Here is a 72089-nt window from a genome sequence, read left to right as displayed (position 1 = left end):
GGGAAACTTGATGATGTGACTTAAGCTGTCATAAGTCAGCGGAGTGAACAGCAGTTGACTGAGCACACAGCCCTGAGGTGCCCCAGTGCTCAGTGTGGTGGTGCTGAAGATGCTGTTTTCGATCCGGACGAAGGGTCGTGGAGATGGCATCATCTGTGGATTTGTTTAGACGATACGCAAACTGCATGGGGTCCAAGTACGGGTGGAAGCTGGGTCTTGACGTGCCTCATGAGGCCTCATGAGGCACGTCATCGTCTTGAGGCACGTAGGAACAATAGCGCTGCTCAGGGAGATGTTGAAGATGTCGGTGAAGACATCCACTAGCTGTTGTGCACATTCCCTGAGCAGACTTCCGTGGGTTAACTCTGCATAGAGTTTTCCTCATTTTAGCTGGGAGGAGGGGTGGTCTTCCTCACCGCCATGTTGTTCTGCACCTCGAACTGGGCGTAGAAGTCGTTCAGCGCATCTGGGAGGGAGGCGTCACGGTTGCAAGCAGGTGATGTCGTCTTGTAGTTCGAAATCGCCTGGATGCCCTGCCACATGCGCCGGGTGTCTCCGCTGTCCTGGAAGTGGCACTTCCTTAGCATTAGCGCTAGGTGGTATGTACACTCCGAGCACAATAGCAGTGGTGAATTCCTGTGGTTAATACAAAGGTCTACATCTCACAACCATAAACTCCAACAGCGATGAGCAGTAGGTGGAAACGAGGACAGAGTTCTTACACCATTCTGTGTTAATGTAAACACACAGACCGCCGCCGTGAGTCTTACCACACAGAACTGCATTTCTGTCAGCACGAAATGCGGCTAGCCCGTCCAGCTGAATGGCAGCGTCCAAAACTCTGAAGAAGCAGCAGTGTCTGTACTCACGCTGAGTAGCTTGTTGGAGTCTGATGAACTCCAATTTGTTATCCAGGGATTACATTGATATTTGCCAGCAGTAGAGATGGTAGAGCAGGTCGACTAGGTTTAGGTTTAGGTCAACTTTATTATCCCCGAGGGGCAATTTGTTTCACAGCCAGCAGAATCCGTACAATCCCAACACACAACAACAAACAAACAGTACAGAAAAAAAAATAAAAAATAAAAAAGAATAATAATAATAATTTTAAGTATTTAAAAACCCAATAGCAACTGGTAAAAAAGAATTTTTAAATCTATTTGTCCTGCAAAGCGGTAAAGAATATCTACGTGAAGAAGGTAACAACATAAAAAGATTCTGCAAAGGATGGCTGGAATCTCTTAACATTAACTCGGCCTATCTCAGAGTCCTTGCTTTATACAAACTGTTTAAATCAATCAGGTTGGTGCCGACAATCTTACCACACACTTTAACAATACCCTGAAGCCTATTTCTTGAGCACCCGCTGGTATACAACACCGGTTGCTCAGAAGTCCATTTGTTGCGTAAGGCGGGCTACAAAGTGAAAGTAGCACCATTTTTGGTCTGGAGCGGCCGCTGCGAGCTACTGCCGCGCCGCCATATTGGATCCAAGGATCCAAAGATTATTTCCTCTCCTCTTTTTCCTCAACCATGGACCTCTTCTGCTCCCTGACTACTAAACCCAAGAAGACTTCTTGTCCTGCCTCCTGGCTGTCAGAAGTTTTGCACAGCAATCTGCGAGAACTTACATCAGCGGAAAGAAAGTGGAGAAATAATTGCAAGTCAACGCAGACCATGCAATCCTGACCAAATATTCTTCAGATGTGACTTCTGCTAAGACTGCTTTCTACAAGGAAAAGCTTGTGGCCTCTGCACAAGATCGTCGTAAGCTCCATAACATCTTCTCTTCTCTTCACTACTCAGTCCCTCTGTATGTCTCCTCCTAGTGGCACCTCGTTGGCCAGGTAGACCGCGGTTCATGGACCTGCTGTCCCTCCTCGAGGCGTGATTGGACACTCATTTCCAAAGCGTTTCGACGCAGCTTGAATTCCTGAAAGGTGACGTCTCTAGGTTACGTATGCAACCCTTATGCTTACGCTTACCTTCTCTCTTTCAGAAGCTAATGTTGCTACCATTGCTCAGCCATTTTGTAGCTTCCTGGTTTGCGCAACGTCGCCCGCCAATGACGTCATGACTTGCCTATTGCCCAGATTTCACACGTTATTCAGTGCGTGGACAATGCGAGGTGTTCCAAAAAGCGTTTCGACGCAGTGTCTCTTTCCTCAGGGAACTAGGGTTACATACGTAACCTAGAGATGGAATCTCTTCTTAACCACTGTTCCTGCTCCTTGATCTGCAGATGGCACTGCCTCTATTAATCTGCTAAATCTATCAATGATCACCAACATAAAACATAGATCACTAACATAAATCACTTGTTTAATCATATTTACATAATCCATTGCTAGTTGTTTAGCATATCATGAAAAATGAGATTCCTAGAAAGATTTATCTGAGATTATGTCTGGTTCGCCCCTCCCCGCCCAAACCAGCCAAAATTTTGGGACAGCTGAAAATGCCCAATCTAAATTTAAGTGTTAACAGTTCCTGATAAAAATGTGCTACATACACAAATTAGATATCAAGAAGACACTTTGAGCTTTACTGTCAATCATCAAAGTTAATATTGCTCAAAAAGATATTCAGTTATAGATGATGAAGTGCCATGGATATACATTTCCTGCATTAAACATTATTTTTTATTTCATAAATAAATACATGAAATCAGTCCGGGAGCAATTAAAAAACGTACTGGGCTGAAAGCTACATGTCTTATGAATTTATATTTCATATTTTATGAATATTTTTATGACAGATGAGATTCCTACAAACATTTATCTGAGACTGTGTCTGATCCTAAAAAACTAAGGGCCACCTTGGCCAATGGTTTAAAGTGGGGCTTTTTGACAGAGCCTCAGCCTCCAGGTGCCACACAGGAAACGTGTCACCAAAGGGTGTTTACCAAGCGACTGCTAAGCAAGCGGCGCACAATAAGCCGCAATAGCAGACACGTAACCTTTTAGGGTCGATGAAGACAACTGCTCCTGCAGGAACTCCAGCATTGAACCAACCGGGCAGTTAACTGGGTCCAATTGGTGGTGCTTGCACCACGCAGAGAGCAGGCACCATTTAGAGGCATACGATCTCCTCATAAAGAAAGCTCTGGATTGAAGGATAGTCTCCACTTCCTCAGTAGAGAGACCAGCTGCTAGGATCTGTGCCCCCTCAGGGGCCACAGCCACAGCCTCCATAACATCACGTGGGGGTGAACCAGAGTGCCCCCTGAATGGGGGAGAAGATCCTTTCCTGGAGGAATTTCCCATGGAGTTTCCTCGAGAAGGGTAACGAGGTCCGCAAACCATGGTCTGCCCGGCCACTGAGTGGCCATCCAGGGGAACTATCTACAGAACTCTCAGGAGCAGCATGATAGGGGGAAAGGCGTACAGGCACAGTCTTGGCCATGTCTGCAACATGGCGTCCAGCCCCCACAGGGTGAGTAAGGGAGAACCAGATGGGACAGTGCGATGTCTCTTGAGACGCAAACAAATCCGCCTGTGCTTTGTAAAACCTCCACCATATCTGCTCCACCACCTCAGGGTGAAGCCTTCATTCACCCGGGCCTCGGCCCTTGCCTCGAGAATGCGTCTGTTCTCTGGGACCACCTGATGATTGAGATAAGAGACACAGACCAGCACATGGCGATCCCTCAGGTATGGGAGGAAGTGTTTCAGAGCTAGAAACATGGCTAGCATCTCCAGGCAGTTTATGTTAGCATAACGTGATGACAAGGAGCTCCCAGGATGGGGCCCTCAAGACCGAAATGCAGGTTCTTTGTGAGTGGGAGACGGCTGTGCCCGCATGATAGTCTAATCCCACACTATGCCTAAGAAAGTGTTTCTCTGTACTGAAGGAAGCACACTGGCATTTAGTTGCATATCAGTGGTATAGTTCAGAATGCGGATCACTTCGTGATGGTGTGGGGTGAGAGCACAAGGCCGAATGGGAGGACCCAATATTGGTAAACTTTGCCATCAAAAGCAAACCTCAGGAACCAGCTGAGAGGGAGCTGGAAGGATGGATATGTGGAAGTATGCATCCTTTAGATATAGCGTGACAAGCTAGTCTTCTGACCTGATCTGAGACACGACCTGTTTGGGTTGACCTTTTCATGTCGACCAGTTGACCTAATGTGCTCTGCTCCCAAGCAAGCGACGCATGGGCTGTGCTTTATGCACAGTCGGTACAATTGCTTGCTTATCCATTTTTTTTTTACATTTACCACTTACCTAAAAGGGACAAATACACAGAGAGCGCTTCCTGAACAAACAGAAGCTAGCGTCGGCTCCAGCACATGCGCGTTTTATGCTTCCTGGCTGTAACATCAACCCGCCGGTGGTGTCGCATCTCTCTGTTGGCCAGATTACACGTGATTTTGAGCGTGGACAATGCAAAAGGCGATGACTATAAATCTGGGTGTAAACGAGTGAATGCTAATTACTCAGCAAAACAATCATGTAGAGTTCTATAGTATCCTAAATATGTAATATCTTAAATATGTAGTATCTGAAATATGTAGTATCTGTATTCGACTTTATTCTGTATTGCTGGAAGCAGACCAGATGTTTTTCTTTAAGCCAAATGTATGAAAGGCTATAGTGTTTATCTTAAGAGCCATGACTGGGAAAATGAGACGGGCTGTCGTCCTTAAATCAGTATGAGCCGAAGTATAGAATATGATCCAGGATGCATGTCCTCTTGGGAGACGACCTCGGACCCGTTCATTAGATAATTAAGATGAATGGTTTCGGAAAGGGAGCTCTGATACATCTGGGATACATTTAGTCTGGACAAAGACAGACTTCGCTTTGTGTTAAACATTATTGCGAAATGATATACATTTTATACATCTGCTATACGTTAAGAGGCGGACCCAGAGATCGGGCAAACTATTTAACATGTGTGGAGCCATGGATCGTGAGTCGTCGATTCATCGATACGGCGGCTCCAAGCTGATCCAGGAGGCTCGCGAAGATGCTGAATTTCTATGTTAGATAATAAACTTTATTTATAAAGAAATATCAGTGTCTGTGAAGATTCATTCCAAGAAACAGCTACACTCCATCAAGACAAGAAATATACATCATTTCCCTTAAGGATTTTATTGAATTAACGGTTGTACATCTTTTAACTGTAACATCAGCAGAGGTGGCAAAAGTATACACATTGTTTACTTAAGTAGAAGTACAGATACTCATGTTTTAAAAGATTCCAGTGAAAGTTGACATGTACTTAAGTAAAAAGTAGCTGTTACTACTACCTGTTTTAGTGTCATGCTGGTACCTGAACCTCACATTATATCAATGTATTAATAAAAAAACTGAATGTATCCAGGCTGAACAACCACCATATAGAATACAAGCAGAGAAAAGACTAAGATGACATAAAATATATGTATAAATGCATATACAGTATATATATATATATATATATATATATATATATATATATATTGATTTTAATGCTCAAAAATGACATACCGTACTTATGACCAGGTGTCCCAATACTTTTAGAAATAGTGTATTTTATATATATATATATATATATATATATATATATATATATATATATATATATATATATATATATATATATATATATATATAATAATTCAACAGCTCTTATAATTCACTCCACTCTCCCGGGAAAATGTTCAACTAGATTTTGGAGTGTGCTTATGGATATTTGTGTTCATCAGCCACAAGGGTGTTATGAAAGGCAGGTGCTGATGTAGGTGAGCAGACCTGGGGTGCAATTAATCCCAAAAGTGTTCAGTAAGGATGAGATCAGAGCTCTTTAGCAGGCCACTCAAGATCTTCCTCTCCAAAGCATGTAAACCAGATCTTCAAGGAGCTCACTTTGTGCATAGGGGCATTACCCTGCTGAAACAGGTTTGGGTTTTCAAGTTCAAGTGAATGCAAAATTGTACTATAGTGCATCTAAAGACATCTCGTATATAATATATATATATATATATATATATATATATATATATATATATATATATATATATATATATATTCATTCATTCACTCCCGCTTATCCGTAATTCGGGTCGCGGGGGCAGCAGTCTAAGCAGGCCCCCGCCTCCGACTGCTGCCCAATCCTCATAGCACCGTCTCTTACGGTCCCTCCTGCAGGTGGTGAGCCCACGGGAAGGCGGCCCCACGTCACTCCGACGTTACGGACCTTGATATTTCCCTCGTAAGGGACCCCCGGAGCATAGAGGGTTAAGGGCCTTGCTCAAGGGCCCAAGAGTGGCAGCTTGGCGATACCGGGGCTTGAACCCCAGACCTTCCGATCAGCGCCTTAACCGCTGGAGCCACCACTCCCCCTTTATATATATATATATATATATATATATATATATATATATATATATATATATATATATATATACATACACACACACATACACACACACATACACACACACATACACACACACACACACACACACAGTGGAACCCGGTTATCTCGCCCTCGGTTACCTCGACAACCCTATTAAGTCGACGTTTTTGAAGTGGAACCGCCAAATTCTCGCGTTTTCTAAGCATTTTTTATCGGTTATGTCGACTTTTTTTATGTCGCCGAACCCTGATATCTCGAGCACAAGGGGGGAATAATTTGCCATTTAACGTCGGTTATCTCGGTGCAGCCGCAGAAGAACTCGCGGAAGTGGCGGAAAAAATCAAGCCTTACAGCTGCTACAGGTGTTGTATTGTATACTGGTGAATCTCTGCTGTTAGTTAGTGCACATATGCCTTTTGTTGTTAAATGTTATGCGATGAACGGGAGGGGAAAGCCGCGCTTGGCGGCGCGGAACGTGGGATGAGCAAAAGCATAGAATGAACACCGGCAGGATCGGGGGGAATCCGCGGTGCGCTTTGGGAAGAAAAGAGCAGCCGTTGAGAGAGTGCCGGTGGGAAGGCACGTACCGGGATACACATGAGCGATAACAACGACCGCCGTGAACCAACATATACCAACGATTACGGACAGTGAGAGTGTGGAAGTTTAAATAGTACCTGGTGATGATGCTAAACGAGCACCATATGTGCGCGATTGAAGCCGGGAGCTTCAGAGAAAGCGGCCGAGAAAGCACCTGACATGCTGAAGGGGGCCGAAGGGGGCGCGGCAGGTGGATTCCTGACAGATAAACATGTACTGTATGTATTTTTATAGCATGCCTTCATCAAACAAATCGCGGCAACGCTGTTGTGTAAAAAAACCCTTCAAAAACACGTGCATGCACATTCTCATTTATTAACACACATCATGTACATAAAGAAATTTCAAGCACGTTAATATACTGCCGCCATTTTGATTTTCGTTTATCTCGATCATCGGTTACCTCGATGCTTTTTGGCGACCCCCTAGGACATCGACATAACCGGGTTCCACTGTATATATAATGTATACACACACAAAAGTATTGGGACATCTGACCGTTTCTGCTATATGTGGTTCTTTTCCAAACTGTATATATATATATATATATATATATATATATATATATATATATATATATATATATATATATATATATATATATATATATATATATACACACACACATTATATATATATATATATATATATATATATATATATATATATATATATATATATATATATATATATATATATATATATATAATTTTTTTTTGCCATCACCAGGCCATATCCCAGATTGTAGGGTTATTCCAGCTGTCCTTGAAAACAAATTAAAGTTATGATGATGTTTTACGAATGCCGAATTTTAGGTGAGTTATCCTGTGCATTTTATTGAAGTTCAAACAGGGAGTTTATAATTTATACTTTACCTGCAGCTTTACAACATATAGAATATATCTGACTAAACCTCAGATTTCAAATGACAGCTATATACTACAGAAATTAAGAACATTGAGAACATCCTTATTTAAAAAAAATATCAACATGTGGCAGCATCCCTTATATAAAAGACAAACAAAATTGTAGGGAAAAAAACTTTAAACATTAAAATGGCTTATGACAAGAAAGATTTAACAATAAAACAGTAGATTACCTGTATGTGCTTTCTCAAATTTGACGGCGAATTCTTGAAAGCCAGCCCTTTTTTACACCAATAATTTTGAACATCTCCCATATATATGGCCATGGATGTTGAGGAATGTCTTTGTTTTTATTTATTTTCACATCGGTAACTCCCTCTGAATTCACATTAACCATTCCTCTTGTTGCCTTGCTCATTGTTTGCTCCGCTTGCCTATGTTTATGTCTGATAGGCAGGAAATAATACACCAGTGATATGGTGAAAAAGCTGCGCAATGAAGGGTTGATAGGCTGAAAACAGCGCTCAGTGGGAAGAAATAATACTTAATGTAACGAGGTTGGTTTGAAAATGTAAGAAGAAGAAAGTACAGATATTTGTGTAAAAATGTAATGAGTGAAAATAAAAAGTTGTCCAAAAAATAAATAGTGGGGTAAAGTGCTGATACCAGAATAATCTACTTAAGTACAGTAACAAAGTATTTGTACTTTTTTTACTTCCCACCTCTGAACATCAGGATGTCAACAAAGATGGATACGAGAGTCAAATCAAATCAAATCAAATTTTATTTGTCACATACACATACATACAGGATACGACATGCAGTGAAATGACGGTCCGGCATGAGGGAATAGGATGGGGAGAAAAAGAAAAAGAAGGCAGATAAATAAAGTATATAGAATATATGAAAAACTATATAGAATATAAGAATATATAAAGATATACAGTATATGAGAAAAAAATGGTGTATATACAAAATATGCTTATGGCAGTAAAGAATAAAACAGTAAACAAGGTGGTTTATGTGATTGTCCAGAGTTTAAAGTGTCGTAGTGCAAAAAGAAAAATATGTGCAGAGAAAAAGTGTGATGATGATGATTGAGAGAGTGGGCCAGTTTTTAGATCCTGGGTGTTTTTTGGTTTAAACTCCGAATGGCCTGCAGGAAGAAGCTCCTCCTCATTCTCTCTGTGTTCGCTTTCAGGGAGCGGAAGCATTTCCCTGAACGCAACAAAGAAAAGAGTCCATTGTTGGGATGGGATAGCCTTTTCAATCTTTCTGACCAAGACAGATCCTGTGTGATGTGAACACCTAGGTACCGGAAACTGTCCACTCTCTCCACTGGGGTCCCGTTGATGTTTAGCGGTTGGTATGACCGCTTCTCCTTCGTGCTGAAGTCCACTATCAACTCCTTAGTCTTGCTGACGTTCAGGAGAAGGTTGTTCTCCTGGCACCATCTCTTCAGGTTTTTAACCTCCTGTAGGTAGGCCGTCTCGTCATTGTTGGAGATCAGGCCCACCACAACAGTGTCGTCAGCAAACTTCAATTCAATTCAATTCAATTCATTTTTATTTGTATAGCGCTTTTAACAATGAACATTGTCTCAAAGCAGCTTTACACAGATAATGCGGTGATTAAAAATGAATATGTTCTTTATGAGTAAGTTTGTCCCTGATGAGCAAGCCGGTGGCGACTGGCGACTGTGGCAAGGAAAAACTCCCCGAGATGGCATAAGGAAGAAACCTTGAGAGGAACCAGACTCAAGAGGGAACCCATCCTCATCCGGGTTACACCGAATGTCCATTTGTGGCGGGTATACAATGTTGCGGGGTGCAGTGATGATGATCCAAAGCGAAGTGTATTTCTGAGTCAGTGTAGGAGACTGTTGACATCAGTGTAGGAGACTGTTGACATCCAATCCAGGCAGGCCTGGATGAAGTGGGAAGATCCACGGGGGGGAGAGGGGCAGGAACAGTGGTCACTGGAGCCTCAGGAGCATGTTTAACTCGACCGAGAGAGAGAGAGAGAGAGAGAGAGAGAGAGAGAGAGAGAGAGAGAGAGAGAGAGAGAGAGAGAAGAGGGTGACAGGAAGAGAAGGATATGGATTATTAAGTGTACCTATTGTTGCATGAGAGTTAAAGTCACTGTGCAGTTTGGACTCCGGCAAGACTCGCTATAGCAGCATAACTAAAAGGGAGAACCAGAAGGCAACACAGACATGAGGGATCTCTGGGATAAGAGACGGCCCACCACACCACCATCAACAAACCTGAGTGAACACGTGAATGTGAGGGGACGACAGCGTACAAATATCCCAGTTCACCAAACACTCTATATCAATGTTCCCTCCAGATCTGAGCCTTTACCTGAGAAAAAATCTACTGATTAAAGGCTTGACTGAATAAATATGTTTTCAACCTCGACTTGAACACTGAGACTGTGTCTGAGTCCCGAACACTGATAGGAAGGCTGTTCCATAACTGCGGGGCTTTATAAGAGAAAGATCTGCCCCCTGCTGTAATCTTCATTATTGGAGGAACCAACAGATAGCCTGCACCTTTTGATCTAAGTAGGCGTGGAGGATCATACTGGTACAGAAGTTCACTCAGATACGGTGGTGCGAGACCATTAAGTGCTTTATATGTCAGTAGTAAAATTTTATAATCAATGCGAGATTTGATTGGGAGCCAGTGTAGACTGATTAATACAGGGGTGATGTGGTCATATTTCCTAGATCTAGTGAGGACTCTTGCTGCTGCATTCTGAACTAACTGAAGCTTATTTATGCACCTACTCGCACACCCAGACAGTAAAGCGTTACAGTAGTCTAATCTAGAAGTAACAAAAGCATGAACTAGTTTTTCTGCATCCTGTAACGACATCATATTTCTAATTTTAGCAATATTTCTAAGGTGAAAGAAGGCGATCCTGGTAATATTATTCACGTGAGCCTCAAAGGAAAGACTCGAGTCAATAATCACACCAAGGTCTTTGACAGCCGTACACGCTGAAACAGAAACACCATCCAGAGATGTTAGGTAATCGGAAAGTTTGCTTCTAGCTGCATGTGGTCCTAGTAAAAGTACTTCCGTCTTATCTGAGTTTAGCAGAAGAAAGTTATCGAGCATCCACTGTCTAATGTCCTTTACACATTTTTTAACATTGTTAAGCTGATCTCTCTCATCTGGCTTTGCTGAAATATATAGCTGTGTATCATCAGCATAGCAATGGAATCTAATACCATGTTTATGAATAATTTCTCCAAGAGGCAGCATATATAAAGAGAAAAGCAGAGGGCCTAAGACAGATCCTTGAGGAACACCAAACTTTACCTCAGAGAGTGTGGAGAACTCACCATTAACATCAACAAACTGATAGCGATCAGTCAAATAAGACCTGAGCCAAGAGAGAGCCGTTCCCTTTATTCCAACAACGTTCTCAAGTCTAGCAAGTAGTATAGTGTGATCAATGGTGTCAAAAGCTGCACTAAGGTCGAGCAAAACAAGTAAGGAGACAAAACCCTGATCAGAGGCCAATAACAGGTCATTTACCACCTTAACTAGCGCCGTCTCTGTGCTATGATGAGGCCGAAATCCTGACTGATACATTTCAAAAATATTATTCATAAGTAGGTGTGAGCATAACTGCTGTGCTACAACCTTTTCCAAAATTTTGGCTATGAAGGGGAGATTTGATATTGGTCTGTAGTTGGACAGCTGACATGGGTCAAGGTCAGGTTTCTTAATTAGGGGGTGGATAACTGCCAGTTTGAAGGATTTTGGTACAAAACCAGTGCTAATGGAAGAGTTTATTATTTTTAAAACAGGTTCAATTACCTCTGGAATGATCTGTTTAAAGAAACTTGTAGGCAAGGGATCGAGAATGCAGGTTGATGATTTTGATGAGGAAATTAATGAAATTAAGTCATTCTCGTGAATAGGAGTAAAACTTTGTAATTGATTGTCTGTTATAATTACACTGCTGTCTACAGGGTTACTTGTAAAATAATTTGGCTTTATATTAACCGTCTGGATTTTTTGCCTGATGTTTTCAATTTTATTATTAAAAAAGTTCATGAAATCATTAGTACCTAATGATGGTGTGCATGTGAGTGCAGTGCTTTTATTCCCTGTTAATTTTGCTACCGTGCTGAATAAAAATCTAGGATTATGATGATGGTGGTGGAGTTGGAAGTGGCCACACAGTCGTATGTGTACAGTAAGTACAGCGGGGAGCTCAGAACACAACCCTGCTCCAGTGCTGAGGGTGAGGGTGGATGAGGTGTGTTTTTTTCACCCGTACGGCTTGTGATCTGTCTGTCAGGAAGTTAGAGATCCATTGACACAGCGGCAGGCTGAGTCCCAGGACCTCCAACTTAGAGGTGAGTGTGGAGGGAATTATGATGTTAAATGCTGAACTGTAGTCCACAAACAGCATCTTTGTATAATTCCCATTTCCATGGTCCAGGTGGCTCATCGTAGTGTGAAGGAGATGAGCAATGGCGTCCTCAGTAGAACGATTCTGACGGTATGCGAACTGTAATGGGTCCAGTGTGTCTGGTAGTGATGCAGTGATGAAGTCTCTGACCAGTCTCTCAAAGCCCTTCATCACTATTGAGGTCAAGGCTACAGGGCGATAGTCGTTAAGGCAGGCGGGCTGGGGTTTCGTCGGGACAGGAACAATGGTGGAATGTTTGAAACATGAGGGGATAACAGACTGTTCCAGTGAGAGGTTAAATAATTCAGTGAACACCGGTGCTAGCTGGTCAGCGCATGCTTTCAGAACACGACCTGTGATACCATCTGGTCCTGCTGCCTTCCTGGTATTCACTCCCTTGAATGCCCTGCTCACGTCATGTTTCGAGATGGTGAACGTGTTCACCTCTCCGGCTCTCTCGGCATGCACGCTGTTTGTGCCGCTAGCACCGCTAGCGTGGTTAGCTGCAGCCTCAAAACGAGCGTAAAAGATGTTTAGCTCATCTGCCAGAGAAGTGTCCGCATTCACCATTCTAGAAGATGGTGTTCTGTAGTCCGTGATTGTTCTTAGTCCCTGCCACAGGCTCCTAGAGCCACCATGTTGGAACTGTGACTCTAGTTTTCTCCCATAGTCCCGCTTTGCATCCTTCACCGTTCTGCGAACACTGTAGGACGCAGCCCTGTAATCGCCCATGTCTCCGGTGGCGAGCCCCGTGTTGTAGGCAGCAGGATCACAGACGCAGGATCACAAAGCGTCGCGGATGGTTTTATCCACCCACGGCTTCTGGTTGGGAAACATTCTGATGGTGGTTTTTTGCACCATATCAACCTGTTTTAGCCTTTGTTTGTAAACAAGCATGAGGAAGATGGCGGCATGGTCTGAGAGTGAACAAATCAAAAGAAACCTTCCTTGTTCTATTAGTTCCACAACTTTTTTTTGTGTGTAAATAATAACAGGATAACAAATTGTCAAGGTAGAACCTCTTATATGCATAATGTACTGCTGCTAAGCCCTGCTGATAGCATGGTGGATATCCCTGTGCTACACTATCCAGTTTAGTGCTATAGTAGGCAGTAGGCTGTTTCTTTCTACCATTACATTTCTCCTACATGAGCACTGCAGAAGCATACCCATCGACATGATTTGCAACATACAAATGAAATGGCTTTGTATAGTCTGGAGTGGCTAATGTAGGTGCTATTAGAAGCTCCTGCTTCCAAGTTTCAATGGCTACTAATGCATCAGGACTCCACTCAAGAAATTAACGCAAATTCTTAATTCTTTCGCATGAATGCTGACTGCTCTGTCTCCTCTTTGTCTCTGACAGGAGTTCAAAACTTTTTCTTGTTTTTGTTGGAAAGTTCTTCCAGCTCCAACTGTACTAGCTTCCTCTTTATCTGTATTTCCTGTAATTTCAGTTTCATTTCATTCTTTCTGTGCTGTTCCACTGCATGAGCCACATGATCACAGAATTCTTTGTGAGTCTTAGAAGTCAAAACGACTACATCCTCCAGTTTGCTTTCCACAGATGCTGGCATAGTGTCCATAATGGCTTCTCTAAATAATATGTTTAGCACAGCATTCCCCTCTGGATCTGCTTCTGTTTCTTGCTTCCACCTCTTCAGGTGTCTCTGCACATACATGATTGGAAATGTAGCAAGTTCTGTTTATAATATAATGATAATAAATATAATAATATATAATATAAACTAATAATAACAGCAATAATAGTATTTTTTTTTTTTTTTTTTAATCTGTTAGCCTTTTAATCACAGCTAAAAATGACCTACCTAAAATTACAGTTCCTGAAAAAAATGTGCTACATAGACAATTTAGATACCGTTGGAAAGAAGACACTTTGAGCTTTACTGTACATTATTTATAGTTGATATTGTTCAAAACAATATTGAGTTATAGATGATGAAGTGCCATGAATATGCATTTCCTGCATTAAACATTATTATTATTTCATATATAAATACATGAAATCAGTCCTGGAGCAATCCAGAAAAGTATGTAAAAAGCCACATGACACGAGTTTATATTACAAATTTTATGAAGATTTTCACGACAAATGAGATGCCTTCAAACATTTATCTGAGACTATGTCTGATCCTCTTCTCCCTCCCACTGTTTGAGAGCCACCTGCTAAACTCAGGTGTCAATTCATACAGTCCGCATATAAATTAATGGCTGACAATTAAAGGCTATTGTTAAACATGTTTGGCTATTGATATTGATTTGGCATTCATATTGATGGACAGGTAGCCAGACAAGCTATCTGTCAGGGTGTGAGCAAAGCAGAAGGCGGAAGCGGGAGTACAGCTCGCTTGGGTTTTAATGCAGGTGTGAGGGAGAGAGAGAGATACGAGCACACACACAGACGTGCATACGCGCACACACACACACACACACACACACACACACAAGCACAAGCACACGGCAGTCCTACGGTTGAGAGAGTCCGAGGTGCGCTAGCTGACCCGAGATGCACAGGTAGGTGAAGCGCAGCCGGTATGGGATTGTGGAGTCCGGATGGAACGGACAAGTGGAGTCCTGTATGACAACCGGAACGCGAACACATGCAGCACGGAAAGTCTAACATAAACAATAATGAACGGGGAGTGAATGTGCGTGAGGGGTTTATGTAGGAGCGGGGTGGAGTGATGATAAGCTTCAGGTGTGCCTCGTTAAACCTGGAGCTTCAGGAAGAGTGGAGGCATGAGTGATGATGAGCTCCAGGTGTGCGTGGTTAAACCTGGAGCTCTAGGGAGAGCGGAGGCATAGAGAGCCACCAAAGGGGGCGTGGCAGGTGAATCCCTGACACTATCACTATTACACATCACTATTAAAGAGCAGATCTGCTGTAAGGACATTGAGCTTTTAGCTGCTAGCATGACGCCGTACTATTTGCTGAGGGAATTCCTCGCATGTTATCGCGATAGCTGCATATATTCCCCCCTCTGCTGACAGTGAATCGGCATGCGATGTCCTGCATTCTGTTGTTAACAGACTGTTAACACAGAGCCCAAATGCCCTTCTCATTATCTCTGGAGATTTTAATCATGCCCCTCCATCCTCCACTCTGCCCACATTCACCCAGTATGTTTCATGCCACACCAGAGACAATAAAACACTGGATTTATTCTATGCAAACACAAAGGAGGCTTATACATCAGCACCCCTCCCCCCTTGTGAAGATCGGATCACAACCTGGTTCATCTCCTACCTGTGTACAAACCCCTTGTATGCAGGCAACCAGCTACCTCCCGCACAGTGACGACATGGTCTGATGAGACCAATGAGGCTCTGAAAGACTGTTTTGAAACAACTATGTGGGAGGAATTGTGCAATCCACATGGGGAGGATATTGACAGTTTAACAGACTGTATTACTGACTACATCAACTTCTGTGTGGAGAATACTGTACCCACCAGGACTGTACGGTGTTTTCCCAACAACAAACCGTGGATTAACCCTGATATAAAGACTCTCCTTAAAGAGAAGAAGAGGGCTTTTAAATCGGGAAACAAGGAAGAGCTGAAAACTGTCCAGAGAGAACTGAGAAAGAAGATCAGGGAAGGAAAAGCATGCTACAGGAGGAAGATGGAGGATCAGTTGCAGCAGAACAATGTCAGCGGTGTGTGAAAGGGGCTCAAAACCATCACTGGTCATAAGGAACCCAGCTCTCAGGCTGAGGGTGACCAGTGGGTGAATGATCTTAACCTATTCTTTGACAGATTTGATCAGCTACCCTCCCCTGCCCCCATCCAGGCCCCCTGCTGCAATTCCTATTCTCTGCTTCCACAGCAAGCATCTCCAGCCCCACCTCTCTCTGCACTGCTATCAGCTAACAGTCAATACACAACACACCTAACTCCCCCCCATGCCGATTCCCTCCAGTCAACACCCCAACCAATACACACCCAACCTGCGCTCCTGAGGGATAAGATGGTGTACATGGGAGTGAACCATCATCTGTCTGCCTGGATACTGCCTGGATACTACCTCACAGACCGACCACAGTATGTGAGGACTTGTGACTGTGAGTCTGACATGATTGTCTGCAACACTGGAGCCCCGCAGGGAACTGTTCTAGCCCCGTTTTTCTTCAACATCTACACTGCAGACCTCATGTTTAGCTCAGCAACCTGTCACCTACAGAAGTTCTCTGATGACTCTGCCATCGTCGGTCTGATCACAAATGATGATGACAGAGAGTACAGAGGACTTATACAGAACTTTGTGAACTGGTGCCAACGGAGCTGCCTCCAGATAAACGCGGGAAAAACCAAAGAACTGGTGGTGGATTTCCGTAGGCACAAACACACTTCATCATTTCTATTGGTAAACATTCAGGGAAAGGACATTGTGAGAGTGGACTCTTACAAATACCTGGATGTTCACCTAAACAACAAACTGGACTGAACAGACAACACTAAGGCAATTTATAAGAAAGGGCAGAGCAGACTCTTTCTGCTGAGGAGACTAAGGTCTTTTGGAGTGCAGGGAGAGCTACTGAAGACCTTTTTTGATTGTTGTGGAATCAGCCATATTCTATGGTGTGGTCTGCTGGGGTAGCAGCATCTCTACTGCAGACAGGAAAAGACTGGACACGCTGATCAGGAAGGCCAGCTCAGTCCTGGGGATTCCCCTGGACACTGTACAGGAGGTGGGAGAAAGGAGGATGGTAGCAAAACTATCATCATTACTGCAGAACGCCTCTCACCCCCTGTATGTGTTACGCCTCTGTATAAGAGGAAATAGAAAATATGACACGGGCACGATGTAGCTTCAGTCCCGTCCAATGTTGTAATGCATTTACCATGAACAGAACAGCATAAAACATTTACACAGTATCACACTTACACATGTTATTTTCCCTTTGCATGACATAATGTCTCTCTGAGAAACTTCACGATTAGGAAAAATATCAGCTGGTAAGTTATAACTCTATCTTACTAAAATACCTGAGTTAACCTTTAACATGAGTTACCAAAAACATATCAAAATGTGTTCACAGCATTCATACTGTTTTTAAACATTCATAAAACAGTAGATATCAAAATGTATTCACAGCATCTTAAAACAGTATTGGCAAATAACCTTGAAAAAGTACATTTAATAAAATATTATTCAAACAAAATAGATTAAACTTTACTCTGTAGTGTTTAGAACAATAAACAGCACAATAGATATTCTTTGATTCTAAACACTGCTGTTTTATAGTTATTATTAATTCAGAATACACTTAACATTTTACCCTCAGTAATAGCATTGTGCTTACACATATAAACTATCTTGCCTCTTCACATTATTCATTCATTCATTCATTCATTTTCTCCCGCTTATCCGTAATTCGGGTCGTGGGGGCAGCAGTCTAAGCAGGCTTAGACTGCTGCCCAATTCTCATTATTGTTTTACAGTAATAGCCATTCATATTGCTGTCCGGCCAACAACACACACACACACACACACACACACACACACACACACACACACACACACACACACACACACACACACACTTCAAGCATTTCTCTTATAAAAACAAACAGGCAATAAAACGTATAAAACTGTAAAGAGAGATATATTATAACTTACAGATGTCAGCCAGCCGCACAAACATTTCTGCAGTCACAATGTCCAATTCTGGGTTTGGCGCCATCTTGCAGACGGCTGCACCGGAATGCTGGCTATCTTGCTTCTGTATAAATAGACGGCGGCTGCATGCGTTTGCTGCCAGATTGTCTTGTTTGGCTCAGCGCTTCGTTTGAGACCTTCCAGCCTTCTATTTCCCCATGTGGAAAGTTTAATTTCGGTTTCGATCTCCCGGTATCTCTGACTTTTGCCTCACCTTGATTTTGGCTTGGTTTTCCCCTATTGCTCTGTTCTCTGGCTCTTGACCTTGGACTGGTTTCGGACTCACTAACTTTACTCGGATTCGCCTCTGCTTCGCGCTCCCAGGGCCGCGGACGTTCAGCATTAACCCCGTGAGTCCCGCGACCTAGTGCTCATACGTAAGCGAGCATTCAAAATCTTTTCTGCCACTGCTACCCCTTCTGACCTGGTTTTATTCTTCCTGTGGCGTCCTGCTTTTGGGTTCTTCCTGCCAGCCAACCCTGATGACAGATGTAAAATAGGTTCAGATTTTTCATCCCCATGTAGATCACCAAGTCGCAGTTGTTACTTCGCCTTCAAGAATATTTTCCTTATCGCTGCTTTTTGCAAATGTCTAATAAAACAACTTTTTTTGACTGTTATTTTTTTCTTTGTTTTCTTGTTTTTTTTTGTAAACAAAGTCATGTTAGCACGAGCTAGAAACATCTGTTTGTGCAGAACTGAGAACTGCATCCACTTCTTGGGGTGTCACTGTGCACATGCTCCTCTCTTTGACCATTACGAGTTTCTAAAAAGTAATAAAACTAAGAATTCGCCCACGTGGGGAATAAAATCCTCCCATTTATCGTTAGAATCCTACACCCATTGGATACATTTTCCATCAATCATTTTGTTTCCAAAATGCCTGGAAATAAAAGGTTTGAAATAATAGGAGGTGCATAACAAAACATCACCACCACACCTGCGGAAAGAGTGTAGGCTTCAAGGCAGAGATTCCGCCATTTTTTTTACTTTTACCTTTTTTATTTTTTTTAGTAGCTGTCTCATTTGTTTAGTAACAGTATACTCAACCAGCCATATTTGTTTTTTTTTTACCACCAAGATGACGTTTTTTACACAAAAGTTATTCCGGAACATATACAAACAATACACCTTCGAAGTACTGTGACGTAAACAAAAGAATAACCATTTAAATTACAAAACTATTGTTTGGTTGTAGCAAAAATGCTTTACGGCATGTTGTTCAGTGGACCCTCATCTTTCCAAATAAACTGGGATTTGCAGCAGTGGATGCATTTGTGACTCGTTATTAAAATAATTGTGTAAGAACTGCATTTTTTTATGCATGTTGTTTGTTTGTACTGCTTACACAAATTCAGCAAATACATTTGATATACGTTTTCCATTGAAAAACAGTGATCTAAAATCGCTGCTTGAGGCTTACACCTTTAAAATAATTTATAGTTAGGCATGGTTACTCTTGTCCCTTTTGATTTAATCTATTAACCCCTGCAAACAATGGGATATCGTTAATGCTGGCACGGCACTGAAAGCTAAGGGGTTTTAATAGTAATAGCAAGGTTGGTTTATTGGTGAGAGGTAAGTGCATTGTGCACAGTGTGCAAAATAAAATTAGGCAAGTGAATAGGCAAGTGCAAGTGCATCGTGCACTGTGCAAAATTTAGCCAGAGCACATTGAGTCTGTATGGGATGCATGAAACATATTAGAAAATGTCAAGATATAGATATGTCTGCAGCCTACATGATTAAATAACTTAGTTAAAGAAACCACATTTATCTTGCCTAATAGGGTGCATAAAGTTCACCCATGTAAGTTCAGCTATCAATAATAGTGTCTACAATATAATGGTGCTTACTATTCTGCCCTCGTAAAAGAGTTCCCCTTCTTAACTAGGCAGATAGACAACTCCTTCCACAGGTATGTTGAATCGAAGCCTGGATTTATTATGACCACCACTTCAAATATAAGTGGAACAGAGTAAATCCATGCTTCGATTCAACATACCTGTGGAAGGAGTTGTCTATCTGCCTAGTTAAGAAGGGGAACTCTTTTACGAGGGCAGAATAGTAAAAGGCAAAGCTTCTTTAAATGATTGCAAGATGATGCAAAGGATTGAAAATAGCTGCTTTAACCGTGTGACAATCAGCATGAACTGAGCAAAACAAAAATGGCTCCTATTAAGGTCAGAGGTTACTTTAAATATATAGAATAGCACCACCTAGAGGCTCAAACATTTAACTAGACTAAACTACACTGGAAACAGTACACTCCCCGTCTGGTATCTGTGAGATGCCATCATTAAGCATAATAACATTTGTCTATTCAGTCCCAGGGGACAGCATTAAAACAACATCCGATATAGGACGTAGAAACACCTTAGACGATCCGTCTTTGACCACTTTGACCTCAACTTTACTTACTTTCCCATCTTTCCCAGGAAATGTCTCCAACACGATTTCCATTGGCCAGTCATTCCTTTCTGCTTGGATGTTTTTCAGTAGCAAAAAATCTCCTACTTGGAGATTGGAGCGCTCATTCTGCCATTTTCTGCGGTTTTGCAAAGTTGCGAGATTCTCCAGCGATTCCAGAATGTATTAGCCAGGCTTTGGACTTGCCTCCACTGACGAATGAAGAGGTCCCTTCATGAAACCATGAAGGTGGTCAAAACCTCATGAGATAGCCTTGAAGGTCCAAGTTTTTGTAACATAGATTCAAGGATCCGCCTTACGTTCCCAACTTCCACCCATGTGAGATGAGTGAGGAGGGTTGAACACCCAAGTGCATCCAATATCACTCAGATACTCTTGTACCTTTCTGTCATCTGTGACTAACTCAATCTTCAACTCCTTGCATGCTCCAACAAAGTTGGTGCCACAGTCTGACCACAACTGCTTTGCTGGACCTCGAACCGCAGAAAATCTGCGGAGAGCATTTATAAAGCTGGAGCTATCCATCGACTCTATGACCTCAATATGTATGGCCCTAGTGCTCATACATGTGAACAGCACTGCCAAGCGCTTTGAGTTTGCTTGTCCTCCTCTAGTTCGACGTGAAGTGACCATCCAAGGCCCGAAAACATCTAACCCTACAAAGGAGAATAGAGGGTCCATATTGAGCCTCTCAGGAGGTAGGTCAGACATCTTCTGAGTCAAAATCTTTCCCCGTAGTCTGCGACACTAAAAACATTGAAAGATCACGCTACTGATGCGTCTCTTACCACCTATGATCCAAAACCCAGCCTCTCTCAATGCACCCTCAGTAAAGACGCGTCTTTGATGTTCCACTTGTTTGTGATAATGTTGAATGATTAGGGATGTCATGTGACAATGACCAGGAAGAATAAGAGGACACAGTTCGTCTCTCCCAAGGTTTGCTTGTGAAAGGCGTCCACCAACCCTGAGTAAGCCAAATTTATCAATGTAGGGAGATAGCAAAGAGAGGGCTTTGTTTGGAAATCACAGTGCTTGCTTGAAGGCATTTCAGCTCCTCAGAGAAGGCTCCTGCTTGTACACTTTGGATGAGAATGGACTTGGCCCTTTCTAGATCTTGGACTAAACAGGGCCTTGCACATATATGCCAGCCCCTGCAAGTGCTCTTGTCGCTATCCTGCTTGAAAGATTGGGTTATGTGCACAAGTCTTGCTACAGCGCGAGTTAGTGATCGCCAGCTTGAGAATCTTTTAAAGCGTTCAGTGTCCAACTCCTTACTTGAAATATGTGTAGCACAAGAAGTGACTTGGGGACGTACTTCAATGTCTACTTGTGGATCTATCATGCTGAAGAGGCTAGTGTCAGTTTCAGGCGGTGTCATCGTAAACAAGAATTTTGGACCAGTCAACCACATACTCTGGGGAAGGTCAGCTGCCAAAACTGATCTTGTGGCTTGGTCAGCAGGGTTTTGATCTGTAGGTACATATTTCCACTGCTCAGGGCATGTAGATTTCCGAATCCTTTGCACCCTGTTGTTAACATACAGATAAAATTTCCTAGATTCATTACAGTAGCCTAAGACAACCTTACTGTCAGAATGTCACAGCATCCAGTTTGGTGTCGATCTCATCTTCAATGGCTTCAGCTATTTCCACAGCCAGAAAGGCTGCGCACAGCTCAAGTCTGGGGACAGAGATCTCAGGTCGGGGAGCTAGTTTAGCCTTGACAAACATAAAACCAACTTCTACATTACCACTTGTATTGATAACCCTGCTGTAAGGCGACAGCTGCAATAGCATTTGTGGATGCATCACAAAAGACACACATCTCTTTTCTTTGTGCTTGACAGAGAGAGATTATAGCATATGTGCGGGGAATCTTGACGTGCTCAAGCTCTTTTAATGAATCTCTCCAAACCTTCCATTCTTTAAATTTCTCGTCTGGCAGAGGTGCGTCCCAATCACAAGACTCTGTGGTTAGTGCTCTGAGCAGGAGTCTACCCTGAATTACGACAGGTGCAGCCAAGCCAAGCAGGTCAAACAAGCTGTTGATCATTGACAGAACCCCACGTCTGGAATAAGGTCTCACCTGGTCTGCAACCTGGAAGATAAAAACATCTTTAGACATGTCCCAGCTTACCCCCAAACTTTTTTGAACTGGTGGAAGGCCAGTCTTCAGATCTAAATTCCTTAACTCCTTTGCAAGCTCTTCTGCAGGAAATGCTTTCATAACTTCCACTTCATTGGAGGCAATCTTGTGAAGATGTAGATTAGACAAAGCTTACATTTCCTGGGTGGCCTTAAGCAGTTTGATGGCTTCCTCTTCCGTGGAGAGAGAGATGAGGCCATCATCCACGTAAAAATTCCTTTCCACAAAGTGCCTTGCCTCGGATCCATAGTCTTTTTCACCTGCGAGGGCTGCCCTCCTGAGCCCATGTATAGCAACTGCAGGAGATGGGCTATTACCAAATACATGCACTCGCATCTGATACTCCAGCACCTTGTTGTCTAAGTCATTATTGACATACCAAAGGAAGCGTAGAAAGTTCCGATGCTCTTTCGCAACCACAAAGGAATGAAACATTTGCTGGATATCAGCCATCACTGCCACACGCTCCTTCCTAAACCGCAGTAGAACCCCCAAGAGGCTATTGTTCACGTTGGGGCCAGTAAGGAGGACATCATTTAATGATACACCTTGATGTCGAGCACTGGAGTCGAATACTACTCTTATCTGGCCGGGCTTCTTTGGATGGTATACGCCGAACATTGGCAGATACCAACACTCTTCATTATTCTGCAATTGTGGTGCCAACTCTGCATGCTCATTCTCAAATATTTTATGCATAAAGTCCACAAAGTGTTCCTTTACCTCGGGTTGTGTTTTTTGTTTGCGGGTCAGTAACATGAGCCGGTTGTTGGCTTGAACCTTGTTATTTGGAAGGCGTTGCCGTGGGCTGCGGAACGGAAGTGGGGCAACCCAGCTATTCGTCTCATCCTGATGGAATTCTCTTTCCATAATCTTCAGGAAAGCAAGGTCATCCATGGAGGGAGCTGGTTTATCATCATTCTTTTTGCAGTGGAAAACTGATTCTCCTATTGGACCTTCATTATGCATCAGCAAGCTTCTCTGCTCAGGGTTCAGGGTGGAGGATTTCTGTGGCTCATTGTGAAGATTGAAAAAGTCCTTCACATGCATAATGTTTGGACATGGATTCCTAAAATATGAGTTTTCAAAACATCAACAGACAAAGGCTTGTGAGCTCTGTTAAGGCATACATCTCCAATTATCACCCACCCAAGGGCCAACCTCTGAGCAAAGGGAGCATGTTGTGGTCCGTTGTATTGCTCCAGCACCTTGTGTGCCTGTATGAGGTCTCTTCCAAGAAGAAGCAGATGTAGGAACCTTTAAAAATGTGCTTTGTTTCCAATGTTTTATGGCAATTTATTTATTTTATTTCTATTTTCAAATGTAATATTACATGACATTGTTTGTTTTTTGTTCAGATATGGGTTTGTTTTATATCCAGAAAATTAATTTGTTAAACGTAAATGTTTTATTGTTGTCCAATGACTGTTGACAGAAAGGTTAAAGAGGAGCAACGCACAGCACGTGTGTGTGTGCTACAGGAGACAGAGGGTAAAATCTTTTGGAGACCGAATATATTCCTGAAAATATTACGGCCCAAATTGTACCAGAACTGTATTCGGGTTTTCTTCTTTGATTTTTGTAAAGGTTGAGATTATTCTTTGCCACCGCTTGTTTACAAGACACCATCTCCGCTATCACGTGTGATCAAGGCCTAGCGGCTATCGCATTAGCAACGTGTGTGAACATGCAAACGGGATCCAGTTGGACCTGGGACTTTGCGACTGGACGTGTTACGTTGTTGCTGCTGTAAAGATCGCAGGGTTATACTGTGCTCGGATCGACCTGACTCTCCACGCAAAGGAAATTATTTACTACGCTAACAGTGAGTTGGTGCTGTTCTCTGTTCATCTTGGTCTCCGTGGATGGATGTAAGTGATTTTTCCAAGTTTGTGCTTAAGAGTATTCATTTAACTCTTCACACTGTGAATGTGCACCAACTGGGCCCCAACGAAACCACTGCTAGTGTATGTGACTGAGTTGATGGTTCATATATATTGCATACAGGACTGAGTTTTTTCTGATAGACTGTGTAAAATTGTGCACTTGGGTTTTTTGTTATATTGTATTATTTTTTTTGTATCTCTTTATGTTTTGAGGTCTTTAATTTTACTTTTGATACCAATATTTTATTTTCTAAATATTTCACACTTCTACAGTTGTTTACTGGTTTCATACATTTTTGTTTAAACTACAGCAAAACTAAAATAACAGTAAAACTCCGGAATAAGAAAAATATTAGGGTTACACAGAATTTTGGCCTTGGGATCTAGACATGGAATCTTGGAGGCCACTGAGCCCAGGCCCCGCCTGTAACATTTGCGATCATCTATTCAGGTTGTAGCGGTATTTGATAGTTGAGAGAGAGACTCTCCAGGGTTTGAGAGCAGAGAATCCTGCATATTTATCCAAGAATTTGATAAATTATTTTATTAATTTGGCTGTTTTTAATCATTTAAATTTGTCTTGTGTTTAATAACATTTTTCTGGTGTCACAAACTGAAAACATATTTAATAATGGACTTTACATGGACTGTAAACACAAAGAAAACATAAAAATCACCTTGGACAATTAAGCAAGGGGTGCTTGGTAGCGTCGCAGTCCTTTTAATATCAGTGGCTGTGGCACAAGGGTGCAAATAAATCAATAGAATAATAGTTAAATAAGACTTAAGTGTTAATAATCTGAACCTATGGCAGTACTCAATTAAAATCATCAATTGCCCCCATCGATTTCTCTTAGATTAGGCAGTAAACAATTGGTAAAATTTAGACTGCGATCATGACTTTGGGTTACATATGATATAAGATACTCAGTGTGTACAGTGTACACTCACCAAGCACTTCAGCTGTAACTATCAGGAACACCTGTTCATCATTTTATTAATGCAATTATCAAATCAGCCAATTATGGGGCAGCAGTGCAATGTAAATCATGCACATACAGGTCAGGAACATGTATATAAAGATGGACAAAATAGCAGTTCCTCAAAGTGAAACAAAAACCAAAATGTTTTGATGATTGTGTAAATGGGGTAAAGTGTAGTGTGTTCAGAAGACTAGAAAGGCAATATACAAGCACAGTGCATTTATCCAAAAATAATAGACCTAATGCTAATTTGAGAGTGAAAATATACTTACATCAACATCAAGCACAATGGAATCCTTTGAAGTAAGCCATCAGAAGAAGTAGAACGATTGCAGTCTTATCTGATGCCTCTGGTTCAAAATTAGCCAAAACATCTTTCACGCCTTGGTAGTTGACTCCTTGGAAGAACTTCAGGATGGTGTTGTAGTTCTTATCCAGGGCCTCTCGCAACTTCATAAGGATGGGGACATCCGTTAGAAGAGTGAAGTGTGAAAATATACCTGTAAACATTGAAGAAGAAACCTTCACTTTTCATGTTGTTCACGTTGAAGCAGTCTATAGTTGGACTTCATCAGTGATATTGCAGTATCTTAATGTTGCGTTACAGTGAGAGGATGGTATGCGCAAGTTATTGTCTCCAACGTAAATCTCTTTTCTTGGACTACAACAAAGATTGTAGGCAACAGTTTACTTCCTGGGATGTAGTGAAGTAGTAAAGACCGACATCATCATAATTCCTCCTGCTTTTACTCACAGCCTGTAAGTTAACTCCTGTTAGCATTACATTGTGAGCGAATCTTTCAAACATGGTAAGGAGCGTCACATTTCCGGCTGACGTCAGAGGTATTCAGACCAATCACAATGTACCGGTTAGCTGACCAATCGGATGACACAGCGGTTTTCAGATCGATGAGCTTTGTACAAAATCAGAGCGTTCGAGAGGGGGCAGGGATATCTGGAGCTACAAAATTTCATTGTATGTGGAAAATAATGTGTTTTTAACCATAAACCACGCAAACACATTTTTACACATTTTTGTTATTATACCAAATACACAAAAAACTTTGTTGTTTAGCAATGAAATAAGTGCACTTTAGAATTACATAAAGTAAGTAATAGTTACCTCAGGAAAAATTTTAAATGTGTATTTTGATATATAAAACTATTGATGTTATGGAGATTTTAAGTCATTTAAGTCAGATAGAAAAGGAATAAAGTACCTTTTAGTGAGAAGAGAAAAGGCCATTCCTCCATAACCACTGCAATGGCTGGTGCAGGCATACTATTAAGATAGCGTCGCTGGATGACGTAGGTCTTCTCCATCAGAGGTTCAGCTCTCTCTGCACCAACTATGCCTTCCTCTGAGTAGATGTCAAGGAGATAACTTTTCATGGCATGCAATGATGCCTCAGTTTCACCAGGAGGAAATTCTACAGGACTCCACCTTACACAGCCATACTGATCTACTGGGCCTCTTATCATGCCTTTATCTGCTCCTTCACTTTGTGGCCTTCTCTCTCTGCGTCGTCTCACAAGAGTATTGTTCCTGTTTTTGTATTCCACCCGAGTTTTAATTTGTTGCAAAAGAGAGTAACAACCATCTCCAAGAATGTCTCCATTTTTTGCAACATCTGCAAAACAATTTGCATGGCTCCTTACAATGCTTCGAACAATATTGTGACAGATTGCTCTGGATGGGTTAGAGTCATGTTCCAGCATCTGATCAACCACTGCCTTCACCATATCTTTTTTATCGCTGGGGGATGGTCTTGTTTTATTTGCTAATGCTCTTCCAATTGCTGCTGGCATCCTATCCCAGTTAACCTGGAAGTCTGCATGCCATGGTTTGCCAAGTTGTGAAGATGAAGATGAAATGGTGTCTTGAGTTCTGACAGGTATGGTGCAAGGAGTGTTCAAGGTGCTGGCTGCAAAAGTTGAAGAGGTAACAGGAAATAGTTCCAACTGAACTATTTCAAGTCCTAAAAATAAACCAGACCAGATTATTACATGAAGGGGGAAAGAACCTATCTTACCTGGGAAAAAAATAACAACTATAATTTGCTGGTGAATGCCATATAAGGACAGGCAGACAAATTTGGAAAGCATAAAACGGCTTTATCTTTAAAACAACTCTAGATTTCTCAAATAGTCTACCTTTATGAGTTTATGTTAAATGTTTTTCTTTAAGTTATGTATCTGTAAATCTGCACAGCATTAATTTTTGTTTCACTTTTTTTTGGGTTGAGCATGGCCCTATAAAACTTTATTTTGATCTCATAATTACATTTAATACAATACAATATAGGGTAATATTAGAGCTGGACGATTAATTGAAAAGTAATCGAAACCGAAATTCATAAATTCATTTTATCATGTCGATCTTTTTTGGTTTTTAACTTTGTTAATACTTTCCCTTTAAAGACCCCCTATTGTCCGTTTTTACATTTCCTTTGGTGTGTAAGTGTGTATTAGTACATGTTAACGATATGCAAAAGGTACAAACCCCAAAGTAAACGATGGCGCGAGTTATCGTCTCCAACGTAAATCTCTTTTCTTGGACTACAACAAACACACGGATTGTAGGCAACAGTTTACTTCCTGGGATTGGTGATGTAGTAAAGACCGACATCATCATAATTCCTCTCGCTTGGACTCACAGCCTGTAAGTTAACTCCTGTTAGTATTGCTTTGAGCGAATCTTTCAAACATGGTAAGGAGCGTCACATTTCCGGCTGACATCAGAGGTATTCAGGCCAATCACAACGTACTGATTAGCAGGGCCATTCAGGGACAAAATCAAAGCGTACCAATGTAGATTAACTGAGCAAACGATTGACGCGTCGTGCAAATGAGCGGTAAAACCCCAGTCACGCAATCCGTTTTGACGTGGGTGCCCCGCATGCACGAGCGTAAAGCCTAATTAATGGAAACACATTATTCGCTTTGCGTCAGTGCACACGCACCAGCATAGCGGGTACACTGGTGCAGAGCAGAGCAAGACCGTCAGTCTATGTGCCGGGGCTTAGCCCAGATGGCCCTGGCTAGGGTTGTGTCTATGGACGATATCTGACCGATGGCTGACCGACATCATGATAGTAATGACCGTAATAAATGAAATCTGACACCTGCTGCTCTGTGATGTGACACACGTTCAGCTCCGCTGAATTCACACATTCAGTTTTCAGTCTGCTCTCTCTAACAAAACTAAATGATTAATTTACAAGAAAAAAAAAATCTAAACAACGGTGGAAGACAAGTGCCGCGATAGGCAAGTGATCTAACCGGTGAGACATAAAAATAACTAAAATTATAGTAAAATAAATTATAAATTATAGTAAAATAACGAAATTATAGCTTTTAAGTAGAAAATAGTATTTATGTAAAGAGATATATTAAAATAAAAAGTGCACAATTTGTCTTAAGTGGAAGTAATAAAGTACTTTTGTAACTTTTGTTATTTGTAACTTCATTTTAATTCTATTTTATTAATATTCGATTCAGCTTCAGTCAACTCAACTTTTTATATAGGCTAATATCAAAATATAGTTACCTTTAAAGCCATGGAGTAACTTTTGACACTGAATAGGTCGAATGTATTTCTCTATATCTTTCTCTTGTACCAAAGGAATGTCTTCCTTGTTTTCCACAGCAAGTTCTTGCAACCCATTCAGGAGTGAAGTCAGTTTCATCAGAGAGACCCGGTAAGAATGACAACACCAATTCCTTCAGCATTACTTCATCCATTTTCTGAAAAGAGCTTGGGCAGACATGCAATCAATAACATTTCTCAATTTTGTATGGTTTTATACCGTATGTTTTAGTTTTATTACTACAACAGGCTCGCACTGTCCATGTCGATTACAAAGAAATTATGTTTACACACACTGTACTGGTAATAACATACTCTATATTTATATTGTTTTTTACATATTCATTTTCAAATGTTAAATCGGCTGACAGTTTCGATTCAACTGCAATCAAGAATCACGTAAAGGCAGAATATTCATATATTGGGACTGGAGACTGCTGACATTACCTGAACTTGGAAATTTGTTTAGTACATACGTTAAAGGGGTTGGAGTCTAATTGTATTTCATGTATTTTGACTTAACACAGTTATAGAATTGGATTCCTCATGGGCAAAGTTTCTAAGAACCATTTGGACATGTGTGACGTGTGAGTATTTCTGTGCCGAATCCACTTTGTTGGGGTTCATACAAGTTTCTGAAAGTGTTTTTTTCGACTGCTGTTTCTGTTACATAACAGCATCACTGCAAGTACAGTGAAAGTCCTCATATGTACACTTTACCGGAAATAGGGCACGCACACCCCAACCAAGAGCAGACACAAAATAAGTGTCACCAAAAAGGTGTGTTTTTGTATGTAAGGAAAAAAAAAATCAGCTTTTCAAAGAACCCAGCATTATGGGAACAATGGATGTAGTTTGTTTATCTGTTACTGTTTAAAACATGTTATTATAAAGTACACCCAATAAATGTACAATATCTTGTGTATGCATTTTTACGAAAGCAGCTTGCTCCACTTGTCCTGCCTTTTCCCGCTACCTCGGTCACATTTAGCTTAAACTGCCTCTGGAAAAGAATGGTGCAGAGCAATAAGTGATACATCACACATTTTGTATGATGGAAGAGGATAGTAGTCCAGCAAATCTTCTTGTTTGATGCAAACATATTCCTCTTGGGCTACTCCTAATTTGCAATAGACACCAATGTCACTTAACTTCACAAAAATATATTTTTGAGTCACAAACTGCACAGACTTATTAAGGACAATGATAAGATGAATCTTTCCAACATAAAGTTCTACATCATTACTCTCAAGCAAAACATACATCCCCTTTCGGTATACTGTGCCTTTCACTGTCACTTCATTGCAAGCTATTTTGACCAGCAACTGATGCCCTGATCCTGTCATTATAATCACTTACATAAAACTCTGTACCCTTTTCAATATGCACAACCAAAGGGAACAGACTGCCTGCACTCAAGTAGGCTTGAAGTAGTTGGTGTCTCTCTGCAAGTGTTTTGCAAAGATTCTTGAAGTTGTGCAATTTCCGGGCACACTGCTTGAAGAAGGTGTGTTTGCTCTCAAAGCGTAATGTCCACAGACGTATAAGTGGGCCAAACTGAAGAATAAGCTGTGGATAATGGCACAAATAGTGATGCTTGGGCTTTACCAGACTGGAAGGGAAAAGCCTTTGACGACTACAGACATATTCTTCAATGAGGACTTTCAGATATGCCACCTGGCCGGTTGTAATAGCTGGTGCACAAACAAGCTCTACGATCTCTCTCAGCTGCAGTATAATTTGCCAAACTTCATTTTCAGAAGGATCTTTAATTCTGTCCCCCACAAAAAGAGGTAGCAACCTCAGAAAACACCAGTTTTGAACAGCATGCCCACTTAAGCGTTCGCTACCTGGAGACATGTCTGCTGGTTTGCTGTTGGCATCATTTCCTTGATATTTGAACTGGTTTTTACATCTGTTTAATTGTAAGTAGGTAAAGTGCTTCTCCTGAACCAAATGACCAACAAACAAGGCAAGGTCATAAGACACAATACCCTCAAACAAATCATGTCCCAGACATGGCGGGAGCCCTGGCTGGCAAACATGAAAATAATTGAGCTGGTTAAAAGGAGAGTCTGTCTTAATGCCACAAGCTGAGACAGTATCGCTGGTGGCTAAAACTTCCAAATGACTGTGATAGGATTGTGCAGTTCTTGGAGTCCCACACGTGTATGGTTCATTCATAAATGTATTTCTGTCAATCTCACAGTAGCGGCAGAAATGGCTGGTTCGACTAAAGTTTTCTACAAAACCTCCAATGCAGTGTGATCCCAGGTTGTCTCCTGAAATGGCAACTAAAGCTCCTTTTACAATGCCATCATCAGTCAAAATACCTTGCTCCTCTAGAAGCTTGAGATCACTGATCAATGGTTTAAAAGCTTTGTTCATGCCAAAATATTTAAAATCTTTCTCCCTACATAGTAGGACAAGTTGCATATGATCGATTCTGGATCTATTGTGAGGTAAAATGTCAGTCAGGGTCATGTAAACTGCTACAATTTTGTGTTTTTTTTTTCCTGAACCAAGTGGTTTCACAACCTCAAAGGCATCTTGATATAGGATCACACCAACAGAGGAAGGTTCTGTTTTTAACAATGGATTTCCCTTAAATCCCTCTCCATCTCTCACATCCTGAATGAGATTTTCAGTAGCTGGCTGCAAACGTGTGGCAACATGTTGTTCTCTTACAGACTCGCTTTTGAACAGTGTGGCCAACGTCTCATTGATAGAAATATACTGGGCAAAGCACTCCTTACCATTTTCATCACTGCTTAGAAGAAAAGGCACAGGCTCAACATAGTTGAAATTGTTTTTGAAAAAACTCTTCCTTTTTTGGTCTGTGCTCAAAATGTCCCTGTTACACATCTTAAGAAGATCTGCCCTGCTAATTTCATCAATGATGTTGCTTATGGTGGCCTCTTGGGTTCCAAGTTCTTTTAGTTTCTGACTTAAAATCATATAGGAATGAGACAGGCCAATTTCATGGGCATTTTGAAAGTCCTCAATGATTGTCTGTATTGTACTGGATGGTAGCAACAACTTGCCTTGTAATTTAAGATACAGAAGGGCAAGGTTTTGTAAATAGAGAGTTTCATCCACAGCAAATTCCCTTTCTGGCTCAGTATCTTCCACAAGGAAAGTATCAGAACATGGCTGACTACACAGACTACTAGGCTCAGTAGGATCAGACGCACACAACAAGGCGTGATCTAGATCTCTATGTTTCCTTGAAAAATGCGAGGCTAAAGAGGATGCGACGGTAAAGCTGCAATCACAACCTCTGACTGGGCATTTTATTTCTAAACCTTCCTGTATGTGTGACTTTAAATGTTTAATGAGGGAGCTTAAGGTGTCATATGTAAATGTACAAAACCGAGCCACACATTTTAAGGGAGTTTCAAACCGCTTACAATATTGCACAGATGATCCACGCCCTGTATGCTCTCTATACATATGAGATTTCAAAGCATTTGATTTGCGACATATCCGAGAGCATTCAGGGACACCGCAATGGTACATAAAGTCGGGAGCATTACTATGCAGTTTTGAATGTTGAATAAACTCAATAACTGTCTGAGACACATGTTCACACAAACTAAATTTACAGTTGAACATTGTGTTTGATTCAGTTGGGAGAAGAAAAAAAATACAGGGCCAACCAGATTTAAAACTGATCTTGTTACTTAGGATATAGATAGCAGATTGCTCTAGTAACTCAAAGTGAATATATTTGGTTCACACACATGAAAGTTACTAAACTGAACAACCTAAAAAAAACATCTTAAACACATTAGTTAAAGTATAAAACTAAGGGACAAGATAACTAGGTGTCGACCCTAAAATGAACGATGTGTGTAACTTAGTTAGAAAGCTCACCACCCCCACTACTGCTCATAAATACAAACAAGATGATTAAAAGCCAATTATTATAAACATATAAATTACGTTCAGCTAAAAATCACAGTAGGCTAACGTTCGTGTACTTGCAAACACAAGAGTTTAGCTTAGTCTATCAGTGACAAAACTGTCGCGCAGGCGCACATGTGGCAGTGGAATAAAAAAAAAAAAGTATTTGGCAGTGGAATTTTTCTGAGACAAGACAATCAAATTATTATTCTTTCTTTTTATTATATATTTTTTTAAATGTTGATAATTGACACGCGCACTTCATTTTTCATTTGACGAGACAGATCGCGGCTGCTCTGTACCTCTCTCACACACAGCTAAAGGCACAAGTTTGAAATGAATTTACTGGTTTTACTGAAACCGGGCATATAACGTTAATTTTTCTAGCTGATAATAACAGCCATATTGTCTAATTTATATACATTCAGGCCACAGGATAATGTTACCTCACAACTTTATTCCCCAGTGGTTAACTTACCGCTGTGAGATGCTGTGGGAAGAACCTACAGTAAAGAAAGAGAGAACGTTTAAGCACCAAGAAAAACTTCAGTTAACAGATAATGTTATTATTATTTTTTTAAATAAGGCTTAAAATATGGTCTGACAGTACAGTACACTTAAAACAGTACACTTAACACTACCAACGTCTGTTCATTTCTTTCTTTTTTACATTCCGCGGTCCTACACGAGTGTGTTAATCACTAACAGCGCGACAACAAAACCTACAACTAACGAAATTTGCCTGATCCTTCATGCACACATCACATATACACACATATACACACACACATTATATATATATATATATATATATATATATATATATATATATATATATATATATATATATATATATATATATATACATATATAAATCAGTCATTTAATTGACAAATTTGCACATTTTAAAACTTACCACTGAATCCGCAGAGATGAGATAACTCAAAGATAGCGCGAGCGCGGGAGGAAAGTCACAGCCGCTTCCCGTGATTTCGCTAATGGCATTATTTTCACAATAAAAGTCTCAACACTGTACTATATTGTGAAATGTCACAGTTAATGCCTGTGAAATGCTAATAATGTAAGCTACTGTGAAATATTACTGTTACATCTTGTGAAATCGTGGAAATTTTTTTTACAGTGTAGCTCTCTGAGACATTGGGGGTCTTTGTTAGACAGCTTTGGGAAATGTTCAAGTTTGTTAAAGAGAGCTGCCTCTATGGCTTCGGCAGAGCCATAGCATTCCTCAAGCCGTGTCCATACCATCCTGAGGCCATTGTCTGGACGATTGATGTGTACTGATCGGATGCGTCTTGCTTGTTCACTAGAGTCTGAGCCGAGCCATTGAATAAGTAAGTCTAGTTCTTCACTAGGCTTAAGACCAAGACCCTCAATAGCATTACAAAAGCTGGACTTCCAAGCCCAATAGTTCTCAGGCTTATCATTGAATCTTGAAAGTCCACCTGTCAGAAAATCACGGCGAGCCAGAAACTTTGCAAGCTCAAACACATTCAATTCAATTCAATTCATTTTTATTTGTATAGCGCTTTTAACAATGAACATTATCTCAAAGCAGCTTTACACAGATAATGCGGTGATTAAAAATGAATATGTTCTTTATGAGTAAGTTTGTCCCTGATGAGCAAGCCGGTGGCGACTGGCGACTGTGGCAAGGAAAAACTCCCCGAGATGGCATAAGGAAGAAACCTTGAGAGGAACCAGACTCAAGAGGGAACCCATCCTCATCTGGGTTACACCGAATGTCCATTTGTGGCGGGTATACAATGTTGCGGGGTGCAGTGATGATGATCAAAAGCGAAGTGTATTTCTGAGTCAGTGTAGGAGACTGTTGACATCAACTACAGTCCAATCCAGGCAGGCCTGGATGAAGTGGGAAGATCCACGGGGGGGAGAGGGGCAGGAACAGTGGTCACTGGAGCCTCAGGAGCATGTTTAACTCGACCGAGAGAGAGAGAGAGAGAGAGAGAGAGAGAGAGAGAGAGAGAGAGAGAGAGAGAGAGAGAGAGAGAGGTGACAGGAAGAGAAGGATATGGATTTTTAAGTGTACCTATTGTTGCATGAGAGTTAAAGTCACTGTGCAGTTTGGACTCCGGCAAGACTCGCTATGGCAGCATAACTAAAAGGGAGAACCAGAAGGCAACACAGACATGAGGGATCTCTGGGATAAGAGACGGCCCACCACACCACCATCAACAAACCTGAGTGAACACGTGAATGTGAGGGGACGACAGCGTACAAATATCCCAGTTCACCAAACACTCTATATCAATGTTCCCTCCAGATCTGAGCCTTTACCTGAGAAAAAATCTACTGATTAAAGGCTTAACTGAATAAATATGTTTTCAACCTCGACTTGAACACTGAGACTGTGTCTGAGTCCCGAACACTGGTTGGAAGGCTGTTCCATAAATGCGGGGCTTTATAAGAGAAAGATCTGCCCCCTGCTGTAATCTTCATTATTGGAGGAACCAACAGATAGCCTGCACCTTTTGATCTAAGTAGGCGTAGAGGATCATACTGGTACAGAAGTTCACTCAGATACGGTGGTGCGAGACCATTAAGTGCTTTATATGTCAGTAGTAGAATTTTATAATCAATGCGAGATTTGATTGGGAGCCAGTGTAGACTGATTAATACAGGGGTGATGTGGTCATATTTCCTAGATCTAGTGAGGACTCTTGCTGCTGCATTCTGAACTAACTGAAGCTTATTTATGCACCTACTCGCACACCCAGACAGTAAAGCATTACAGTAGTCTAATCTAGAAGTAACAAAAGCATGAACTAGTTTTTCTGCATCCTGTAACGACATCATATTTCTAATTTAAGCAATATTTCTAAGGTGAAAGAAGGCGATCCTGGTAATAATATTCATGTGAGCCTCAAAGGAAAGACTCGAGTCAATAATCACACCAAGGTCTTTGACAGCCGTACAAGCTGAAACAGAAACACCATCCAGAGATGTTAGGTAATCGGAGAGTTTGCTTCTAGCTGCATGTGGTCCTAGTAAAAGTACTTCCGTCTTATCTGAGTTTAGCAGAAGAAAGTTATTTTTTTAGAGCATCCACTGTCTAATGTCCTTTACACATTTTTCAACATTGTTAAGCTGATCTCTCTCATCTGGCTTTGCTGAAATATATAGCTGTGTATCATCAGCATAGCAATAGAATCTAATACCATGTTTATGAATAATTTCTCCAAGAGGCAGCATATAACACATCTGAGGGAGCAGTATGGGACTCGTTGTGATGAGAGGGTGAGCAGCTTCCCAATTTAATGTTGCGTCTAGGAGATGATGCATCATGTAATGCAGAATTGAACTGTGATGTGTTCCCACCTGCATGTTTAATGGATTCAGAATGAGTCTGCATTGTGTGGGAGCTGAGGGATGTTGTAGTACGTGCATGGTCACGAGTTGGAGGTTGTTTCTCTGGCAATTCCTGAAAAGGACTTGTCTGCACGAAAGGTTCAGAAGGTTCAGGCTTTGGCAGATTAAAGTATGGAGCCAGAGGCTTGCCTTTTGTGGTTCCTGCAAGCATCGGTATCTGTACCTCTTTAAATTTATGCTGATCTTCTACATATTTCTCAGTTCTTTGCAATGAATCATGAGAACAATGATGTTCTTTGCTTTCAGAAAACTGTTCTAATCCTATCTCTGCAGCTGCCTCAAACACTGACGCTTCAGCTGCAGCAGCTTCTGCTTCTCTTTCATGCTGGAGAGCATTCAGTGTAGCCTGTAAACGTGTCTCCTCCACTTTAAGCTGGGCTTGTACTTCAGCTTGTTTCACTCTCATTTCTATCTCCTTTTGCGCATATGTGGCTCTAGTCAGTGCTGCTTCTGCCTTTGCACGAGCCTCCAATGCGGCTACACTTGCTGCAGACTTGCTTGACCATCTTGATGATCTTGAACACACTGATCTGGTTTTCAGACTAAGTTTCTCTTTCGTAGACATTTTGAGGGTGAAAGCAGAACTTGAAATCCTATCGACCGATGCAGCAATCTGTTTTAACTGTCTTTTTATTATTCTGCCCTCGTAAAAGAGTTCCCCTTCTTAACTAGGCAGATAGACAACTCCTTCCACAGGTATGTTGAATCGAAGCATGGATTTATTATGACCACCACTTCAAATATAAGTGGAACAGAGTAATCCATGCTTCGATTCAACATACCTGTGGAAGGAGTTGTCTATCTGCCTAGTTAAGAAGGGGAACGCTTTTACGAGGGCAGAATAGTAAAAGGCAAAGCTTCTTTAAATGATTGCAAGCTGATGCAAAGGATTGAAAATAGCTGCTTTAACCGTGTGACAATCAGCATGAACTTAGCAAAACAAAAATGGCTCCTATTAAGGTCAGAGGTTACTTTAAATATATAGAATAGCACCACCTAGAGGCTCAAACATTTAACTAGACTAAACTACACTGGAAACAGTACACTTACATTATTTAGTACAAATTCAAGCTTAATTCAAGTAACCATTATTTAGCATTAATGCAGTATAGTACTCAGGTTTGCAGAGAACTTGGTGTATAAAGAGCATTCACATAGAAATCAATGATCATGCTTTAGAGGAAAGTTTAGCATATATAAAGTTTAGCATACATTATATGATAAAAATGCTTGTAAATGTAAGACATGCTATAAAGGCCAGCGAGTAGATAAGGCTGATAGATTAGGTAAGGGATTAGAAAAGGAAAAGGAAAAAAAAGCCAGTGGTAGAATATTACCGAATATTATGCAGTAAAATGCTTCCCTGCCACAGACTGCCCCAACTTATCTCCTAATTATGAGATACAAAGTTAATTTTATTAGCTACTAAGACATAATTGCTCGACCTTAGTGCAGCTTTTGACACCATTGATCACACTATACTACTTGCTAGACTTGAGAACGTTGTTGGAATAAAGGGAACGGCTCTCTCTTGGCTCAGGTCTTATTTGACTGATCGCTATCAGTTTGTTGATGTTAATGGTGAGTTCTCCACACTCTCTGAGGTAAAGTTTGGTGTTCCTCAAGGATCTGTCTTAGGCCCTCTGCTTTTCTCTTTATATATGCTGCCTCTTGGAGAAATTATTCATAAACATGGTATTAGATTCCATTGCTATGCTGATGATACACAGCTATATATTTCAGCAAAGCCAGATGAGAGAGATCAGCTTAACAATGTTAAAAAATGTGTAAAGGACATTAGACAGTGGATGCTCGATAACTTTCTTCTGCTAAACTCAGATAAGACGGAAGTACTTTTACTAGGACCACATGCAGCTAGAAGCAAACTTTCCGATTACCTAACATCTCTGGATGGTGTTTCTGTTTCAGCGTGTACGGCTGTCAAAGACCTTGGTGTGATTATTGACTCGAGTCTTTCCTTTGAGGCTCACGTGAATAATATTACCAGGATCGCCTTCTTTCACTTTAGAAATATTGCTAAAATTAGAAATATGATGTCGTTACAGGATGCAGAAAAACTAGTTCATGCTTTTGTTACTTCTAGATTAGACTACTGTAACGCTTTACTGTCTGGGTGTGCGAGTAGGTGCATAAATAAGCTTCAGTTAGTTCAGAATGCAGCAGCAAGAGTCCTCACTAGATCTAGGAAATATGACCACATCACCCCTGTATTAATCAGTCTACACTGGCTCCCAATCAAATCTCGCATTGATTATAAAATTTTACTACTGACATATAAAGCACTTAATGGTCTCGCACCACCGTATCTGAGTGAACTTCTGTACCAGTATGATCCTCCACGCCTACTTAGATCAAAAGGTGCAGGCTATCTGTTGGTTCCTCCAATAATGAAGATTACAGCAGGGGGCAGATCTTTCTCTTATAAAGCCCCGCAGTTATGGAACAGCCTTCCTATCAGTGTTCGGGACTCAGACACAGTCTCAGTGTTCAAGTCGAGGTTGAAAACATATTTATTCAGTCAAGCCTTTAATCAGTAGATTTTTTCTCAGGTAAAGGCTCAGATCTGGAGGGAACATTGATATAGAGTGTTTGGTGAACTGGGATATTTGTACGCTGTCGTCCCCTCACATTCACGTGTTCACTCAGGTTTGTTGATGGTGGTGTGGTGGGCCGTCTCTTATCCCAGAGATCCCTCATGTCTGTGTTGCCTTCTGGTTCTCCCTTTTAGTTATGCTGCTATAGCGAGTCTTGCCGGAGTCCAAACTGCACAGTGACTTTAACTCTCATGCAACAATAGGTACACTTAATAATCCATATCCTTCTCTTCCTGTCACCCTCTTCTCTCTCTCTCTCTCTCTCTCTCTCTCTCTCTCTCTCTCTCTCTCTCTCTCTCTCTCGGTCGAGTTAAACATGCTCCTGAGGCTCCAGTGACCACTGTTCCTGCCCCTCTCCCCCCCGTGGATCTTCCCACTTCATCCAGGCCTGCCTGGATTGGACTGTAGTTGATGTCAACAGTCTCCTACACTGACTCAGAAATACACTTCGCTTTTGATCATCATCACTGCACCCCGCAACATTGTATACCCGCCACAAATGGACATTCGGTGTAACCCAGATGAGGATGGGTTCCCTCTTGAGTCTGGTTCCTCTCAAGGTTTCTTCCTTATGCCATCTCGGGGAGTTTTTCCTTGCCACAGTCGCCAGTCGCCACCGGCTTGCTCATCAGGGACAAACTTACTCATAAAGAACATATTCATTTTTAATCACCGCATTATCTGTGTAAAGCTGCTTTGAGACAATGTTCATTGTTAAAAGCGCTATACAAATAAAAATGAATTGAATTGAATTGAATAATTATAAAATCACGATCTCATAATTATGAATGATTAAATCATAATTATGAGATCCTTTCTGTGATTTTTTTTCTCTTTGTGAATGCAATGGCACAATACATCATCAGATAATAAAGAACGTAAAAGAAAAAAGCTGGTGTGTTAAAACTACAGCCCTGGTTTGGTCAAACAGAGGATGATTTGCAGACAGAGCAAAATCAAATGTTGGCAAGAAAAAAAAGGCATGGAATTTGTGGAAGATGATCTGTTGCATTGCTATTTGTAAAAGTGCACGATCAGGGGATTTTTTAAGAAAAGGTTACGATCAGGGGATTTTAAAAAAATAGACACAATCAGTAGATTTTTTTTTTGTACATGTAAATTAGAATTGTATGAAGGTGTGACCGAATGAATGAGGTATGGGGTACTGTGCGCCAGCAGTACTGGCGTATTACTCCTTCAGAGTACGAGGTAGTAAAGGCTCACATTAACCAACTTTTGGAGGCCCAGGTAATTAGAGAGAGCTGCAGCCCTTGCGCTTCGCCCATCGTTTTGGTTAAGAAGAAGGACGGCAGTATACGCATGTGTGTAGACTACCGTCATTTAAATGCTAAGACCAGGAAGGATGCCTTCCCTCTACCTCGTATCGAGGAGACGTTGGACTCACTGGCAGGGGCACGTTGGTTTTCTATAATGGACCTTGCCAGTGGGTACAATCAGGTCCCTGTTAGTGAGGCAGATAGATCTAAGCCCAGTTGGCAGCCTTTGATTTTGAGCTTAAGTATAGATCAGGTAAGAGCAACCGCAATACTGATGCCTTGTCACGCCAGAACTCACCTGCTGTGGAGGTTCAGGATTTGTGCCCAGGTGTATCTGTTCCTGCTGCATTGCGTCAACTCGACCAAGGCGGATTGGTGACTCGGGTAAACCAGATTGTATCCTTTCCTGGTTATTCCATCAGTGATATGTCTGCTCAGCAGCAGGCCGACCCAGTTATTGGAGAGCTGCTGGTGTTTTGGAGGCGGAAATTGCTGCCTAGCTCTGAGGAGCGTAAGAAACTTTCTAGGTCTGCTGTGCTTTTGTTTCGGCAGTGGGATCATCTGGTGGAGAAGGAGGGGGTGCTTTATCATCGGGTGTTTCGCCCGGACGGTGGAGAGGAGATTCTCCAAGTGCTTTTGCCGGTGGCCATGAACTGCACGGGCACCAGGGGGTGGAGCGCACCTCTCAGCTGGTGTGGCAACGATGTTATTGGCCAGGGATGTCCTCTGACATTGCCCGGTGGTGCCATGAATGTGAGAGGTGCCAGTGTGCAAAGGGTGTCCAGCCTGCCCCTGTTAGTTTTAATGGGACACCTGCTGGCTGCACGACCAAATGAGATTCTGGCCTTGGACTTTACTGTGTTGGAACCCCTAAAGTTCCGGTCTTAAGAATGTTATGGTCATGACTGATATTTTCACCAAATACACCTTGGCGGTACCTACTAGAAATCAACAAGCTGAGACTGTGGCACAGGTTCTGGTTGTTGAATGGTTCTGTAAATTTGGGGTGCCTGGCCGTATCCATTCGGACCAAAGCCATAACTTTGAGTCGGCTCTTATTAAGCAGTTGTGTTGTTTATATGGAGTTGAAAAGTCACGCACTACTCCATATCACCCTGCTGGAAACGGCCAGTGTGAACGTTTTACCTGGACGCTGCACAATCTCTTGTGCACTTTGCCTGTGTCAAGGAAGGGGGACTGGCCATCTTGTCTTCCACAGGTACTGTTCGCCTACAACACTACTCCTCACCAAGCTACGGTAGAATGCCCGTATTTTTTGATGTTTGGGCAGGAGCCTAGACTTCCAGTTGACTTCCTGCTTGGTAGAGTTGAAGAGCCACGGTCAGGTAGTGTTCATCGGTGGGTCCTGGAGCATCAGGATCGGTTGCAGGTGGCTTTTGAGCACTGTTCCTGCCCCTCTCCCCCCCGTGGATCTTCCCACTTTATCCAGGCCTGCCTGGATTGGACTGTAGTTGATGTCAACAGTCTCCTACACTGACTCAGAAATACACTTCGCTTTTGATCATCATCACTGCACCCCGCAACATTGTATACCCGCCACAAATGGACATTCAGTGTAACCCAGATGAGGATGGGTTCCCTCTTGAGTCTGGTTCCTCTCAAGGTTTCTTCCTTATGCCATCTCAGGGAGTTTTTCCTTGCCACAGTCGCCATTCGCCACCGGCTTGCTCATCAGGGACAAACTTACTCATAAAGAACATATTCATTTTTAATCACCGCATTATCTGTGTAAAGCTGCTTTGAGACAATGTTCATTGTTAAAAGCGCTATACAAATAAAAATGAATTGAATTGAATTTTGAAGGGGCTTGTGAGCGGTTGGGGGCCGCTGCTGACCGCCGAAAAGCCAGGCACGATCTGCAGGTACGAGAATCACAACTGAAGGAGGTTCAATTGGTATATCTCTGTGACTATAGCATGAGAGGTCGACATAAAATCCATGACCTGTGGAGCTCCGTGGTGTACCAGATTGTGAAGGCACCTAAGGAAGGAGGTGTGGTGTATACAATTGCTCCCATCACAGATCTAGGCAAGTTAAAGCATGTGCATCGATCTTTGCTAAAACTTCAGAGTGGCAGGAACCCTCCCCCCATGTTGCAGGACATTCCATTGGTGGAAACTGTGTTGCCTTGAGAAGGAGAGTTGGACGAGGTAGATTTGTTTGTTCTGGTACCTGAAACACCGCAGGTTAGTAGTAGGCAATCACCTAGGAGTATGGTTCATACTCCTCCCAGCCCCCTCGTGGATATCGGGAAGTCAACTGATCAGCCCATCCAGATCCTGGGATGCTAATGGAAAATATTGTCCGCTTGCCTCCTTAATTAATATTGGAAACTGTCAACTTTGGTTTTGTGTGGTTCTGAGAACTGGCCAGGTCTTAACCTTCCTCACTTTTCCCTAGACGAATATGAATGTGACTGCTTTCCTGCTCCTGCAAGAACCAAATATCATCCCAAATACTGCTTCTCCGTAACTTTGTCTGCACCTTCCCTTTTCTTTGCTTGTAAAACTGCTTTGGTTAACTACAATTCTCTATCTAATTCTTTATGCCAACCTGGTAAAACACCCTCCCTGGGAGATCCCTTGCAGAAGGGATCACCACTTAGATCAGGGGGATGTGTATTTATCCCTGATGAGCAAGCTGGTGGCATCTGTGGCAAGGAAAAACTCCCTTAGATTTTATGAGGAAGAAACCTTGATAGGAACCAGACTTAAAAGGGAACCCATCCTTATCTGGGTTGCACCAAATCTGCAAAATCTGCAATTTATTGCAGATAAACGATGTTGCGAGTTACAGTGATGGTGATCAGAAGCAAACTGTACTCCTGAGTCAGTGTAGCAAACTGTTGACACTACAGTACAAATCCATCCTCAAAGCTCCCTTTCTTACTGCGTAATTTCATGAACCACCCAAGGCGTTGATGATAAACCGTCCCCAGCTGCACAGAGTGGCCTCCAATCGAAGAGGACACTATTCAGAGGCATGCCTGGACGAAGTGGGAAGATCTGCAGAGGAATAAGGGGCAGGAACAGTGGTCACTGTAACCTAAGGAGCATGTTTAACTCGACAGAGAGAGAGAGAGAGAGAGAGAGAGAGAGAGAGAGAGAGAGAGGAGAGGAAGAGAAGGAAATGGATTATCATGAGTGCTTATTGTTGTATGAACATGAGAGATCTCTGGGATAAGAGACGACCTACCACACCACCGTCAAAAACCTGAGTGAATGTGTGAGAGTGAGGGGATGACAGCATACAAATATCCCAGTTCACCAAACACTCTATATCCATGATCCCTTCAGATCTGCTCCTTTAGCTAAGAAAAATCTACTGATAAAAGACTAGACTAAATAAATATGTTTTTAACACTTAGACTGTGTCTGAGTCCTGGACACTGATTTGGAAGGCTGTTCCATAACTGTGGGGCTTTATAAGAGAAAGATCTGCCCCCTGCTGTAGTCTTCATTATTTGAGGACTACAACAAATAACCTTCATAAAAAAAAAAAAAATAAATAAAAACCTTTTGATCTAAGTAGGCATGGAGGATCATATTGGTACAGAAGTTCACTCAGATACTGCGGCGTGAGACCATTAAGAGCTTTATACGTCAGTAGTAGTATTTTATAATTAATGCAAGATTTAATTGGGAGCCAGTGTAGACTGATTAAAAAAAGGTAGCCTACCAAGAAAGTCATTGTTCACTGTCTTTCTCCTTCCTTCAACAACAATCTCTCTCGGGATTTTTTTCTTTTGAAATCGTGGTGCGTTTAAAAATCACCATCGGTGAAGCTTTTCTCCCGATGGCGTGCAGCTCAGAAGTGCATTTTTTCATGCCAGGTTGTTTTCAGTGTGACGAATGATTCGCATTTCCTGTTGACAGTCCAAGTGAGCGGCAGGTCAAACATCAAAGGAACCTCATTTATATTTATGATGTGGTGCGGCCCGATTCAGTGGGAGCGCATCGGATTCAATATTAAGAATTTCATTGGTTCACCTGAACCTGTTTGGCAATTTAATTAGTCTAATGTTATGGGGATCAGTTTTGTTGGCATAAGGCTTGTGAAACTGGGAAAAACCAAAGAAAAATCCGTAAATTTGCCGCTTCATTGTTTAAGCCGCGGGGTTTAAAGCATGGGAAAAAAGTAGCAAGTTCTTTTTTGCAAGTTCTCCCACTTAGAAATCATGGAGGGGTCTAAAATTGTCATCGTAGGTGCATGTCCACTGTGAGAGACATAAAAAATCCAGAAATCACAATGTATGATTTTTTAACTATTTATTTGTAAAATAGCAGGGTGTTCAAATACTTATTTTCCTCACTGTAGAAACACCATCCAGAGATGCTATGTAATCGGAAAGTTTACCTCTAGCTGCATGTGGTTTTAGTAAAAGTACTTCAAGTTATCAAGCAACCATTGTCTAATGTCTTTACACACTTCTCAATATTTTTAGGCTGATCTCTCTCATCTGGCTTTGATAAAATATATAGCTGTGTATCATCAGCATAGCAATGGAAGCGAATACCATGTTTATGTATAATTTTTCCCAGAGGCAGCATATATAAAGAGAAAAGCAGTGGGCCTAAGACAGATCCTTGCGGAACAACAAACTTTACCTTAGAGAGTGTCGAAAACTCACCATTTACATCAACAAACTGATAGCGATCAGTCAAATAAGACGTAAGCCAGGAGAGAGCTGTTCCCTTAATTCCAACAACGTTCTCAAGTCTCGCAAGCAGAATAGTATGATCAATGTCAAAAGCTGCACTAACGTTTAGCAAAACAAGTAAAGAGACAAAACCCTCATCAGAGGCCAATAACAGCTTATTTACCACCTTAACTAGCACCATCTCTGTGCTATGATGAGGCCAAAATCCTGACTGATACATTTCATAAATGTTATTCCAAAGTAGATGTGAGCATACTGCTGTGCTACAACCTTTTCTAAAATCTTAGAGATCAATGGGATATTCTCAAAAAGTCTCAAAGTATCATCAAAAGATTCAAATAATCTGGAGATATCTCCAGATTATTTGAATCTTTTGATGATACAAATAATCTGCAGATATCTCTCTGTGCAAAGGCAAATGGCAAAAAATCGTCTCCAGGTTACACATGTAACCGTAGTTCGAAGTCAAATCAAGTCAAGTTTATTTGTATAGCGCTTTTCACAACAGACATTTTCTCAAAGCAGCTTTACAGAAAACAACAGTGAAGGTGAATGGTGTGCGTTTGTCCCTGATGAGCAGCCGTGGCGACAGTGGCAAGGAAAAACTCCCTTAGATGATATGAGGAAGAAACCTTGAGAGGAACCAGACTCAAAGGGGAACCCATCCTCATATGGGTGACATCAAAAGTTTGGTCATAAATCTTTCAACAATACAGAACAATTTGTGATCATCATAGATCCAGCATCAGCTTCTCCATGCCAGGGCCTTTAAACACTCGGCATCTACTTCTCCATGATCATCCATAGGTCCATAATCTTCACGAGGTGGGACGTGACTGGCCAAACCTCAGGATGCCTCGGGATGGGGAGAGAAAGAGAAGCAGTGGAGAGGAATTAGCATAGCTGCTGTTCATGATATTAACAGCACAAGTTGATAATGTGCATGTGATCAGATGTTCTGGAGCACAAGGTTGTGATGTGATGTGTGTGATGTGTGTTATGTGTAGGCTTTGCTAAAAAGATATGTTTTTAATCTGCACTTAAACTGGGAGAGTGTATCTGAACCCCGAACACTGTCAGGAAGACTATTCCAGAGTTTAGGAGCTAAATGTGAAAATGCTCTACCGCCTTTAGTGGACTTTGCTATTCTAGGAACTACTAGAAGCCCAGAGTTTTGAGATCTCAGGGAGCGTGACGGATTGTAGCGTGTTAAGAGACTGGATAGATACATGGGAGCCAAACCATTTAGTGCTTTATAAGTGAGTAGCAGTAGTTTGTAGTCTATTCGAAACTTAATAGGAAGCCAATGTAGGGACGATAAGATTGGGGTTATATGATCGTATTTTCTTGACCTAGTAAGAACTCTTGCTGCTGCATTCTGAACTAACTGAAGCTTGTTTATTAATGATGCAGGACATCCACCTAGTAATGCATTACAGTAGTCTATTCTAGAGGTCATAAACGCATGGACGAGCTTCTCTGCATCAGATATAGATAACATATTTCTTAGCTTAGAAATATTTCTAAGGTGAAAGAAGGCTGTTTTTGTAACTTGATTGATGTGATTTTTGAAAGATAAGTTGCTGTCTAAAATAACTCCCAGGTCTTTTACCGTTGAACTAGTAGTTACAGAACAACCGTCTAAATGCAGGCTGAGATGCTGGAGCTTCTGTGTACTATTTTTTGGGCCGATGAGCAAAATCTCCGTTTTATCAGAATTTAATAGCAGAAAGTTATGGGTCATCCAATCTCTTATTTCTTCAACACACTCAGTTATGCGAGCTAATTGAGCTGTATCGCCTGGTTTGGATGAAATATATAGCTGGGTATCATCAGCATAACAATGGAAGCTAATTCCATGCCTTCTAATAATATTTCCTAATGGAAGCATGTATATTGTAAAAAGCAGGGGTCCCAGAACTGACCCTTGTGGCACGCCATAATTTACTAGCATTATCCTGGATAGCTCTCCATTTAAATCTACGAAATGGTAACGATTGGACAGGTAGGATTTAAACCAGCTTAATGCCTGTCCCTGAATACCGATGTAATTCTGTAAGCGATCGAGGAGAAGATCATGATCTATACTGTCGAACGCAGCACTAAGATCTAGTAAAACTAATAGGGAGATGTAGCCTTGGTCTGAAGCTAAAAACAGGTCGTTAGTGATTTTAACTAGAGCAGTTTCTGTGCTATGATGGGGCCTAAAACCTGACTGAAACTCTTCAAAGATATTGTTCTCCTGCAAGTGGTTACATAGCTGGGCAGCGACAATCTTTTCTAAAATCTTAGACATAAATGGGAGATTTGAAATTGGTCTGTAATTCGATAGCGTGTTTGGATCCAGATTAGGTTTTTTAATGAGGGGCTTAATAACTGCTAACTTGAGGGATTTAGGGACATGACCTAACGATAGTGAGGAGTTAATAATATTTAAAAGAGGCTCACCAGCTGTATATAACACTTCCTTCAGTAGTTTAGTGGGAATTGGATCTAACTGACATGTTGTTGATTTAGCTTTCATAATAGCATCATACAGCTCTTCCTGTCCTATACATGTAAAACAGTGTAGTTGTGGGGTTGTAAGTACGATTGTGTCGGGAGATGCTGTCAGAGGTTGAACTGCCACAATTGTTTTTCTAATGTTATCTATTTTTTCAGTGAAGAAATTCATAAAGTCTTCACTACTAAACTGTGATGGAACACATTTTTCAGATCCCTGATTTGTTGTTAATTTAGCGACTGTACTGAAAAGGAACCTGGGGTTGTTTTTGTTATTTTCTATGAGTTTGCTCAGGTGTTTAGCTCTAGCAGCTTTTAGCGCCTGTCTGTAGCTAAGCATACTGTCTTTATACGCAATTCTAAATACCTCCAATTTAGTTTTCCTCCATTTTCTCTCCAGATTACGTGCTGTTCTCTTTAGGGCATGCGTATGACTATTATACCAAGGTGCAGGTGCTTGTTCTCGAACCTTTTTTAACCGGATGGGGGCAACAGTGTCTAAAGTGCTAGTGAGGATAAGGTCTATGTTGTTTGCCATCTCATCAAGATGATCAGCAGTTATGGGTTTAATATGAAACTGAGATAAATCAGGCAGGTTATTTATGAATCTGTCCTTAGTGGTTGGAATAATAGTCCTACCAAGTCGATACCGTGGTGAAACACGGTTAATCTGCTCTACCGGTAGTGTGTACAGTAGGAGATAATGGTCTGTGATGTCATCACTCTGGGGTAAAATATCTATATCAGTGACGTCTGCTCCGTGGGATATTATTAAGTCTAGTGTGTGGTTAAAACTGTGGGTTGGTCTGGTGACGTTTTGTTTAACTCCAAAAGAGTTTAGTAAATCGACAAATGATAATCCTAGGGCATCGTTTGCATCATCTACATGAATATTAAAATCTCCTACAAGCAGCACTTTATCAAAACTGATCAAGAGGTCTGAGAGAAAACAAGCAAACTCATGAAGAAAATCAGCGTAGGGTCCTGGGGGTCTGTACACGGTGACCAGAGCGAGTTTTCTGTGCATGTCTGAAAGTACAATTTTAAGAACGAGCACTTCAAATGATTTAAAGCTGAATCCTAATCTCTGACTAACATTAAGAGAAGCACTATAAATGGTTCCTACACCCCCCCCACGACCAGTCTGACGGGGCTCATGCTTATAAACATATCCTGACGGTGTCGACTCGTTTAGACCCATATAATCACCTGGTTTAATCCAGGTCTCAGTGAGACAGAGTGCTGAGAGATTATTCTCTGTGATCATCTCATTTACAATCAGTGCTTTGGGTGCAAGTGATCTAATGTTTAAAAGACCGAACTTTAGAACTTTGTTGTGTTTGTTTATCTGGCATTTTTCAGTTTTAACTGCAATAAGATTATTTCTGGATCTTGTGTATGTAATTCTTGGTTTTACTACACGAGGAATAGATACGGTTTCTATAAACTGGGCTGTGTGTGAACTTGTAACTATTTGATCTGTAGTATGCGTGTTCTTATAGTTGAAGATTTCTTGATGTCTTACCAGTCAGATGGTGTGTAGTATCCTAGAGATGTTATCTGATAGCACTGCTGCTCCAACTCTGCTGGGGTGCAGGCCATCAGGGCGGAAGAACCTAGGACGCTCCCAGAAACAGTTCCAGTTATTAACAAAGAGAAGTTTATGTTCTCGACACCATGACTGTAACCATTCATTTAGAGCTAAAAGTCTGCTAAACTTCTCAGCCCCTCGCTGGTAAGTGGGAAGAGGTCCTGACACAATGATCCTCGTTGTGGGTGATGTGCTGTAACGAAATAACGAAATGCTGTATCAGAAATGCTTTCGGAAAACCTCTGCCTTGTCCACTCTCTGAATCACGTGTATAATCAGTCCAATGGAAAGCGAGGCATCACCGGTGGGGTGACGTCACAACCAGAAAGCTTAAAAGCACATTAAGTGAAACCAGCGCCAGCTTCTGAAAAGAGAATGATGCGCTGCAGGAATTAGGCAGTGTGGCATAGAAAAACAGCATCTCATTCCTTCTGGGAACCATGGTTGCATGCGTAACCTGGAGACGTTCCCCTTAGGGATCTTGAGCACTTCAAGTGGATTGTGCTCTGACCCTGAAGGGAGTGGAAACACCAGAGGAAAAAAATAAGAGGAAGAAATAGCATGCACAATCCATCTGCTGAGCGTCTGCTTATTCGCAGGGAGACCTCTCCTCTGAGGGCCATAGCAGACATCCCCGGCGCGTATCGTGCAGAGCCCCACACCCATCTCGGCTACTAGGACCACATCTGTGTTATGCTAATTCCAGCATACACTTGTCAGATGCTCTAAACCGGTTCAGAAACAGGTAAAAACTTGGCCAGCTGGATCCACCTCTGCTCTTCAGGACTGTTTTGAGTGCACTGACTGGGACATGTTTAGGGAGGCTGCAACCAACGTCGATTTCATCAACTTGAAAGAGTACACGTCAACACTGACCAACTACATCAGCAAGTGCATTAATGACATGACCATCTCTAAGACCAAATACTAGGAGGCGCAGGAAAAAACGGCAAGATGGCCGCCAACCCTGATGTGCGGGCCGTGGAACCAGAAGTGCAAGCCGCATGCCTGGAAGATCCTGACAGATCATGTGTTCTTTTCTAGTTTTTTTATTTCCAGTGTGGAGAGAGAGCACACTCGAGCACATCCACTATCCGTTTGGGGCTTTTGGGATCTCGCATTCCCATGACTTTGCGCGTCTCGTGGTGTATTTCTCTTATAAATTATTAATCAGGTTTTCTGATTCCTCCGTAGCTCCAGGAGCTCCTGTATAGCGGCGTGGATCCCTTTTACCAGTTCTTGTGTGACCCTCTGTTGCTGGATGTTCGTCTCCAGGATGTGCTTCATGGCTTCATGGGTACATGGTGCGTGAACAGATTGGGACTTCCTGGTTTGTGTTCTATGAGCCATATTCTCCACCAGTGTAGAAGCTCGTTCTCTGGTCTGGTAGAACACAGGCACCAGACATGCAAATCATGAAGTGCTAGGGGTGTTTATTTACAAGGAAAAAGTTGAGTGAAGGTGCGGTGAGACTTAGAATTGTAGTCATGGTTGCTGTCTGGAGAATAGAAGGGGGTTTAGGGGCGAATCCCGAGCACATGACCGGACGGGAGTCCTCGGGTAAAGTCTTCTCTGTTGTTGCAGCTGCTGCCTGAAGGGAAGAAAAGAGACAAAACCAGGGAGCCAGATGTTCTCCATCATGCTGTCCCCCGAAACTCCTTTTATATGGTTTGCTTGATATCACCCAAATTAGGATGGGTTCTTGATATCACCCAAATGAGAATGGGTTCCTAGTTTTAGTCTGGTTCCTCTTGAGGTTTCGTCTTTATAAAATCTAATGGAGTTTTTCCTTGCCATAGTCGCCATGGCTTGCTCATCAGGGATAAATACACATCGTTCACCTTAACTTTAAATTGTTTAAAGCTGCTTTGAGACAATCTTTTTTGTGAAAAGCGCTATAGAAATAAACTTGGCTTGTTTGGCTCAGGTAGGGTGAGGAGCCGCCACTCTCTTGATCTGCTTCCAGTCGTGTCCACTCGTTTTGTCCCCCCCCCCTTGCTATGTGTCTGCCGGCTTTTCCCAACACGGGTGCTGAAGTGGCGCTGTCCTTTCAGCACCCGCCTGACAGTCGCGTTTGCCTTTTATGGCGTGCGTGCTGTCGGCTCGTTGCCACAATATATTATTGTTAGGCTTAAGCTATGTGAGTGTCTACCCTGCACATCTCTGTTGAATAATTGTTGCTATAGAAATGACATTGGGCCAAACATTAGGATAAGCAGATTAAAATAAAGTACAATTGGTTAATTGTCTTGCAGGCAGCACCTGCCATACCTGTGTAGTTACAGAGAATGCATAAGGTATTATAAACAATAGTACATTTTTGTGATTATTGGCAAGTATAAAGCTTTTTAAATGTCTGTTTTGACATCCAATTTGTTTTCCAATTATCAAAATTTGTATCTTAATCCTGTATTTTCAAAAAAAGCGGTACCTGTTTTATAGACTTGTTGCTACACTGCCAAACAGTTTAGACATCATTTTCTTAGCATAGTCTTTAGATCACAGATTAATGAATTGGTCAGCAATTGGTTAAAACTGGTTGAAAAAATCTGGCGTGTGAGGTAAATATCATGTATGTGTGGGTTACTTTTCAATGTATGGCATTGCTTAATTGTACCTTATTTACCTGACTAAGGAAGACAGGTTTAAGTATTTTAAATCCATGACTTTACATCAATTCATTGTATTTTACAAATCTTTCATTATAATTGATCAATTCATTATTTAATTTCAATTAATTGATAAGCTAGATTATATTATATAATATGAGTGTAAGAGGCTGTAATACACTGCCATCAGCCAGTAGAGAGCAACAGCAGTGCACTTAACCGTTATTCACAATTCCAAAATAGATGGATTTAAAATATTCCTTACCAACAGTATTACAGATATGTACTAAAAGGTCTGTTATTGCCTAATGCCTGTAGCAATTCAAAAAAAGAAACGTTTGGACACTGTGTAAAGTAACAGTGTAACAGTCAACATCAAAAACACATCAACTGTTTGAATTTATAAAATTTACTATTTTAAGGAAAGAATTAATGTCATTATAAATCTGATTCTTCAACATGTATTAAAACATTTGGAAAGAGGACAACAAAACACTGAAAAAGTAAGTGTTACTAAAAAGAAACAACTCAAGATATATTTGGTAGCTAAATAGATTAATTAACAACAAGCCAGTAATATTATTGGGGATGAAAATGTGTATTAAAATGTAAAGGTTTGGGAAGGAGAGTGTTTGATAAATAATTAGCTCAACCAATCTGTGAGAAACTGTATACAAATTGTGGAACAATTTTAGAAAAATGTTTCTCAATAATAACATTTCAAAGACTTTAAATGTCTTCTGTACTGGAGACGTTCCCCTTAGAAATCTCAAGCTGCATCAGAAATGCTTTGAGAACGATAGTCCAATCAAGCCAGACTGACCAATCACTGCCTAGTGTGGATGGGCACAGCTAGGGCAAAGGACAGAGGGGACAGAAGTGGCACTGAGGTCGAGGCTATAGAACAGGGGTGTCCAAACTACGGCCCGCGTGTCTCAACCACCAAACTTTCTCCTGACATCCCAGCCATCCTTTAATCCAAAGGACAGCATCACTGCTTTCACTGAGAGCAATGTTCTTCACATTATAGGTGAGTTAGAAATACACACAGTAATCATGTGTCAATATGTCACCTCTTGTGTGTGGCCCGGGCCTTTGCTTATTTTTCTGTATTTGGCCCTCACCAAAAAAACTTTGGACACCCCTGCTATAGAACCTGACAAAGGTCAGTGGGGTGGACCAGCACACAGCATTGCAAATTTCTTGAGGTAACACTCTAGAGGACAATGCCCTAGAGGCCGCCACACTTCAAGTGGCTTGTGCTCTGACCCCAAAGGGAGCAGGGAGACCAGAGGAAAAAAATAGGAGGAAGAAATAGCATCCACCATCCATCTGCTGAGGGTCGGATTATTCGCAGGGAGACCTCTTCTCTGAGGGCCATAGTAGACATAGACTTGGCGCGTATCATGCGGAGCCCTGCGCCCATCTCGGCTACTCTGACCATATCTCTGTTATGCTAATTCCAGCATACAGACCGTTTATCAGACGCTCTAAACTGGTTCTGAAACAGGTGAAAACTTGGCCAACAGGACCCACCTCTGCTCTTCAGGACTGTTTTTAAGTGCACTTACTGGGACATGTTTAGAGAGGCTGCATTCAACGGCGATTCCATCAACTTGGAGGAGTACACGTCATCAGTGACCAGCTACATCAGCAAGTGCATTGATGACGTGACCATCTCCAAGACCATCACTACACAATCCAACCAGAAGCCGTGGATAACCGGACAAGACAGCTTTAAGAACAGCAAGGGCCAAACTGTCAAGAGCCATCAGAGAAGTGAAGCACGCACACGCCAAGAGAATTCACGACCATTTTCAGGACAGCAGAGACACCCAGCACATGTGGCAAGGCATCCAGGCAATCACTAACTACAAGACAACATCACTTGCTTGTGACCGTGACCCCTCCCTCCCATGTGCGCTGTACCCAGCAACTGCCACAAAGGCTGACATTTAAATCTTCAGGGTGGATGATGCCAACCCTTTGGCGAACTGTTCTTCAATGAATTCCAGCACTGAGCCAATTGGGTAGTTAACTGGGTCTAGGGGATGGTGTTCACACAATGCAGTGAACAGGCACCACCTTGCGGTGTACAACATTCTTGTGGAGAGAGCGCTGGATTGAAGAATGGTCTCTAACACCTTGGTGAAGAGACTGGCGGCTAGGAGCTGCACTCCTTCAGAGGCCACAGCCATAGTTTCCACACCTCTGGGCGGGAGTGTATTATTGTGCCCTCTGCCTGAGATAGATGATCCCTCCTGTGAGAAAGCTGCCAGGGAGGGTGTTCGAGAAGAGCCGCCATTCCCTGGGCCTCAGCCATTGCCTCGAGAGGGCATCTGCTCCCTGAGCCAAATTTTAACCATCTGTTCGATATAATTTAGAATGCGGATGCCCTGAAGCCTCAGCTGGACCAGCTCCGCATCCACACACTTTGTGAAGGTGCAGGGTGAGAGGGCAAGATGAAACAGAAGGTCCACTATAGGACGCAACCCAATGTCCTTTTTGGGAACTATAAAGTAGCGGCTGTAGAACCCAGCCTCAAGGGGGTGTTTACTTTCTCTTCCATGACCAGAGCCTGCTCTAGCCCCACCAGGGTGGGGGACACCCCATTGAACCTGGGGGGATGAGACCCAAACTGAATAGTATAGACTGTCTGTCGTAGGACCCACCGAGACACATCTGGCAAAGCCTGCCAGATAGTTTTTTAAGGAAATCAGTCTCTTGAGATTGAGTTCTGGCATACCTAAATCCGAAGCAATGCCCTGGAGCAGCTCTAGGGGCCTTCTGAGAGGTGGTGAACTCCCCACGTCTGCTACAGTGCTGGGCAGAGAGCAACGTTCCCACGTGCCTCAAGACAACGACCATTGTTCCCTTGCCGAAGAAGTCTTCTGTCTCCTGCCTTAATGACTATCGTCCCGTCGCGCTCACACCCATCATGATGAAGTGCTTCGAGAGGCTCGTCATGAGGCACATTAAGACACAGGTTCCACCCTCCCTGGACCCCATGCAGTTTGCCTATCGTCCAAACCGTTCCACGGATGATGCTATCTCCACAACCCTCCATCTGGCCCTCACCCACCTGGATTACAAGGACTCGTATGTACGAATGCTGTTCATTGACTTCAGCTCAGCATTCAACACAATCATTCCTCAGCACCTGATCGAGAAGTTGAACCTTCTGGGCCTGAACACCTCCCTCTGTAACTGGATCCTGGACTTCCTGACTGAGAGACCTCAGTCAGTCAGGATCGGGAACAGCATCTCCAGCACCACCACACTGAGCACTGGGGCCCCCCAGGGCTGTGTGCTCAGCCCACTGCTGTTCACTCTGCTGACTCACGACTGTGTAGCAATGCACAGCTCGAACCACATCATCAAGTTCGCTGATGACACGACCGTGGTGGGTCTAATCAGCAAGAACGACGAGTCAGCATATAGAGAAGAGGTGCAACTGCTAACTGCCTGGTGTGGAGCAAATAACCTGTCTCTGAATGTGGACAAAACGAAAGAGATGGTTGTGGACTTCAGGAGAGCACAGAGCGACCAATCTCCACTGATTATTATTGGATCCTCAGTGGAGATCGTCAAGAGCACCAAATTCCTTGGTGTTCATCTGGCAGACAACCTCACCTGGTCACTTAACACCAGCTCCATCACCAAGAAAGCCCAGCAGCGTCTCTACTTTCTGAGAAGGCTGAGGAAAACCCACCTCCCTCCCCCCATCCTGTCCATGTTCTACAGAGGGACCATTGAGAGCATCCTGAGCAGCTGCATCACTGCCTGGTTTGGGAACTGCACCGTCTCGGACCGCAAGTCCCTACAGAGAATAGTAAGGACAGCTGAGAAGATCATCGGAATCTCTCTCCCTTCTATCATGGACATTGACACTACACGCTGCATCCGCAAAGCACACAGCATTGTGGACGATCACACACACCCGTCACACACACTTTTTACACTCCTACCATCAGGAAAACGGTTCCGAAGCATTCGGGCCACCACAACAAGACTATGCAACAGTTTCTTTCCTCAAGCCATCAGGCTACTTAACACACAGAAATGAAACGGAACTCTCACACACACACACACACGCACTCAAATATGTGTAACGAACTGTAACATTTTTCCTGGACTAAACACTTAACACACACTCATCACTCATCTCAATCCATTCCACCACCATTCATTCATTTATTTATTATTTATTATTCTCAACTGTACCACACTCTAAACTGCTGTTTTTTGCACATTTATCATTATCATTGTATTATACTGTTTACATGCTGTTTTTTTGCACCTTCGACTGCTGCTGTATTTTTTGCACTACATTGTACTGTTTATAGTCACCTCTGGGATATAGTTTTTAGTTTGTATAGTTTTTACAGTCTTCTTGTACAGTACTGTATAATCAAGTATGCAGTAGGTTTACTGGTCGGCGCTATATAGGGTTTTGTGTCTTGTCTTGTGTCGTCTGTCTGCACTGTTTGCACTAGGTTGCACTCGATGCACTTTATGTAACTTGTGTTGTAGCTCTATGTTGTTTTTGTTGTTGTTTAGTGTAGCACCAGGGTTCTGGAGAAACGTTGTCTCGTTTTTACTGTGTACTGTGTACCACTGTGTATAGTAGAAATGACAATAAAAGCCTCTTGACTTGACTTAAGCATCGCACCGGGTACCTTTTGGGGGGGTGGGCATTGCGACACTCTCTTATTGCACCTCGTGATGACGGGAGGTGCCAGGTTCTGATAGTGGGGGCTGCACCTGTTAAGCAGCCCTACGGGGTGTCAATGACCACATTAACAGTGTTGCCAAACAAACTACTTGACACCAGCAGAGCGTCCAGGAGAAAGATCTGACAGGGTGGAGACTAGGGTGGCCATGGACTGGCCAATGGCCTTAGCGGTCTACTTAGTAGCCCTTAGGGCTGGGTCCGTAGCACAGCAGAGCTCACGGACCTGCTTGCCACCCGGGACATCTCCCATGTCTAGCTGATCGGCCATGTAAGGCCTGTAAGGCCACGGCACGGGTCACTACCTCTAGAAGTGCCTGAGGGAAAGTCTCAGGGGGCTCGGAGACCTCCATCCCCCACTCTTGTGAGGAAGAGAGGGGGAGCTGAGCACTCGCCTAACAAAGGGAAGAAACCAACAAAAGTCGTGCTTCCGAACCTTGCAATCGGGTGCTGGAACAGGTAGGCGGCTAAAGGGATGACCCCGTCTTCAATCCCTCTGTGAGGTCCACTAGTGAGCCCCAGGTCCTTGCATGCAGTTTTGACTTGGCTAAAGCGGGGCCGGAACCATGAAGTGGGATGCGAGCGTGCAATTGGCTCCTTCAAGAACCAACTTGCTCCGCTCCTATACAAGCGGCACACAGTTTGTGCGTATCCCCCGTAATGTGTGTGTGTGTGTGGGGGGGCTTTGGAGGAACGCAAGGACGAAAGCAATGCTTCATCTTTCTGGTCGCTTTCATAGCCGAAAAGAAGGAATCTAAACAGCTCCTACCTTTACCCCGCCGGTGATCCCACGCTTTCCATTGAACTGATTATACACATGATTTAGAGCATGGACAATGCAGAGGTGTTCCCAAAGCATTTCTGATGTAGCTCAAGTTCCTAAAGGGGAACAATATTGGATGCCAATGATCTTTCGGCCCTTAGGTTTCACCACATTAAAAAAAGTATGAATTTGTTATAAAAATCTAAATATGGGCCTCCAAAAACCTTCAGAAATCATTGTCTGTGAATGCATTTCACTGTGTCATCCACAAATGCAAGTTGATGCAAATAAAAATCCATATATAAATATGTCCCAGAAATGCTGCACTCTAAAATGGACTGAGGTAAAGTGGAACTCTGTTTTGTGGTCAGATGAAGAATACAATTTTTTTTATTATTTTTGAAAACTATGGATGCAATATGGGGGCGCATTAGTGCTTATGGAATGGGAGCCTTTTACACCTGAAGGCAGCATCAATGCTGAAAGCAATAAATGCTTCCATCCAGATGACATTTTTCAGAAAGCCTTGTAAATTCTAGCTAGACAATGTTAAACTACATATTAGATTTTTTGCAGCCACGTTACTTTGTAGTAAAAGAGTCTCTTTGTTGAACTGGCTACCTGCAGTCCATATCTTTTACTAATTGAAAACATCATAAAACCAAATATACAACAAACAAGATATAGGATTATTGACCAGATAGAATCCTGTATCAGACACAAATGGAACAACATTCCTCTCCCAAAACACTATCAACTGGCCTCCTTAGTTTCTATATTCAAACAAACTGTTGTTGAAAGAAGAGGAAAAGCTACACAGTTGTAACTTTTTTGAGAGAATTTGTGGCCATAAAATGTAAAATGACCATAAATTTTTTCTAAATTAGTTTATTTACTAACTTGATGTATTTTCTATGTTCTACTTTGAATAAAATACGGGTTTATGAGAATTGCAAATTGTTACATTGTGGGTTTTTTTTTTTTTTTGGAATTGGGTTTAATTAAAATATCCACTGGAATACTGAATCCATTTATAATTGGTGGCATTGGTTATTCTTTTCAGTCTCTGAAATTAGGGAATTTTCTTTTTTTTTTCCGCAGGGGGTCTCCTGCACCTTTTTGTTGTTGTGCTGAGCTACTCACAGATATTTACATAATTAATTCTATAAATAAATTACAAAATTGTGCAACCATTTATTTTTTGAGCATTTTGTGTTTAAATTTGACATTAAGCCCTCGACATTCTTGTGCAGATTGCCCCCCCAAGAATATGGTGTACTTTCATATACTTATCTTTTCTCTAATTCTGATCCTGAAAATCCCCCATCCCTCCAGCATGCTGCCACTGAGGTAATCATATAGATGGAATTGCCTATATGCTAAGTGTTGTGTGGTTATCCACAGATACTTGCCACTCAAACAAAAAAGTGAAAATTGATTTTAACAGACAACAAAAACTTTTGTTGACTGAGAGTCCTTTAAGTGCCATTTGACAAACTCCAAGCAAGGATTATGTAATGTGCCCTTTTCTGAGAGCAGGTTTACTGAGCCTAATTGGTGGAGTGCTACAGAGTTGATTGCTCTTCTGGCAGGTTCTTTTATTTCCACAGAAGCTTGGTGGGGTATGTGTGTTTTCAGTCTCTTGCAATTTCATCAGATTAGATGCTGTCTCGAGGGTAAGCTAATTTCAAGAAAACAGTTAGGGTTTTATGTGCAGATCTTTGTGTTAAACCCAGAGAAGCTACAGTACATCAATCTTGACACGGGTTCATTAAAGCTACTTACTGCTAATTACTATTCTTGCTCGTCTCTATCCAGTAATTGTAAACAAATAAATAGTTTGGTGCTTGTCATATAATTAAAAACGCAATATTTTGCCTCAGTAGAAAGCTTTAAAGAATAGTTTTATTTAATGTAACTGAATGTACAATCCCAATCCCATAAAAGTTGGGAAGCTTTGTAATATGTAATAAAAATAATTAAATTATTTGCAAATCTCATAATCCCATGTTTTATTTACAATAAATCATAGAAAACATATAAAATGTTTAAATTGTAACATTTCATCAGTTATTAACCTGTTAGCCTTCGGCACAGATTTTGGGACGCACAGCTGAAATGTCCTACCTAACATTAAATGTTAACAGTTCCTGATAATAGTGGGCTACATACACAATTTAAATATCTTTTAAAAAAAAAGACACTTTGAGCTTTACTGTCCATTATTCAAAGTTAATATTGCTCAAAAAGATGTTATAGATGCTGAAGTATACAAATACATGAAATCAGTTCTGGAGCAATTTAGAAAAGTAATGGGTTAAAAGCCACATGTCTCATGTGTTTAAATTTTAAATTGAATGAAGATATCATGACTTGCCTTGATAATCCATCTGCTGTGCGTCTGTTAATGAGCAGGATGGCCTCTCCTTTTAGGAGAGGCCTCTCCTTGGCGGGCCATAGCAGATGAACAATTGTTCCGACTTCCTCGAGGGACTTGTCCAGCGGACATAGCAGTCCAATGCACAGCCAGTTCAATCTTTCCTTGTCTGGGGTCTGAAATGGAGGAGGATTGAATGCCTGGAGCCTGACAGGTTGTGGGTCAACCAAGGGCACCTTGGGGACATAACCCGCTCTAGTGGGCAGAAAGCCACTGGCCATGCTTAGAGTGAACTCCAAGTCAAGTCAACTCAAGGTGCTACACTTAACAACATAGAGCTACAACACAACGTAAAGCTTCATAAAGTGCATCGAGTGCAACCTAGTGTAAACAGTGCAGACAAAAAAAACAGTACAGACAGGCAACACAAGACACCGCAATACAGTGTGGGACAATACAAATAACATAAGTAACACACAGTTGAGTGAGTGTGTGTGTGCACGTGTGTGTCCCCCAGTTCAGTTGAAGTGCCTGATGGCTTGAGGAAAAAAGCTGTTACACAGTCTGGATGTGACTGCCAGAATGCTTCGGAACCACTTTCCTGATGGCAGGAGGGTGAAGAGTGTGTGGGGCTGTTCACAATGCTGTTGGCTTTGCAGATGCAGCATGTGGTGTAAATGTCCATGATGGAGGGGAGAGAGATTCTGATGATCTTCTCAACTGTCCTCACTATCCTCTGTAGGGTCTTGTGATCCGAGACGGTGCAGTTCCCAAACCAGGCAGTGATGCAGCTGCTCAGGCTGCTCTTAATGGTCATTCTGTAGAATGTGGTCAGGATGGGAGGAGGGCTTTCCTCAGAGTTCTCAGGAAGTAGAGACGCTGCTGGGCTTTCTTGTTGATGGAGCTGGTGTTGAGTGACCAGGTGAGGTTATCCACCAGATGGAAGGAATTTCGGAACAAGGAATTTGGTGCTCTTGATGATCTTCACTGAGGATCCATCGATGATCAGTGGAGAATGGCCGCTCTGTGCTCTCCTGAAGTCCACAACCATCTCTTACGTGTTGTCAATATTCAGAGACAATGTTCTCCACACCAGGCTGTTAACTGGTGCACCCCCTCTCTGTATGCTGACTCGTTGTTATTGCTGATAAGACCCACCACAGTCGTATCATCGGCGAACTTGACGATGTGGTTCAAGCTGTGCATTGCTACACAATTGTGAGTCAGCAGAGTAAACAGCAGTGGGCTGAACACACAGCCCTGAGGGGCCCCAGTGCTGGAGATCCAGACTGACTGAGATCTCCCAGTCAGGAAGTTGCAGAGGGAGGTGTTCAGGCCCAGTAGGCTGAACTTCTCAATCAGGTGCTAAGGGATGATTGTGTTAAATGCTGAACTGAAGTCAATTAACAGCATTCGTATATACGTATCCTTGTTGTCCAGGTGGGTGAGGGCCGAATGGAGGGTTGTGGAAATGACGTCGTCTGTGGAGCGGTTTGGACGATATGCAAACTGCATGGGGTCCAGTGAGGGTGGAAGCTGGGTCTTGATGTGCCTCATGACAAGCCTCTCGAAGCACTTCATCACAATGGGTGTGGGAGCGATGGCATGATAGACATTGTGGCAGGAGACAGTAGATTACTTCGGCACATGGACGATGGTCTTCGTCTTGAGGCATGTAGAAACAACGTTGCTGCTCAGGAAAATGTTGAAGATGTCGGTAACGACGTCCGCTAGCTGTTCTGCACATTCCCTGAGCACTCTGCCAGGAATGCTGTCTGGACCAGCAGACCTCCGTGGGTTAACTCTGCAGAGAGTTTTCCTCACTTCAGCTGTGGTTAGACAGAGCACCTGGTCAAAGGGAAGAGGGGTGGTCTTCCTTGCCTTCACGTTGTTCTGTACCTCAAACTGGGCGTAGAAGTCATTCAGCGCATCTGGGAGGGAGGCGTCATGGTTACAAGCAGGTGATGTTGTCTTGTAGTTCGTGATCGCCTGGATGCCCTTCCACATGCGCCGGGTGTCTCCGTTGTCCTGAAAATGGTTGTAGATTCTCTTGGCGTGATGGTTGTAGATTCTCTTGGCGTGTGCGCACTTCGCCTCTCTGATGGCACGGGACAGTTTGGCCCTTGCTGTTTTTTAAGGCTGTCTTGTCCACTGCTCTGAAGGCAGAGTCTCTTAGTTTCAGCAGCGCACTCTCTTTTGCTTTCATTCACAGCTTCTGGTTGGAGCATGTAGTAATGTTCTTTGGGATGGTCACGTCATCAACACACTTGCTGATGTAGCTGGTCACTGTTGACTCCTCCAAGTTAATGGAATCACCATTGGTTGCAGCCTTCTTAAACATGTCCCAGTCAGTGCACTCACACCAATCCTGAAGAGCAGAGGTGGCTTTTGCTGGCCAGGTTTTCACCCGTTTCAGAACCGGTTTAGAGCATATGATGAGCGGTCTGTATGCTGGAATTAGCATAACAGAGATGTGGTCAGTGTAGCCGAGATGGGGGCGGGGCATGTTTGTGTAAACAGGATCCAGCGTGTTCGCTCCTTTTGTTGCAAAGTCCACATGCTGATGGAGTTTAGGGAGCACAGTCCCGAGATTTTTGGGTGAGCATTCTGGGTGAGCAATCTGCAGGCGCTAATAGCACCATAGAGTTTACACAGTGCCTCCTTAGCATTAGCTCTGGGAGGAATGTATACTCCGACAATGGAAGCAGTGGTGAATTCCCATGGTAAATAAAACGGTCTGCAGCTTACAGTCATGAATTCCACTAGTGATGAGCGATAGCATGAGACAAGCACAGAGTTCTTGCACCATTCCTTGTTGATATAAACACACACGCCACCAGCTGCGTTTCTAATCCAGTTTATTGTTGAGGGAGCAGATGTTTGAAAGAAGAATGGACGGGAAAGCCGGCCGGCTGTGGTTAGCATATAGCCTAGCAGTAACACCCCCCACGCTTGCCAAGCTTTCGCTTCCTCGAGCAGCGCTGCTGACGTCCCCTCTCCCGGCCAGGTGACACCAAGGGCTGGGGGCCTGGTCTTTGTGGCCAAGGTCGCAGCAAGCTGTGGGTTCTTAACTTCTTCAACATGCAGATTAGTGGTTGCATGATTCCTGTACCATTACAGCGTCTGGTGGTCGTACACATGAACACAGCTGTCTCTGGTGTCCATGTATTGTGAAAAGTCGGGTTAAATACGTTAAAAGCACCATTTTTGGATCTGGAGTGGCCACTGTGAGCTACTGCCGCACCGCCATCTTGGATCTATCTCCAGGAAAGAGAGGGCCACAGAAAGGGCCTGTAAATTAACTACTCTCCTAAAAGAGCAGATAGCCAGCAAGAATGCAGTTTTAACGGACAAGTGCCTAAACGAACAACGCATCAGGAGTGGGTCTCTGCCCAGTTAATGCCCAGACAAGGGAGCGTGTTATGCCAAAATGGACTTTATTGGTGGACGGAGCCAACCCTTTTACAAACTGCTTCTGTAGAAACTCCAGCACTGAACCAACCGGACAGTGGACTGGGTCCAATCGGTGCCAGGAGCACCACGCAGTGAACAGGCGCCATCTCGCAGCATACAACCTCCTCGTGGAGGGAGTTTTGGATTGGAGAATGGTCTCTACCCACCTCGTTGGAGAGACCGGACCCTCGAAGTTGTGCCTCTTCAGCGGCCCCACAGCTTCCACAGCTCTATTGCGCCCCCTGATTGAGAGAGGAGATTTCCCATGGAGGTTTTTCGAAGAGGGCCACCAGGTGAAGGATATAAGGAGAACCACAGGGGACAGTGCGATGTCTCCCAAGACACAAACAGGTCTAATTGGGTTTCGCCAAATTTCTCCCAAATCTGCTTCACCACCTGAGGCCTGACCTCTGCCTCAAACAGCCTGGTTTATAAGCTGCTCCGAGGGAGAGGAGCTTCCCCTGGGCCCACAGGAGGATCTGGCCTCCTGTATAGGCTGGTGTGAGCACAGACCCCGCTGGTGGTTGATATATGAAACCACCAAGGTGTTGTCTGAGTGGAAGAACACATGATGGCCTCTGAGGTCTGGGAGAAAGTGCTTTAAAACCAGAAGCACGGCCACCATTTCTAGGCAATTTATGTGCCACCATAAATGGGGACTCTCTCATAGACCTTGTGCAAATCGGCCACTCATGACCGCTCCCCATCCTGTGAGGGAAGCAACTGTCATTAGCATTGTGCGACGACCGGGAACTCCCAACATGGGGCCACCACTGAAGGGGTCTCATGTACAGGAGGCCAAGTAGAATAACATTGGATGCTGCGCTGCCATTAACCCCCGAGCAGTCTCTTAAACTGACCAGACCAAGCCTCGGATCTGATCTGAGACACAACCTGCTTGAAGGTCAGCATCTTCAACCGGAGCCTCATCAAAGAGCGGTTCAGCTGACATAGATCTAGGACAGGATGCAACCAACCATCCTTTTTGACAACTATGAAGAACCGGCTGCAGAACCCAGACTCTCTGTCTGATGGAGGGACCACCTTGGTGGCCTCCTTCTTCAGGAGAGTCAGCAAAGCCTGCTTGTTTTTCACCAGATTGATAAAGAGCCTGTTGAACCGGGGCGGGCGAGACCCGAACTAAATCGCATAGCCTCGCTCTACAGTGCGCAGGACCCACTGGGACACGTCTGGAAAAGACATCCAAGCTGCCAGGTTCTCTTGGAGCTGGCCGTGCCCTGAAACACATTTTGTGGCAGGGTTAAAAAACCAGGTCCCTGAAGGGACCGAAGGGAAATGGGCACCAAAAGAAGCAGTGCTACCTGCCGTCTGGTCATCCCTCCACAGGTTGGGTTAGGACCTTTTGGCCGGAGCCCTCTTCCTGAAGATGACAGTCCTCAGCTCTGTCATCTCATGGGGCTTTGACTCAGGGCGCCACACAGGATCCCGCACAGGGCAAGCGTGTTGCCGAGCACCTCTATTAGAGTGGCTTGGGCGATTCCACTGGAATGCCGCTGATTGTCTCTTGGTCTCCAGGAACCTGTTGACTACCAAATCAATGGCGTTGCCGAACAAGCCCAAAGGAGAGAGTGGTGCGTCCAGCAGCACAACCTTGTCAGTGTCAGGTATTTCGGACAGGGTAAGCCACAGATGTCTCACGGTGGTGATTAGAGCCTTAGCAGTCTCTTTTGTGGCCGGTAGGCCCAGATTCGCCGAATGGCGGCTCTCGGAAAATTGGTGGCCCAAAGTGTTTCCCATATCCAGCTCCCGCAGCAGGTGGGCTTGGTATGCTTGTAGCACCGACATGGTGTGCAGACATCCAGTGGCCTGACCTGCTGAGGCGTAAGCCTTACCCACCAGCGGCGAGGTAGTGCGCAGGGGCTTGGTGGGTAATGTCAGGGGTTTAAGGAAGAATGCCACACCCGGGGAGAGATACTGTGCAAAAGATGGCATGTAAACCTTTGACTATTATATTGTTTACATGCTTTTTTTTGCACCTTCGACTATATTATATTATATTATACTACACTGTTTACATATTGTCTTTTGCACCTCTTGACTGCTGCTGTTTTTTTGCACTACATTGTGTTTCTTAAATTCACTCCCGGGTATAGTTTTTACAGTTCACAGTACTGTATAACCAAAGTATACAGTAGGTATCTTGCTATCTTGGTTTTGTGTCTTGTCCTGTAACGACTGTCTGTACTGTTTTTTGTCTGCACTGTTTGCACTAGGTTGCACTTTGGATGCACTTTTGTGTTGTGTTGTAGCTTTATGTTGTTGTTTATTGTAGCACCAGGGTTCCAGAGGAACGTTGTCTCATTTTTACTGTGTACCACTGTGTAATAAAAGCATCTTGACTCTTGACTTGATAGTGAACCAGCGTCTCTTCAACCCATGGCATGATATCATAGCCATGATCCCTGAGCCCCAGGATGTTGGAATAAACCGAATGAGAGCTGGATTAAGCAGAGGAGGAAGGAGAAAGGGACAAGCCCGTCTTCAAACCCTTTGCGAGATCCATGAGTGAACCCCAGGAACCCCTCCTCAAAGAGCACCCGCCGGGAGTGGACTTGACTTGAGTGCTGGCAATTGGCATGCTCTGCTCCCAAACAAGCCACACACCCAAAAAGTATGCTTGACATTTTTAGATGCCTTCATGTTTTATTTTTTGACAAAACAGACAGACAAAACATTAGATTTTCACACAGAGCACTTCATGAACAAACAGAAGCTGAAGCCGGCTTCTCTCTATGGGCATTTTATACTTCTTGGTCATAATGTCACCCCACCAGTGACAGCCTGCCTTCAATTTTGAGTGATTAGACTCATTGTTCAGAGCATGGACAACGCAGTTGCATTCCCAAAGCGTTCCGACGCAGCTTGAGTTCCTAAAAGGGAACATATCGTAACAAACTGGATTAATTGATAACAGGTCAATACTATGATCGAGTATAAAATGTCTTTTATACAGAGAGGCAAAGTCTTTTAGAAGTAAAGATAAGTAGAGGTTCAGCAATTTGTGTCTACAAATTGTTGAACAATTTGTAACATAAAATTGCAAAGACTTTGTATTAGTGTTAAGAGGGTTTTCACACTGTTTCACACACATTTCTTTGTCTGTTCAGTGTCTATAGAATATTTACGATGTTAGTCGGTAAGGTAAAGAGGGAGTCATATCTGGGCTCACACATCTCCGGCTAGTATATCCTCTTGTCTAAACAGGAAACAACTAGGTCAGGTTTCTTTTCTCTGTATGTGTATATATATATATATACGTTCTGCTGAATTAAGTTTCATTTGGGCATGATAAAAAAACAGTTTTGGTGTCAGAAGCGAGATACTTTCCGGCAATATCCGAAGGGAAATCACGCATCAAGGTAAGTTTTAGGATACTTCCTTGTTTGCGGGGATTGTCCCGTTTGCCAGCCAATAGGGCTGCATGTGTGTTCATGTCTTGGTTATGCATAAATTGTCGAATTAATGATAATTTCCTTTGGTGGGATGATTTTGTCACGACATTGCTTTTCTCACCTTAGATGTAAGATACAAGATTAGAAGACGTTTTTTTACGGTCTGTCTAATATAGTATAAGTACCCAAAAGAATCCACGATAATTTATATGCCCGAAAAAAATTGATAAATGAAAAATTAATTGTTTAAAAAAAAAAAAAAAAGTGATAGAAAAGAGACAAGGAACTAAAGAAAAACGGACATGTTGAAAAGACTTCAATCTTGTTTTGGCTTTAAAGTCTATTTTTTTCTCCTAACTAACAAAATTTGTGATTCAATTGGAGGGACTGGATTCCTTTTTTAGTTTGATGACTGCGATCCCCCTGGTGCCTAGTGTTGTGTGTATTGTCTGTGTATTAAGTGTTGTGTGTCTGTTCTTTGTTCTGTGTTAAGAAGATGGGTCATAACGTTTCTCCGCCATTGCCGGAAGAAAATCCCAAAGATTGAATGTATAGGAATAGTGCTGGTTACTGGACTAATCCTTATTTAGATCATTTGAAAGGATGGAGTGAATGCATGTCGCAGGTAGATAATTTTCCTAGACATGGGTCATTTAAGACCCGCGATATGAAAAATGCATATTCTATGGTGAACGGTGGATGAGGCGATCCGAATTGGGACTACACTTATATGCGTGAGTCCTATGATAAATGGGTAAATATGAAGAAGTACTGGGACAAAGGTCCAGAAAGAGTCAATGCTTCTAAATGCTCTTTGAATAAGAAACAATCACCTCCACCATACAATTCGACACCGTCTACTAGCCCTGGTCTTTATCCTGCGCTGCCTGTTGCTACATCTTTACAGCCCACTTTTGCATTTGTACTGGAGCGAAATGAAATACATGTTAAACCAGCGAAAGCTAGTGATATTGATGCTATTTGTAGGAGTATTCCTATTCCAACTAACCCCACAAAATATATACAGATCTTGAAAAGCCACACTCAGTATGCACAGTTAACGGGCCCTGATTTTAGAACTATTCTTTTGCGTACTTTGGGAGACGATGTTACAGAGTAGTTGATCATAGAAAAATGTCCGACCCTCGTGCGAGTTAATGATGCCATTACAGGCGAGGGCACAGCTGCGAACCGTCACCAGATTTTTGGGGAAAATGATGCCAATGTAATGCAAATGTATAATGAGTTAAAGGATTTTCTGGATAACAGAATAGCATCCAAGCGTGACATTTCACATGCAGCTAACACTAAGCAGGGTTTTAAAGAAACGCCGTCTGCCTTTGTGGTGCGTTTTAAAGCAGCATGGGAGAATGATTCTAAACTGCCAACTGATAATACACACAATGTGTTGTTTATAAATACTTGTTTGAATAACATGAAAGCTTCTCAGGCTCAACTGATTCGCATCACGACAGACAGATTACTCGAGAAGTCGGTAGCTCAGTTCTGTGCTAGAATTAGAGATTTAGATGCCGCTGGAGGTTTTCAGTCCGCTTCTGGTTTAGTTAAGTCTGAACCCACTATGTTCTTTGCTGCAACAGGAAGTGATGCATTCCAGCCACAGTACAAAACTCAAGGAGGAGGTTTTAGGAAAAAGGGGAGGTGCAATTATTGTGGGAAGTCTGGTCATTGGGTTAAAACTTGTAGAAAGAGAATGGAAGATGAGAGAAGCGGCGTAGCCACTCAGCGAGTAGAGAATGCAGACCAGCATGCAGTTTTGCAGAGGCCCACACAGCAGCAATATCCTACTCAATGGACTTCTGCATAGGGCAGTCTATGGAGCGATGAACCCCATGATTTTTCGATGATAACTTTATCCTACAGTAATCACCCTTCGACTTTGCCTAATGTCACGTTGCGCATAGACAATAAAGACTATTGTTTTCTTGTTGATACTGGCGCTACCTGTTCTTCAATTGCTGGGGGTGAATATTCTGGTCCCATTTCAGAAAAAAGTATCCGCTCCGAGGGAATAGATGGGATTCCAATTTCATGTCCTGTAACTCACTTTTTTGCCTGTGGTGACACCGACTGGACACGTCTTCCTCAGGGCTTTGTTCACTCGCCAGCCGTATTCTCCGCTGTAGTGCACAGAACTTCGGCTGATATACACCTTCCAGAAACAACCTGCATTCTTCAATACGCAGATGACATCCTTGTCACAGGACTGACTGAGCAGGATTGCCGCAAAGCATCAGTGATTGTCTGCAATGTCCTGGCTCAGGCTGGATTTAAAGCTTCACACCAGAAACTACAGTGGGTGAAGAGAAAGGTCTCATATCTGGGCCATGTGATCACAGAAGGCCAACGTAAGATATCGCAGGACCGAGTACAGCTTGTGACTAGGTTTTTTAAGACCTCAGACTGTGAAACAGATGCAGAGCTTCTTGGGACTGCTGAACAACTGCCGAGCATGGATCCCTGACTGCGCACAGCATGATAGTTTTGCGTAGTGCTATTGATCACAAAGCTCCTCCATCAAATCTCATTCTGTGGACTCATGAAATGACTGACAGTTTTGCTGCCCTCAAGAAGGCTATACAGTCTGCTCCAGCTCTAGGTCTTCCAAATTATGCTAAGCCTTTTCACCTATATGTGCACGAACGTGGTGGTAAGGCTGCGGGGATCCTAGCCCAGGAACACGGTGACAGATATCGCCCTGTTGCGTATCTTTCCAAATCTTTAGACAACATAGCACAAGGGTTGACCTCATGCTTGCGTGCAGTGGCTGCTGCGGCTCTGATGGTCCGGGATGCTGAGAAAATGGTGCTGTCACATCCTTTGATACTGTACACCTCACATCAGGTAACAGCTATTTTACACAACCTCAACACACAACATATGACAGCACAACGTAGATCTGGTTATGAGACCACACTCTTGGCAACGGAAAACTTAACTATTAAGCCTTCTTCTCAGCCGCCTTCAGCTGTAGTAGCTCTGCGTGATCTGCTAGACGATATTGACTCAGATGGTTTTGACGACGCACATGATTGCTTTAAACACATTTAACAAGAGACCTCTTGTAGGCCTGATCTTTTAGATACGGCCCTGGAAGAGGGGGATTGTCTATATGTAGATAGTTCATGTTCAAAACCTTCTGATGGTGTGTATTTATGTGGATATGCGGTTGTAAGATTACCTGATGTAATAATTGAAGCTAAATCGTTACCATACACATCTGCACAAGCTGCAGTGTTGGTCGCACTTACAATAGCATGTCAGTTGTCTGAAGGTAAAGTAGACTATATACACTGATTCTAAGTATGCTTATGGTTTTGTGCATGATTTTGCCGAAACATGGATGCAAAGAGACTTTAAAACAGCTGATGGAAAGCCCATAGCACATTTTAATCTCATAGGCGACCTTTTAAAAGCTGTTTAACTCCCTGCCAAAGTGGCCATAGTGAAGGTTAAAGGACATGCCATAGGTGATTCAGAGGAAATTCAGGGAAATAGTTAGCGGATAAAGTAGCTAAGCAAGCAGCAAAACAACCAGTAGATTTGGACACAGTACATACAAATCCTGAGATCTCGATGATGTCACATATCTCCAATATACCTTTGATGACCTTATCTCCAATATACCTTTGATGAACATTGACCTAAAAATACTTCAGAGTCAGCCTACTGAGGAGGACATCAATTATTAGGCTTCCAAACAATGTAAATCAGATTCTGCTGGTATCATTAGAGATGTAGATGGCAAAATTGCTCTGCCTAAACTAGCTTTAATAGTGTTTGTGAAGCATTACCATGGGATGTCACACATTAGCATAGCTAAAGTCATACAGGCTATAAACGCATTATACTGTATTGCTGATGTAGCTAAAACAACCAAGCTAGTGTTGGATTCATGTTTGACTTGTGCCAAAACTAACGTACATCGACCTGTACAACATACTGCGCTTACTTTTCCTGAAGCCCCTTTCCAACACCTACAGATAGATTTTACACATATGCCACCAGTAGGAAATTTGAGATACCTATTGGTTATAGTTGACAGATTCAGTAAGTGGCCAGAAGCATTTGCATGTGCCACAGAGAATGCTAAAACGGTTGTCAAAATATTAACAAACGAGATCATCTCTAGGTTTGGTATTCCTAGTGTGATTGAAAGTAATAACGGCACACCTTTTGCTTCGAAGGTAACAACTTTCGGCTAAAAGCTTAGCAATTGACTGGCATTTTAATATTCCCTATCACCCACAGTCAGCTGGAGTGGTAGAGAGAACAAACAGAACCATTAAGGAACATCTTACCGAAATTGGACTGTTGTTCTCCCGGCAGTACTCACAGAAATGAGAATGACCCCATCTTCAACTACTAAACTGTCACCTTTTGAAATTCTAATGGGCCGGCCTTTCCCAACCCCATGGGTCAGGGGACGCACTGGCATTTCTTCCTTAGGTAACCTGGAAGTGATGGTGGATGACTACGTTTCTGCCCTGGTTAAAAAATTGAATTCTATCAGTGCTGATGTCTCACTAACTCTTCCTCTGCCCACAGATAAGCCAACACACCCTTTCGTGCCTAATCAGCAGGTCCTGATACGAATCTGAAGCCTATCAAGGTCGGTGAGCCGAAGTATCTGGGTCCAGCGACTGTTCTAGCTGTAACCAGAACTGGAGTTCTGACTGATTATCAGCCACAGTGGATACATGCAAGCAGGCTCAAAACAGCACCCACTTAATTGGTCTGTTGGCCTAAGAAGCCTACCTAAGTGAGTATTCAGGGCTGAAACAGTTGAGAGCCCACGGAAAGATCCTTTCTTTATAGTAGAAAGGGGGCCACCTCCGGGGTGAAGATCTGACTCATTTGACTGTTTTGTTTAGTTACCCTGATACCTGCTTTAGGTCTAAATTCTATAACAATATGTGCATAGTTGTAATTACACTCCTAATGTTGTTTAACCCCTTTATATACTTTATTCAGGGAGCCCCACGTCTGCAAGAAGAAGAGACTTGGCTAGAGCATCCAGATCCATCTCATGCATATGCAACCAACATGTGGTGGAGACTAGCTAATCACACTCCTAAATCTATGGGTCGAAGGGGAGATTGTTATGTATGTACACTTATCCCTCACAGCACACATGAGCTTCCAGTTGTTGCTATCGGACCTAGTTCCACTGATGAGTCGAAGTGTGTGTCTTCAATGAGCAGTCCTGACACTGTCTGGCAGTGTCTATGTAAAGTGCTCCAAGGTGCTTCTAATTCCACTAGTCTCTGTCTTACATGTTCAATAAACTATAGCCAGATAAATGTAACTCTTAGTTTTAATTCTGTGCCACCTGTTAGTTTAGGCATTTTACTCCAAATACCTAAGCAGGTCCCCTGGTGGTCTAGTGGTTAAGATGCAGCGCTCCCACCGCTGCGACCCGGGTTCGATTCCCGGTCAGGGAACCATCCCCAGCCACTCTTAGTGCCGGTCCCAAGCCCGGATAAATTGGGGAGGGTTGCGTTAGGAAGGGCATCCAGCGTAAAACATGTGCCAAATCAAACGTGCGGAGGATCCGCTGTGGCGACCCCTAACGGGAGAAGCCGAAAAGAAAAACTCCAAATACCTAAGCATCTTTCTTCGAAGTAGAGGAAGTAAAGTTTTAGGAACCATTCCGTCAGTTTACTGTAATACTACGGAAACTCAAACCCCTTAATTATTCTAATAGAGACTGCCGTGTATGTATATCTGTCCAACAAAAAGAAAGGCAGGCTCTGGCAGGTCATATAACCT

At 42.6% G+C, this 72089-nt stretch overlaps 1 pseudogene across 1 annotated transcript; it reads right to left on the bottom strand.

The window, feature by feature from the left end:
• Positions 1 to 25659: 25659 nt before the first annotated feature.
• LOC310737436 lies at positions 25660 to 34021 on the bottom strand (annotated as a pseudogene). Its single transcript, XR_014538197.1, has 5 exons — positions 33792 to 34021; positions 33354 to 33378; positions 28931 to 29127; positions 26601 to 27359; positions 25660 to 25880 (listed from the first exon to the last, which is right to left on the bottom strand). The product of XR_014538197.1 is annotated as an uncharacterized misc_RNA (transcript).
• Positions 34022 to 72089: the final 38068 nt, after the last annotated feature.

The sequence above is a fragment of the Silurus aristotelis genome, assembly GCF_946808225.1.
Source record: "Silurus aristotelis genome assembly, chromosome: 14".
NCBI classification, from domain to species: Eukaryota; Metazoa; Chordata; class Actinopteri; order Siluriformes; family Siluridae; genus Silurus; species Silurus aristotelis.
This window is presented reverse-complemented; position numbering and strand designations above follow the sequence as displayed.